This window comes from Lactuca sativa, chromosome 8 (assembly GCF_002870075.4).
Source record: "Lactuca sativa cultivar Salinas chromosome 8, Lsat_Salinas_v11, whole genome shotgun sequence".
NCBI classification, from domain to species: domain Eukaryota; kingdom Viridiplantae; phylum Streptophyta; class Magnoliopsida; order Asterales; family Asteraceae; genus Lactuca; species Lactuca sativa.
The window spans coordinates 99,308,008-99,380,096 of NC_056630.2; the positions used below are offsets into that span (position 1 = coordinate 99,308,008).

Sequence of the window (72,089 nt, forward strand, 5' to 3'; positions counted from 1 at the left end):
TTGTACAAAACATGAAAGGAAATAATATTTCTTGCCATTTCTGGCAAATAACAACATTTATTCAAATCTAAAGTAAACCCACTACTTAGCAACAAAGAATAAACTCCAATCTTGGTGACAGGTGAAGCTTTCCTATTCCCCATGATCAAGTTTATATTTCCATGCTCCACATTTTCACTTCTTCGTAGTCCCTGCAAATCAGAACAGATATGAATACCACAACCGGTATCAAGGACCCAAGACTTCGAATAGGGTGAGTTATTAGATAGAATAGTGTAAATACATGCATGGTTGGGATTGACTTTCCCTTCCTTCACCCTAGACTTGTCGGTCTAACTATAACGAACAACTGAGGTGTAGGGTTATGAATCTTGTATAGATCTATACACAACGGTCTCGCTCTCCCTCCAGGAGACTCTGCTTATAAAGCAGGACTTACAGTGTACGCTAGGTACGTACGGTGAAGACAGTGTCTCACTAGAGCCTTAACGGATTTACGCGAACTTTGACTCCCGTTATCGAATAATGAAAAATGGCATTACTAATGTAACTTTACGACTAAAGTTCTATGACACGCATTTTTCAGCTTTTATGACAAACAACTTACTACTCATGCTTTAAAAACTTTTTGATGCGCAGATTATGACACGCAAATTTTTCTGTCATAAATTCTGTTTTGTATACTCTTTTTGGATTAAATTATTTATAATACTTTTTATAAATAATCATTAGTGAACATCAATAATTGTAACATATGATGGAAAATAGCAAAATATCTTAGGTTTTTAAGCCATCCAAAATAGTGACACATAGTTACGACTATTTTACAAAAAAAGACTTATTTTTAGCAAAATACCAAGCTTTGTAGTTTGTTTAACACACCATAATGGGTTTGAAAAATTGCTAACACAAAATATATTATTTTGTTTTGACTCTAATAAGTCACAAATTTTACAAAACACATATAATAAGCTTGAGATCTATTATATCCAAATATCTATGTAAAGCATAAGAGTTAAACATGCATATGTCCAAGGGTTAAACATGTTTGGGCACAAAACCATATTTTTGCCATTTTGAGTGTACAAACATGAACAACAAAACTTTTATAGCACAAAGATGTTATCAACATTTACTTTATGTTTTTAAAACATGTTAAGAACCTTTTTATTCAAGTACTTGTTCCATTTTTAACCCATAACCATGATGCATCAAAATAACCAAAGGGTAAACAAGACTTGACTTGTATTCTCCCCCCAAAAAGTATGAAAAACATGAAAAGATGGAGGTATGAAGTGAAGAGTTATGAGCATTCTAACACTCCTAAGTGCACATCCAACCCTAGAAAACCTTGGATCTATGTTTGTCTAAAATACATGCAAAATATGATTTCCAAGGTTCATAATCCTATCTAGCATACATGGGGAACTTTTAAAATAAAAGATGGATAGAATTACATACCTTGTAGTTGATTTGATTCCTTGAAAACCTTGAGAGCCTAGCACCCTAAGTGTGATGCCTCAAATGTTTCACACAACACAAAATGCTCTTGGAATAAACTTTGAGAGAGAATGTCACACTTAGAAATCGGCTTGCCCTCTTTGTTGCTTCTAGTAGTCAATTTTGGTGAGTTTCATATCCTTTATATAGTGTGTTACATCTAGGGTTACACCATGTAAGCCCTAATGTGACATGCCTCTTCATTTCAATGACCCATGGGTTTGTAACTCCCATGGAGCATCCTATGGATCTTAGGCCAACTTGATAATCCATGAAGCATCTAGTCCACTATACAAGTATGGATGATTTACACAATCAACCCATATATTTAATTAGTCATCTTTTGATCACTTAATTAATTATAAATTAATTCTTGACCAATACTAATTAAATGATATTATTAATATATTAGAACTTATAATATATTAATAAACCATAAGTGTTATTTCTCTCATTTTAGTTTATCCAAATGCATGATGCCATGCAACCCAAATGGACCATGCCAAACCAGGTCAAGTACATACCAGAAATAGTTATGGACTTAGACACCTTATCCAACATGAAGCTCGCCTTGATTTCATGTGGTGGGAAAAAGAAGAAAGAAGTTTTCGAGCCTAGCTTGGTCTTGGAGAGATTCTCAAAAAGGTGATGTTCTAAGGGTCATACACACGAAAATGTGTGTGTAAATGGAATTATTTTAACACTAACATGTATATAAGAACTAGTGTTTTATAAGGATCTTACCAAGCTCTTGGGAGTTTCTTGAAGAAAATACCCTTGAGGATGGCTCCACACACGAATTTGTGAGAAAGAATGAGAGATCTTGAGAATGTGTTGGAAGAAGAAGAGTGCTTGGTGTATGTGTGTGTGTGTATGTGTGGGGGGGGAGGGTCGGCCGCAAGTAAATAGGGGGGGGGGGAGTTGACTTCTTTGATGTTTTGATGGGATATTTGTATTGTAACATGATGGGTAACAGCCTTGGTGTATGTGGTAAAAAATGAGGTGGCAAGTCATTTTTGGTTTTTCTTTTTCCCTTTTTTTATTTACACATGCCCTAGCCGAAACCTTATAGGGTTTTCGGCCTTCATGGCTTCTTAAATGCGTTTTCAGTTTTGGCTTGACCCATCAAGAGGTTTTCGGAACATTAAAGACCAAAGGTAGAAGGGTTTTGATTTTGGGGGTATGCATGGGCTTTTGGGGTTTAATTGGGCCTAATAAGAGGGTTTTCGGCCTAATAAGGCCCAAGCAAGAGTTTTCAGCCCAATAAGGCCCTAGGAAGAGTTTTCGGCCCAATAAGGCCTCAGGAAGAGTTCTGGGGCGGAGGACGTCATCATAGATAGGTCACACCCCAAAACCGAGAACGATGGAAACGTTCTGGGGCGGAGGACGTCATGTATAATATCAACAACAATGTAAAGTAGTAAACAAGCAACAACATCATCCATTTCATTAATAAAATAATTATTATACAATTGTATTCTGTCCAATTTTGATAAACATTAAAGCATAAATCAAAATGAAAGATAAGTCTTGAACAAGCTCCATCTTCCTTTCTCCTTGCATCGGTACCTGTCTATGATGACCTGAGGATACAAGTAATTTTGAAAGCGAGTATTAGCTTTGAAGCTGGTGAGATCATAAGTATTTAGTGTCTTAATTTGTATGTAAGAATTTGTAAGTCTATGTATTGCAAGAATTTGAAAGTGTATATGAATTGTAAGTGTTTGAAAAAGTTTGAATCTCTCAGAAAAACCTATATTTTCTATTAAAGTAGCCTTCTACCAAGGCTTAACTGTTTTGTATGCTCGTTTGATGTATAAGTGTGTAATTTCCCAAGTGTAACTATCTTTTAACAAAATATAGTTTGTGCATTAAAGTTTAAGTGAGGTTATCACTAAAAATGTAATGGGTAAATCATTGTAGTACTGTAGCTTTGTATTATAGGAACTACTGCTGTATTAACTACCTTAAACCGGATTTATATTAAGGTATAATGTGATAATTGCACCATACTATCGACTAATAACAACGACATAAAGAATGGTCGTAATAATGGAATGACGTTTGGCACCCGCAGACCTGCAGGTCCGGCTGTAGCTAGCAGCAAGGTGTAGGATTGTCAATCCAGTATATATCTATACGCAAACTCAACGCTCTCCCTCCAAGAGAATTCTGGCTACAACTCGGGCCATGACATTTAAGGCATGCTCCGATACAGTGGATCACAATTGTAAACATATTAATGTAAGGGTAATGTTTCTCGTTCTAGTATAGTTGTATATGTTCTCTTCCTAGTATAGTTGTATATGTAATGTTCTAGAAAGTATTGACTCCTGAATGAACTGACTCATTGTATGATATCGTGTTCTAGTAACGGTTCTAGTATCTTCCTAAACTACCTATATGGTAGTTTATTAGCAGTCTAACTGGTACGTATGGTCATGGAGGTATACCCTTACTAACTAAGGGCATGGAATGAACTGGAAAGATCTTTTATGACTATATATGTACACATGATATATAACTAATATTTAAACGACTTTCGGACGAATACCCAATATCCCACCAGACCACATCTCAAGGCGCGAAAAGGAAATAGGGTGGATAGCCTTCCTAAGTCTTTTAAACATTTCTTATATAACTATACATATAGAGGCATGCAATTTATAATATAAAAGCATAAATAAATTTTGTAAGACATTTGAAACATAAATATTATTTTAAGAAAAGATCGACTTGATGTCGATCTATAAAACAATTTGAAGGCATAAGTATGATAAAACAGTTTTGAGTATAAGGAAACATTTGATTGAAACACAGTTGTAAATAAGTTTGAAAGGTAATGTACCGAGTAAAATGTACAGTGTAATAAGTAGTTTAAAACATATGAAATGTTTATAAAAATCATTTGAAGGAAACTGTTTGGTAAAACGGCTAATGAGTAGCCAAATCTTTTGAATGTTGTAGATTTATCACATGTGATTGATGTAATAACTAGTGTAATTCTACTTATTAATTGCATGTGATTGATATAATACTAGCATGATTCTACTTGTATTCCCCCCCATAAAACATTTAAAAGTAGTTTAAAACATTAGTTAAGGGGTATGAACTCACTTGAAAGTTTGAAGATAGCGAGATGGAAAACCGGGCAGAGTTTCGTCTAGGGAAACGGATTTTTTTTTCTCGGGATTCTCGGGAATCTCGGGAGTAAAATCGACCTCGGGACTTGAGCAAAAAGACCAGAGCTTCGGGTTTGAATGGGCACGGAAATCGAAGCAAGACCGTGAGAGAAAAGAGAGAATTGAGCAAAATTTTCGGAAGGCCTCGCATCTTATTTATAGGGAGGCTGAACCGCCTCGGTACGCGGGGCGTACGCTCGTACGCAGCGCGTACGCGACGTCATCGCTTACGCACTTCGGATGGGACGGTGGGTCGGACGGGCGGCGGGTCGGACGGGCGGGTTGGAAGCTTCGCATAGGCGACGTGGACGATCTGAGGCCCTTGATCTGAGTACGCGGGGCGTACGAAGGTACGCAGGGCGTACTTCGGTCCTATCCGATGACTCCCCTTCGGATAATACCGGGAGTTTATAATTAAATTTATATTTATTTTAAATAAACTTCTAAAATTCATATCTCCCTCATACGAACTCCGTTTTTGACGTTCTTTATATCCACGCGAAGGTGAGACCAAGATCTACAACTTTCGTTTAGAATCCGTTGGCAAATTCCGAAATTATTTTTATTATTTATTTAATAAAATGACGTGATTAAGGAATTTCTTTAAAAATTCATAACTTTCACATCCGAAGTCAGATTTGGACGTTCTTTTTATGTACGATCATAGATTGAGGTTGTCTATAACTTTCATTTAGATACTTAAGGCTAAAAACTATTGCATCGAAATTTCGCGTTTTTCGTTTAATCGTTGATGCCGGTTTTGCCGAGAATCTTCGGTTGGTCATAACTTCTTCGTTATAACTCGGATTTTAGGGTTCTTTATATGCTTGGAAACCTTGATACGATTCCTACTACTTTATTTAACCCAAATAAGATTTTAGGAAAGTTATATTTTGACCTAAATTTGATTGGTTTTACATTACATTGTCTCGAAATATCGGGTTGTCACATCATCCCCCCGTTAGAAGGAATTTCGTCTCGAAATTAGAATTTAAGCAAGGAAGTATGCACGAATGATCGAGTCGTGAGGAGGAAACTTCCTAATCGATTGGTTCTAGTGCATCTAAGTGATAACGGGTTCTCGGTTGGCATTCCAACGAACCTTCACTAACTGGCGATGGCGTTTCTTCGTCCGCTTGACCTCTCGGTCGAGGGTCACTACGGTTCTAATACGAAGTTGAGGATCTCGAAGAGTGGACTTGCAAGAGTCCTAACGGAAAGGTATGGTTTCACGATTGAGATGCGAAGAGTAGAAATTACGCTACTGAGTTCGCGGAGTAGGTCTAGTTTGTGCGAGGCACAGGACCGATTCTGATAAGAATCTCGGAGGTCCTGTCTAACTTGGATTTAGCTTTCCACGCTTTACGAAGCGTATTAAGCCATTCCCAGAGTGAGTTATCCTAAAGAACTTGGTCACTCACTTGGAATTTCAAAGGTTCCTTTTCTTGCGTAACTTCCCAGTCAAAGGCCACCCCTTGCTGGGTCAAAGTCGTACGAGTTTCTGTAGCTTGCGAGGAGTTCTGAATGAACTAAGGCGCTAGGTTTGTAAGACCTAGAATTTGGCGAAAACTGTCGGCGTCTCTGGTGTCGGTGAATGCTCAATGGTTTTGGCAAATTGAAAGAGTACTCAAAATTTCCCACATTACTAACAGTGTGTCATAGAAATTTGACTCTTCAATTTCCAAATCTCGTGCCTAGGGAACTTTGCTAAAAGTTCCTCTGTAGGAAATGTTTTCATGGGTTTTCTTCTTACTACGAGGGTAGATAAGTAAGTCATTTCATGGAGAAATGACGAATCGATCCAAGTAAGAAAGACGTAACCCTATTCATTTAGCTCATGAAAACCATGGGCGTATTGGTCCTATCCGAAGGGTATCACTACGAACTCAAAGTGTCCGTATCGAGTTCAGGAGATAGTCATTCGGACATCCTTCCCTAACACCCGAACTGGTGATATTCGGATTTCAGATCCATTCCTGGAAGTAGTTATCTTTCCTTGCGTTTGCTCGACCATTTTGTCTATGCGAGGCAGAGATAACGATTTCTATGAAAATCTTGACGGAGTCCTCGATATCCGAGGCACATACGTTGCAATCTGTCGATCTCCACGAGAATATGACCGGGGTTCTCTAGGGTGAGAAGCCTAGTCTTCTACTTCTCTTTTTGGGTAGTTCGTCAAGGGGTTTGTATTGTTCTGGTATCTCCGAGGGTGTTTAAACTATAGGGCGATCTGTTTTCGGGAGTCGTACTGGGTTCTAAGTTTGTTCACATGATGATGTGATTACTCGTAGTCTTAAGCAGTTCTCCGTCCTAAAGTTCATATTAGAATTCATACATGGTTTCACAATCACAACTTCGGGTATACGAGTCGTATATAATTAAGATTGAAAAGGTAGTCGAATAACTGATTCCTCTTTAAGCTCACATCCCATCGGGGAAAAAGAAGTTAAAGTGGAATCATCAATTCTAAACCTGTAGAAGCTTGATTATATATAACTCTTACGTATGCCTTCCTCAGTGATAGATCAATCGCATGAATCCTTGGATTGAACTTCACGTACTGCACGAGTGGTACTTCGGGGATTTCTTCGGAAAGAAAATAGCTAAAAGGTACTCCTGGCATGAGTACTTCGGTGTTCTGATATGACGGCTTCGCTGGAAAAGTGATCCAGAAGAAAGAGAAGTACGTATGAAGCTGTTTTGGCGTCGATCAAATTGAATATGATTGTATGATAATGTCGGAATCATACATAAACTTTAAAGACATTATAATTAAACATAGACGATTACAGACAAAACACAACTGTGCAACCATGAACAGAGTTACAGTACTTTAGATTTACCACAAGACTATTGCTGTGAATAGGATATACTACAAAAGACAAGTATACGTAGCACGAGAATTCCTATACAGACAGGATCTCGCAAAAGGTAAGACTCTAGTTGCACTAGTTCTGGATAGTTTATAAGTCTGTTACAACGAAACGCCCAAATTACATTTAACGTGGTTCCGGAGTAGGCTCTCATGCAGCTGTGATCCTGAGAATTTTGCCATCTGCGCCAGAGTTCTTTGTTATCGGGCAATCTTTCTTGAAGTGCCCTACCTCACCGCATTGGTGGCATGACTGGCTAGTACTAGACTTGGAGACGGGATTGCGGTGTTCAGCCAATGTTATGTGGACACGAGTGCCTTCCTCGTTACTCCACTTTGAAAACTGCTTCTTAAATCGTTCGGTGCTATAACAAATCTTGTGTGCAGGTTTAGTCCCGATGAAAGGGACTTGAGTGATGGGTCGCGACGGTGCTCCACAGTTACGAGCATGGTACCCTATGTTTAGGCAATTGCAACACTGCATCTCATGGCAAGCCCCATGATGATGGAAACTACACTTATCACACTTCGGGAGTTTTCCCTCGTATGGCCTGCTCGGTACTGGGATGGCAGGGGTTTCCACTTGCTGCTGTTGTATAGCCAGCTTTTGGGATCTCTTGCGTTCCTTCCGGGCTTGACGCTTTCGTTTCTGGTTTTCTGTTTTTCGGCTTTGCGAGCCTGTGACTGTTACTGTTTGACGACTTCCTGGGTGGATACCACAATTGGAAACTTCGTTCCCATCAGTTGCATTAACTGTGCTGTTAGAGCTACGGTGTGCAAGGACCGCGGTTACGGCAGCCACCACGACAGCTGTAACTGTTGTTTGAAAGGTAGCGGCGTCCATAGGAAAAGTGGGGGTTTCGCTGATCGACTGATTGCTTCTGGATGACAACATGATTCTGTAACACGAAAAGTAAGGATTTTGTGAGTGATTCTGGTTGACCCTGATGTACTTAGATTGTTCATGTAAAGAGTACGACGATGTTCTCGAAAGTTTGACCTACATCCCTATGATGCAGTCCTAGTACAGAATGAAAGTATGTTCGCGAAGGTTTGACCTACATCCCTATGATGCAGTCCTAGTAATGAGTAGAGGTAAGTTCGTAGAATGGTCTAAAGACGTTTGTTGTACAAGTTGAGGTATCGTGGGTTGGTGAATAACAAAATCCAACCACTGAAAGAGACTTGGAAATGGCTCCGTATCTAACTTGCTATGGTCCAATGACTTAACTAAAGCAGGTTTCAGATAGACTCAAATGAGAGTACGATAAGAGTACTTGAATGAAGGAAATGACACAAAAGTTAGCCGGCTGTCAATATCTTGGATATTTACGACGTAAAGGTTTAGGAAAATGACCTTGTAAAGGTCTTACATCTTATCCATAGGAGATAGTTCCTGACAGCATAAAGACCTAACTAAAGTACTTACGGTACAAGATAATTTCATAGAAAATGCCACATCAGGCATAGACAGAAAAATACGATTCCTCCTTATAAGGAAATAAAGTAAAGCATCTACTACTGGCGACGGTCATTCCTCTGGTGAACTCTTAGTTCAACCAATTGTCGTTCCATGTCAAGTAGGTGTCTTTCGCACCCCATCTGGCGTACTTGGAGCCCTATGTCTTTGGCTCGTGATTCAGTCAGTGCTTGCAGTAGGGTTTCATGGTTTCTCTCTGATCTCTCGTGAGCATCTTCTAGATGAATGGTGTGGAGGGTATGCATTCTAGCATAGGCGCCTACTTCTGAAATCTGATGTAGGGCTGTCTTGCCTTGAATCTCATTTCGGGCCTCTCCGCGGACCAAGATTGGCAAGACTCTATCTGCTGAGCCCCCATTGCTCAAGTCGTAAAAGCTTCGGTCGCCATCAAATAGCATAAACTGATCTTGTCTCTGGCTCCCTATTTCCAAGCATTCCACTCACTCAGGGTCGGGCCATGAAAAGTCGGACGAGGGTTAGGAATTTGGAAGGGAGCTGCTTGGGGTAGGTTCTCAACCTCTGGTTCGGAGTTAGCATCATACGAAAAGTCTTCATCCCGGTGATCATCCAAGGGGATAGGATGATCATTCTCTGGTTCTTCTCCAAACCAACCAGCTATGACTTCATTCGGAAGATACTGGTTATCAAGGGGATGGAGTCCAGCTATGATTTCTACGCGAGAATTTAGGGTAAGTGGATAATTATTAGACGAACTATCTAGATAATTATTTAGAAAACCCTCATTAGTTACATCACTATTTGTGAAGTGCATACCAGCTATGTGTAATCTTAAACAGGATAGACCTTCGAATAAGTGACCTTATTTCCAAATTCACACAGAATAGGGGTAAGGCAAAATTATTACTGATTCTAAGTCTATAACATCCTAATTACATGTAGCCTTAGTGTATCCACTTAGCAACTATCAACTTATTAATGAGGATCCCGTTTTAATTCTCAAGTATAAAGTACTTATAGTAACACCAAATACTCCTATAGTATTTTAATTTTAATGTTATGTTCTATTGTTCTCATTGTGGTAGGGTTGGTAAGATTTTAGCATTGTTGCAACCACACACTTAAACTTAGGCACATGCTAGTCAACCCTCGGATAATATAGGCGATCAGGCTATATCTTCCCAGTTTTGACCATATGTCTCTAAGCCCACTTGTGTTGCCCAACAATCGTAATTCTTTTGTACTGTCCTAGTGACACTGATTTTAGTATGAATGCAGCACGTATACTTACTTAAATATTTTACTATTTAAAGTATAAACTCTTGGTCAGAGTATTTTTAGTCCCTTATGTATTTATAGTTAATATATCTTTTATGGGTTGATATACTTAATTCACTATAAACAATGCTCTGATACCAATCTGTCACACCCCAAAATTGAGAACGGCGGAAACGTTCTGGGGCGGAGGACGTCATGTATAATATCAACAACAATGTAAAGTAGTAAACAAGCAACAACATCATCCATTTCATTAATAAAATAATTATTATACAATTGTATTGTGTCCAATTTTGATAAACATTAAAGCATAAATCAAAATGAAAGATAAGTCTTGAACAAGCTCCATCTTCCTTTCTCCTTGCATCGGTACCTGTCTATGATGACCTGAGGATACAAGTAATTTTGAAAGCGAGTATCAGCTTTGAAGCTGGTGAGATCATAAGTATTTAGTGTCTTAATTTGTATGTAAGAATTTGTAAGTCTTTGTATTGCAAGAATTTGAAAGTGTATATGAATTGTAAGTGTTTGAAAAAGTTTGAATCTCTCAGAAAAACCTATATTTTCTATTAAAGTAGCCTTCTACCAAGGCTTAACTGTTTTGTATGCTCGTTTGATGTAAAAGTGTGTAATTTCCCAAGTGTAACTATCTTTTAACAAAATATAGTTTGTGCATTAAAGTTTAAGTGAGGTTATCACTAAAAATGTAATGGGTAAATCATTGTAGTACTGTAGTTTTGTATTATAGGAACTACTGCTGTACTAACTACCTTAAACCGGATTTATATTAAGGTATAATGTGATAATTGCACCATACTATCGACTGATAACAACGACATAAAGAACGGTCGTAATAACGGAATGACGTTTGGCACCCGCAGACCTGCAGGTCCGGCTGTAGCTAGCAGCAAGGTGTAGGATTGTCAATCCAGTATAGATCTATACGCAAACTCAACGCTCTCCCTCCAAGAGAATTCTGGCTACAACACGGGCCATGACATTTAAGGCATGCTCCGATACAGTGGATCACAATTGTTAACGTATTAATGTAAGGGTAATGTTTCTCGTTCTAGTATAGTTGTATATGTTCTCTTCCTAGTATAGTTGTATATGTAATGTTCTAGAAAGTATTGACTCATGAATGAACTGACTCATTGTATGATATCGTGTTCTAGTAACGGTTCTAGTATCTTCCTAAACTACCCATATGGTAGTTTATTAGCAGTCTAACTGGTACGTATGGTCATGGAGGTATACCCTTACTAACTAAGGGCATGGAATGAACTGGAAAGATCTTTTATGACTATATATGTACACATGATATATAACTAATATTTAAACGACTTTCGGACGAATACCCAATATCCCACCAGACCACATCTCAAGGCGCGAAAAGGAAATAGGGTGGATAGCCTTCCTAAGTCTTTTAAACATTTCTTATATAACTATACATATAGAGGCATGCAATTTATAATATAAAAGCATAAATAAATTTTGTAAGACATTTGAAACATAAATATTATTTTAAGAAAAGATCGACTTGATGTCGATCTATAAAACAATTTGAAGGCATAAGTATGATAAAACAGTTTTGAGTATAAGGAAACATTTGATTGAAACACAGTTGTAAATAAGTTAGAAAGGTAATGTACCGAGTAAAATGTACAGTGTAATAAGTAGTTTAAAACATATAAAATGTTTATAAAAATCATTTGAAGGAAACTGTTTGGTAAAACGGCTAATGAGTAGCCAAATCTTTTGAATGTTGTATATTAATCACATGTGATTGATGTAATAACTAGCGTAATTCTACTTATTAATCGCATGTGATTGATATAATACTAGCATGATTCTACTTGTATTCCCCCCCATAAAACATTTTAAAGTAGTTTAAAACATTAGTTAAGGGGTATGAACTCACTTGAAAGTTTGAAGATAGCGAGATGGAAAACCGGGCAGAGTTTCGTCTAGGGAAACGGTTTTTTATTTCCCGGCATTCTCGGGAATCTCGGGAGTAAAATCGACCCTCGGGACTTGAGCAAAAAGACCAGAGCTTCGGGTTTGAACGGGCATGGAAATCGAGGCAAGATCGTGAGAGAAAAGAGAGAATTGAGCAAAATTTTCGGAAGGCCTCGCATCTTATTTATAGGGAGGCTGAACCGCCTCGGTACGCGGGGCGTACGCTCGTACGCAGCGCGTACGCGACGTCATCGCTTACGCACTTCAGATGGGACGGCGGGTCGGACGGGCGGGTTGGAAGCTTCGCATAGGCGACGTGGACGATCCGAGTCCCTTGATCTGAGTACGCGGGGCGTACGAAGGTACGCAGGGCGTACTTCGGTCCTATCCGATGACTCCCCTTCGGATAATACCGGGAGTTTATAATTAAATTTATATTTATTTTAAATAAACTTCTAAAATTCATATCTCTCTCATACGAACTCCGTTTTTGACGTTTTTTATATCCACGCGAAGGTGAGACCAAGATCTACAACTTTCGTTTAGAATCCGTTGGCAAATTTCGAAATTATTTTTATTATTTATTTAATAAAATGACGTGATTAAGGAATTTCTTCAAAAATTCATAACTTTCACATCCGAAGTCAGAATTGGACGTTCTTTTTAAGTACGATCATAGATTGAGGTTGTCTATAACTTTCATTTAGATACTTAAGGCTAAAAACTATTGCATCGAAATTTCGCGTTTTTCGTTTGATCGCTGTTGCCGGTTTTGCCGAGAATCTTCGGTTGGTCATAACTTCTTCGTTATAACTCGGATTTTAGGGTTCTTTATATGCTTGGAAACCTTGATACGATTCCTACTACTTTATTTAACCCAAATAAGATTTTAGGAAAGTTATATTTTGACCTAAATTTGATTGGTTTTACATTACATTGTCTCGAAATATCGGGTTGTCACAAATGTGGTCCTCATTTAGCACTCCATCAGACCTTCACAGTGGGAATGCGACTTTGCTTTGTTCGTTTCACTACTTTATCCATAATTTCAACTGGTTCCTAAACGAAATGGAGATTTTCATTCACCTCAATTTCATCAAGTGGGACAATGAGAGTCTTGTCAGATAAACATTTCTTCAGGTTTGACACATGAAAGATGGGGTGTGCATTGTTTAGTTCTAGTGGTAACTATAACTTGTAAGCCACCGGACCAATCCTGGCAAGGATTTTGAATGGTCTGATGTATCTTGCGTTCATCTTTCCCCGCTTCCCAAAGCATATCATCTCTTTCCAAGGAGAGACTTTGAGTAGTACGCGATCACCCACTTGAAATTCCAGAGGCTTTCGCCTTTTATCCACGTAGCTCTTTTGTCTGTCCCTGATAGCTTATTTTATTTCCTTATTTTTATTAGTTTATTTTAGTTTTTTAGATCTTTTTATCATTAATGCATTGTATTTTATTTATTTTTCTTTAGTATGGATCGTACCGGGTGCTTGTTATGTTTCATGAGATATTTTGTAGGTTTTTCGGTGCTTGTTGCGGTTGCGGGTTGATTGGAGACGGGCTTAGTGGGCTCCCGAGGCATTATTGGGCTTGGCGGAATCAAAGAAGAAGAATTGGGCTTTGAAAGTTATTTGCTTGGATTATTTGGGCTTGTGAAGATGGATCATAAATTTCTAATTGAAGAGTTAATGAAACTCTTTGATCGTTTATATCTTTTAACAGGTTAATCACTAAAGCGAAAACAGTAATATAAAACACAAGAATGAATCAGAATATATCGAATGATTTAATTGATTCAATCCTCAGCAGAGCTCGATAAAGAACTTCCGTTGTAGACGATATTAGGGTAACAAAAGATAAAAGATTGAATACTTGATAAACCTTACGTACTACGATGCATGCAAGCACCTATAAATACAAAACCCTAGTAAATAACTTCTCGGATGGACAGGCCCAATCTGGAGACTAACTGGACTAAATATCGAGCCCAAGATGCAATACATTTTAGACCTAACAATCTCCCTCTTTGCGTCAAATTGAGCGAGATTATCATTTCGGCTTGCTAGGTCCAGCTGCAGGAACTTTCTTGGTGGTTTCAAACAGACGTGGGATGAGAGCAAGGATGGTCTGTCTGAAGCGAATGTACCACTGGATCATGTCATCAAAGTATTTCTTGTCGTCTGCTGAATTCTGCTTGCATCGATGAATGATTCCCAGAAAATGTTCCAAGCATGCAGTGGTGTAAAGGTGCTTATCGGCCAAGGCGAACAGGCATTTTTTGCCTTCGTTCCTTGTAAACATGACAGAATTCCGTTTCGGGTCGATCCTTCCCATCTGCATCATGTTCAAATTACTAGCAGAGCCAACAGGAGAAATAGTGGGCTTTTTCTTGAAAATGTTAGCAATCTCCTGATCCATCTTGGCAACTTCCATAATATAGCATACGAGCATCCTCTTGAAGTGATCAATAATTGGACCATACTCAGCTTCATTGGTGAGGAGGATGTTATGGAAAATAATCCAGTCAAGTGGATTCAGGTTGGGAAGATCAACAAGTGATATGGCATGTTCGGTTTTAGCAGAACCCCTCAGCACTTTGAACCGAACGTTCGTGAAGTTCCCCTCACGAAACGGCTTGAGGACCCGAACGTTAACTATCTTCTGAGCGCTCCAAGTTTGATATTGTGGTTGAGCAGACTTCAGATAGAATTCGACGAGTTCGCTATCAACTTTTGGATGAGGATGAGGGACATCAGCAACGTTATCAAAGGCATGGAAGATGAAGGCTTTTCGGGTCAGTGGCATCTCGAACTGAGAATCGACAGAATTGATTCGATCCAATGAAATCACTGGTTCGAGCCACAAAATGCTGGGAGTTTCAATTGCCTCTTTTAAAAGCTTCTCAAGAGTCCACGGAGGAAAAAAAGTTTTCCTACTCTCAAGAAGGTCATGAGCCTCCTTCATTTTTCTTTCGTTTGCCTCAAACTCTCTGGCAACATGAGCGCTCATGTCAACATCTTTATCTCGGCCTTGTTTCTTTAAGAGATCTGCGATCATCTCTTTATCATCATCATCACTGTCTTCAGCAATTTTCTTTCCTTTGTCTTTGACACCCGAACCTGAGGCTTGACTTGCGGAAGGAGGTTCGCTTGCTTTGGTTGTTGTAGAAGTGGGAGGCGGTTGAGATACATCTTCTCCCCCTTGTTTCGGATAGGACACGAACTCAAGGAGCCGTTCAATTTTGCTTAAGAGAGCAAGGGCAGGAGCAAGCTTCTCTGTGAGAGTACGCCTCACTGTGTAGTTAGGATCGGATCATGTGCTTCAATGATGTCGGAAAGGGCGGCGTGGACATTCGAAACACACGAAGAAATAACCTCATGCTCAGATCAAAGAGATTCAACTTCCTTTTGAGAATGGAAAAGATGAAGACACTTGACCTTGAGAGCAGTAGTCTTACGAGCAAGAGCATCCATCAAGAAGTTCTCTGAAGCAAGGTCTTCATGCAGCTTAGTCAAGTGCTCCTCAACAGTCGCCTGAAACAATTTGTTGTCATCACTGAGAGATTGACGAAGACCTGCAAATGACTGCAGTGCGGAGGCAACTGAGCTGGCCAGCTTGTTGACAAGAGAGTCAAGCCTCTCTGCATTGGAATCAGCAGTTCCCTGTAAAGACTGCAAAAGAGAAGAAGCGTCAACAAATAGTTTTTCGACTTTTTCGGTCGCATCAGCACACGCCTTGGTAGAGGCGTCGATAGCGGCAGTGGCTGAGTTGATAGAGGCTTCGTGAGCCTTAGTAAACGTATCAACAATCCTCTAAATAGCAGCTTCTGAGATAGTGGATTGGGAGGAAGAAGAGGAGGAAGCAATGAGAGAATCGATTTTCTCATGAAGCTCCTTGAGATGCTTCTTGGTCACTGGAGCATCATCGTCATCATCACTTTGCATTTGATACGGACTGTAATAGACCGAGTCAAACGTCATGTTCTCTCCTCCAAGAAAAGGTTCTTCATCATCTGCTGAGTGAGTAGGAGATGAGGGTGAGGGTGGAGGTTCGGTTGTGGAAGTGGGTTCGGGTACAAATGTATGTTCATTAGTGGGAGTGGTTTTGGGTGTTGTAGTAGGAGCCCCCGTATCAGATACGTTGGCTCTTACTCCAACGGTGGTTGTTGTGGTAGCTTCAGTGAAAATGGGAGGTGGTACAGGGATAGAGGTGGGTGGTATTTGAGTAGTGGAGGTTATGGGGAGAATGGAAATAGAGATGGAGATTGGGGGAGGAGAGACATGTCTAGTGGAAACATGTACCTCAGGGGTAAGCGATCGTGGAGGAGTATTACCTCGTAGGGACTCTTCGGAGTCTGAACTCTCTTCCTCAGATTCGTTGGAGGAGGAGGCAAGAATAAGCTTTCGCCTTGGTTGTGTCTTCCTCTTCTTTGGAGGAGGAGATTGAGCTGCTTTGGTAGGTTTGCGTTTCTTCGGAGAAGGACCTTTCGCTCCTTTGACAACCTTCTTGTCTTTTCCCTTGTCATGCTTCTTTCCCCTGGGAGCAGGCCGATCAGCATCATGCATTGATTGAATCATGTCAGGAATGAGCTCTCTAGGACCAAAGCGACAAAATTCCTTGTAAGTTCTGATGATGCGGCAGTCACTTGGAACATCCCCATACATTGACTCAGGGATTGAGCCAACAAACTGAAATTTAGAGGAATCAGAGACGATTATCTTCGTAGTGTGAAAAGTACCTATCGAAGAGAGTGGAGAATCAGCAACAATAGGAACGTGATACTTGTCCCTCACCCACTTCGTGACCAGCGTCTAGAATCTGGCATAGGAGATCTTTGAATGGCGAGAGGTAGACGCTAGACTCTGAATCAGCTGCTGCCATAAAACCGACCCATAATCAAGGTTGATGCCATGGTACACCCCATAAACAATGGTCATAAACAGACGAATCGCCCCGTCTGAACCTGCACTGCGTTCCGATAGCCCCTTGAACAAGACGGTGAAGAAGCCGTTCCACTGAGGAGGTAAGCAAGACTTCTTGAATTTGGTGACCGTCGTCAGAATTTCAATGTATCCCATGTTATAAAACATGGAAAACAACTGTCCCACTAGGATGGATTCAGGGTTAACCCTAGATTCATCGGGTTCAAACCCTAAAAGCGAACAGAATCGCTGCTTGGAGATGGAGGCCTTGTGATCAAGAATGTCGAAAAAGATTCGATCGACAGACTTGTCATAGTGGGCTATGGAGAAGATTTGCGATAGACACTCCATTGGAATAGTTTCGACTTTGGTCAGAGCAAGAACCAGTGGTAAAAACTTGAGACATTCCATGATCGGAAACATGAATGCATCGTAAGCGTGTGGAGTGAGATTGATAATCAGGCTTTGTTGAGGACGAATTGGCAGAATGTGTGAAGTAGCATGAACTGAAGATGAGTCTGCCATTGAAGAGAAGAATTTGGGAAAGATGATGAACAGTAGAAGAAACAAAGCTTTTCTTGCTCTCTAAATATTTGTTGCAGTAAAGAGGTAAATTAAGGTAGAAGTTACCTTTTATACCGTGGTGAGAAGAGAGAGAAAAATATGTTCCCAAATCTTCAAGGGAAATGCGAAGAGTTTCCTTAGGTGATTGACGCGTGACAGTTTAGAGCCCCGATGATTACGCAGGAGAGAGAAAGACTGTCCCGTTTCACACGCCTTCCCATCAGGCACCGTTTGAGATGTCAAAAACGGTTCCGCTTCACACGCCTTCCCATCAAGCGCCGTTTGAAATATGAAAGCGATTAGACTTTCGGCTGAGTCAGCAACGTATCCCTTTAGATTGAGTTGTCGTCATAGTACAAAATAGCCACGTGTAACATTGTGAGCCACATCACTTTTATAACCTCAAATCCCATAGCTAAAAACAGCTTATATGTAATGAAACTTGATTTATGGAAAATCAAAAAGATTTCCGTGCATATAGTGTAAAAGAAAAAGAAATAAAGCAACACATATGTGGGATTTGTGATGTCAATAAAGACACGAAGCAATGGATCCCGGGCACGAATCTCTTCCTTCAAAGTCAAGAGAGACCTTAAAGTGTTTGTTTGGTTTCCCGTTGAATTACGATCAGACACTTATTAAGAAGTGTTGAAAGGCATCTTTTAATAAGGCTAATTTGGGAGGCTTTCGCTTCAGTGTAGAATCCTGATCTTGACATAAGACAGAAATCGACTTAAGTACTTGTGAGGCCAATGTAGTCTGTTGAACAAGTAGGTGTGAAGAGAATTTAAGTGGCATGTTGAGAATACTTTTAGGTGAAATCTCAAAAAAAAATTGAAACTGGATTCCAGGGGAAGAAATGTTATGGGATTTAACAATTTCATAGGAATCACACAAAGAGAAAATTTAGAGATTTCAAGGTACAGCCCCATGGGTGAATTCGTTAATTCTTTAGTGAAAACTAGAGCAAACTTAATTGTTCACCGTCAATGCATAGCAGGGATTGAATTGTGGGTTTCACTTAGCACGTAGTGGTACGTAGCTAAGATCACAAACACAGAAATTGTGTAACCATAAACCTCAGTGGTAATTTCTGAGAGTCTCAAGGGTTACGTGTATGAAGCGAATAGTGTGGAGAAAAGTATTGGAGATGGTGTAAAGAAACCAAAGTACCTCTGTTGTTAAAATAAGGACCAAGCAGAAAACTCTTATCTCATGTGAGAAGAGAGTAAGGTAGCTCATAAGTAGAATAAATATAAAAGCCTAATTGGGAAGACAAGGTTTGTATATACCAAGTCAGTAAGGCTATTATTCAGAATCAGGTAAGGCTTTGGACAACATACAGCAGCATGCTTCTAGGGACACTTAACTATTAAAAGTTGTGAGAACAAGAATTGCACCATTGATTATCCACAAATGATAAAAATAAAAGAAATTAACAAATACAAAAATGTTTTTGGAGTTTTTGATTTAAAGAGAAAAACAAACAAAAAGATTTTTGGAGTTTTTGAATTATCGAGAAAAAAAAAATTGGAACCGAACCCGAATGCTCGGTTCATTTCGGTTGCAAAAAAAAATAAGTTTGAAAAAGAAAAAGACTTGGATTATAAGAAAGAAATACTTGAAAAATAAGGGTACAAAAAGTTTACAACCAAAGAAACTACCTTTAAATGATAAGCGAAGACAAGAGAATAGGACCGAACCCGAGCGTTCGGTTCATTTCGGCACTCACGTGAACCGAACCCGAACGTTCGGTTCATTTCGCATCCAACTTTAGTTTTAAGAAGTAGTTTTTGGTACTGACTCCGATTCCATCATACCTAGCCCTTGTAGAATTTTATTAAAACTTGCTTCAGGAAGAGCTTTGGTGAAGATGTCAGCCAGTTGATCAGTAGTTCGAACAAAATGAATCTCTATGTTGCCGTCTTCTACGTGATCTTTAATGAAGTGATACCTCAATGCAATGTGTTTGGTTTTGGAATGTTGCGCTGGGTTATGACTGATCCTAATTGCACTTTCTGAGTCACAATATAGTGGGATCTTTTCCATATTGATTCCATAATCCCGGAGTTGGCTTTGGATCCAAATCACTTGAGATGTGCAAGAGGCGGCTGTAATATATTCTGCTTCGGCTGTAGACAGTGAACCACATGTTTGTTTCTTAGATTACCAGCTCACCAACTTTCCATCAAGGAATTGACATCCTCCTGTAGTGCTTTTCCTGTCTAAATCACATCCTCCAAGGTCTGCATCTGAGTAGGCTTGAACAAAGAAACCTGAGTTTGATGGATACCAGAGACCAAGGGAGGTGGTTCGCTTCAGATACCGGAGTATGTTTTTCACTTCTAGCATGTGTGGTTCACGAGGATTCACCTGAAACCTAGCACAATAACACACAGAAAACATTATATCGGGCTTGCTAGCTGTGAGGTACATCAAGGAACCAATAATCTGGCGGTATAACGTTATATCGACTGCCGGTTTTTCCAAGGATGGTGAGAGCTTGGTGCCGAACGCCATTGGAACTTTGACCTTTGAATCTCCCATCATGCCGAATTTAGCAAGAAGAGTCTTAGTATATGCTTCCTGGTTGATAAAGCTGCCTTCGGGTCCCTGTCTAATGTTTAAACCAAGGAAAAAGTTAATCAGACCCATTGAGCTCATTTCAAATTTAGTCTCCATCAACATTCTAAATTCAGCTGTTAAGCTAGGATTCGTTGAGCCAAAGATTATATTATCGACATAGATTTGAACAATCATAAGGTGGTTACCTTCCTGCTTTCGAAAGAAGGTTGGGTCAACCGAACCTTGTTTGAATTTAGACATCTTTAAGAACTTAGTTAGTGTTTCATACCATGCCCTAGGCGCTTGTTTCAGACCATAAACTACCTTGTCAAGAATGTAGCAGTGATTTGGATGCTTTTCATTTACAAAACCTGGAGGTTACTCCACGTAAACTGTTTCTTCAAGTTCTCCATTCAGAAAGGCGCATTTCACATCCATTTGGTAGACCTCGAAGTTCTTGTGTGCAGCATAGGCAAGAAATATTCTAACAGATTCCAGCCTTGCTACCGGAGCAAACGTCTCTTCATAATCAATTCCTTCTTCCTGGCAGTATCCTTTTACTACAAGACGAGCTTTATTTCGAATCACATTACCCTCCTTATCCATTTTGTTTCTGAATACCCATTTGAGACCAACGACTGAGGCATCTTTTGGTGTTAGAATGAGGCGCCAGACTTTATTTCTTTCAAACTCATTGAGTTCATCTTGCATTGCCTGGACCCAATAAGAGTGATCAAGGGCAGTATTGACTGTCTTTGGCTCAACTTTGGATACGAAGGAATTATACATACAGAACTCTACTTTGGAGAATAGGGAGGTCTGCTTTGCCTTCACTTGGGATCGAGTTAGGACTTTTTTCTGATACATTACCCACTACCTGAGATACAGGATGATCTCTGGTCCATTTAGTGGGCAGAGGAAAGTTTGGATCATAGGATGGATCCAATTCGGCGTTAACCATTTCTTCCAACTCAGATTGACTATCGTCATCATAAAACATATCAGAATTCTCCCCCTCGATTGATGATGAATCATTTGGATTTTCAGGTTGGTTTGGACCTTCAGCTGCAGCCGGGCTTTCGGGTGCTACAGGACTTTCGGGTGTAGCTGAGCTTTCGGGTGCTACAGGGATAGAATTCTCCCCCTGAAAATGTGAGTTCGGTTGATTTGAAGAAAATAGATTCTCCCCCTCAACTGAAGTGTCGTGCTGAGGAGGTTCGTTTCGAGCTTGTTCTCCTTCTCCCATTTGTTTGGCTGCATCTTTGACAATCTGCTTCAGACGATCGATTTTTGTTGTCTGCCGCCTTGGCTTCCGAGAGAGTGGCTTTCTCAGGTTCATCGAACAGGTCTACAAACTGATCAAATAAATTAGCAATCGTGGTTGTGACTTGACCTGTTTGAGAGAAAATCTCTCCAATTGCTTCTTCAGTAGTCTTTAGTTTCTTGACATAGCTGTCATCGAATGTCACATAATAGGTTTCTTCAATATTTCTAGAATGCTTATTTAAAGCCCGGTATGCCTTGAAGTAAGAGAATATCCCAGAAAAATTCCTTCGTCAGCTTTAACATCAAACTTGTTATGATGTTCTTTGGAAGAATTTTACGTTCGGCTTCCTGTTATTGATGATCTCATAAGGAGTGAGAGAGAAACGCTTGTTGAGATAAGACCTATTCTGCGTAAAACATGCTGCAGCAATAGCATCAGCCCAGAAATATAAGGGAAGAGAAGCAAAACTTAGCATAGTTCGGGCCGCCTCACACAAGGATCGGTTTCGCCTTTCGACAATACCATTCTGTTGAGGCGTATAAGGGGCTGAGAAGTTATGACTGGTTCCTTTTTCTGCCAAAAAGTCTTCGAATTCTTTGTTCTTGAATTCCAGTCCATTGTCTCTCCTAATGTTTCGAACGACTTTTCTCAGTTGCACTTCAACCTGCTTGATAAACATCTTTAGCTTAGGAGTAGCCTCAGATTTGTGCTTCAGAAAGAATACCCATGTAAAACGTGAGAAATCATCAACAATAACAAGAATATACTTGCTACCGCCAATGCTTTCGATTGATGATGGACCACACAAGTCGATGTGAAGCAACTCAAGTGGTTCAACAACTTTTGTGTTTATGATTGAAGGGTGACTTTGACGACTTTTTTTTCCCATTTCGCATGCAGCACACAAGTGTTCTCGATCAAACTTGAGCAAGGGAAGACCCCAAACATGACTTCCGGTGACAAGCTTGTTGATGTCTTTGAAGTTGAGATGTGAGAGCCTTCGGTGCCACAACCAGCTTTCGTCAGAATGATCTTTGGACAAAAGACATATGGCTAGATTTCCTTTGATTGGTCTGAGATTCAAAGGAAACATTTCACCTATACGATCTGATTTGAGAATGACCTTGTTAGATTTCTTCTCTATAATCTTTGAACCTTCGTCGTCGAATGAAACTTTGAGACCGGTACCTCCCACCAGTTGAGATACACTAATGAGATTATCTTGCAACCCTTCTACGTACGCCACCTTTCTTATTGTGAAGTTTCCATTAGTTATCATCCTATAACCCTTTATAGTTCCATAGGAGTTGTTACCAAACTTGACATTGCCACCATTTTGAAGTGATCGAAACTCCCTTAGCTCTTCCTTCCTTCCTGTCATGTGACGTGAGCAACCACTATCAATGTACCATTCTTCGTCAAACTACTCATCACTAATAACCTGCAAAAATTAAGCAGATTTAGGAACCCAAAGTTTCTTGAGTTCACGTGAGCCTTTCACAGGTACAGGAATAGTAATAGAAACATCAACAAGATATGTTCGTTTTACTAAGGTTGTTTCATCTTTTCTTTTAATAGTAAACACTTTGATTTTGTTAGAATTAGCTACAGGTGTTTTGGATTTAGATTCTGGTGTTTGGGCATTGGTCTGCTTTCGGTCTTCCTTGGCTGAGGAAATCTTCCTTTTTCCTTTCAAGTTCGTTGATGATCTTGAATTTTGTGTAAGAACTGAATTGGGTTTAGAAGAGGATTGAGAATGAGAAGAATTAGAGAAAGAGAATTGAGAGTTTTTCTTGACTTGAGGTTCGATATGACCTTTTCGTTTATGGTCATTAGAGGGACCGAACCTGGACCTTCGGTAGCTGCTTGCTGATGAGTCGAAGCTGGATTTTTTAGTGCTTTTGGTTGATGGTCCGAAATTTGGTCTTTTATTATAAAAACTTGATGGACTGAAATCACGTCTTTGCCTGTTGTTACTTGGTGGACCGAAATTAGTTCTTCGGTTGTTGTTGCTTTCGGGACCGAACCTATCCTCTCGGTTCTGTTCTTCGTGTGGCCTGAAAGTCTTTCTCCCTGACTTCGAATCTTTATCATGGTAAGAGAAGTGAGGATTTTGAGAGCGCCAAAATTGCTTTCGCTCTGAGAGATTTTTCTTGTATCTCAGGTTTCTCTGTTGCTTTTGATTTTTCACCTGTTTCGGTTGTCTGTGGATATTAGCTTTTTGTTTCAGCTTCTTGACAGCCGGTTCACTCTTCATAGATGAGGTTTCGCTTGTGGAGGTGACTTATTCTACATGAATTTCTTTTGTGCCACTTGTACTTGGTACGTCGAAGTTGCCAGTCTTATTCAGCGGTTCTGGCACATATCTTCCTTTGGTCTTCCAGGATGTTCGCTCCGACAGACCAACCGTTTCGTCTGCATTGTCTATAGGAGCTGACCAGAAAAACTCATCACAGCCATCTGCATTATCTTCGTTTACAATGGCAGTGAGTTCAGCTGTTTGATGTTCGGTTACTCCTGTGACCTTATACACCTGATTGGGAGTAGTCCTAACTTTCTGAAACACAACAGCCTTTTCTTTAAGGACTAGGGACTTAGATTTGGACAAGCGAGCGAATTCAACAGAATTTTCAGAAATCAGGTTTTTATGATTTTCGGGTTCGCTCTTGACAAATTCAGAACAGTCGACTTCATCCACTACAGAAATTTCACTCATATCATCGTCCTCATTAAGTTCAGATGCGTTTTCAACATCAATTTTGTTCTCTGAACTTAAATTGGCACTCAATGAGTCGAATTTTTGTATGGTTTCGGTCCTGAGTTTCAGCTTATCATTTTCATCCACAAGATTTTTAAGCATGTCCTTATGGTCTTTGGACTTTATAAAAGATTCTATTTTGTCCAGACCATACATATAAGTAGGATTCACATCATCGGAAGATACAACACTTTCACAGTTGTATGCTTCAGCATCGATTTCATCCTCCTTAAACTCAAGGAAGGGTAGAATCATGCGATGTATCTTCTGCCCTATTTCACAATTCAGATGTAGTTGAGTAATGTTAACATAAAGCCTTTTAGCGATTAAACAAAAAACATTCCTTTGTTTTAACAATTTCAAATTGTCTCTTTGCAAGTAAATGTTTTCATCTCTAGACTTAATTAGCTCCAACTCCTTTTGCTCAATCCACATCCTTTGCTCCTCACTCTTGGATGACACCCTGCTTATTTGGTCAGTCATATTAGAATTTGTGACCCGTGTTTGAGTTAAACAACTATCTAGATTTGAAATTCTTGAATTCAAGTTGTTTAATTCCTTTTCATATGATTTTTGTGGAATTTTAAACGAAATAAAAACAGATTGTACCTTCTTGATCAGTTCATCAAGTTCACTGATCTGCACACTGATAGGTTTTGTTGTAAAGCATAAGTCCTCTCGCTCCTTGGCCTCTTCATTTCCACCATCAGTGTTGTATCCCCTCATTTGAGATACATCGGCCACTATCAGACATCTTCCACCGGTTTCACCATCTTTTGCAACATAAGCCTTTCCATGAGAAGGCTTTCTCACCTCATCATCTTCTGAGTCGGTCGACCACAATTGTACGCCACCGAACTCGTCATCCTCTACCAGCCCCTACACAATAAGAGCATTCATAGAAGAATTAGTAGCAGCTTTCTTCCTTTTTATCTCTTCCAGTCTTTTCATAAGACTTGCTTCTTCATCTTTCTCTTTGTCTTTCTCTGCCATCTTCTTCAGCATGCAATCCTTTGCGTAGTGATTCATTCCCCCACAGTAGAAGCAACTGACACCAGAGTCAGTTTCACCCTTTGCTTCCTTCTTCGACTCCTCAACCTTCGGTTCATCTTCCACTCTTTTGGAACTATAGCTTCCTTGCCAATTACGATTTTTGTTGGAAGGAAACTTTTTCTTGATAAATCTTCTAGGATTTGACACCATTAAAGCATAGTCTTCGGCTGTCAGATCGTGATCTCCCAGATTAAGTTCCTCTTCATCTTCTTCTACACTTTTACCCTTGGACAGAAGCGCCAGAGACCCCAGACTGGAAACCACGCTTTTCTCTTGCAGCACTATCTTTTCTTGGGATTTCAGAATTCCCACCAGTTTCGCCAGCGAGTACGATTTGAACTGCTCGTGTGCTTTAACTGTTGACACAACAGCTCTCCATTCGGATCTTAGACCATTCAGAAAAGTGACCTTCTGTTCAATAAGCTTCCTTTCAATATCATGTTTGATCATCTTGCTGAGAAGATGATTGAACCGATGAAACGTCTGTGTAACAGACTCATCGGGATTTTGCTTGAACTCTCCAAATTCAGACAGAAGCAAGGTCTGAATTGAGTGCTCCAGATCGTCATCTGTGGAATACAGCTCTCACAGCCGATCCTAGATTTCTTTAGTTGTACCGCAGGAACTTACCAATCTAAACGTGTCAAATTGAAGGGCGAATCAAATCAGTCTCAATGCCTTGATGTTGCATTGAAACTTCTCCTTTTCGTCCTGAGCGACATCTTTCACATCTTTCAACAGATCATTATACTCCTTTTGAGTTTTAATAATTCTGGATGTTCCTGAATGAGCAAATGGTCCAGACACAATGGCTTCCCATATCAGATACCCATTATCTTCAGATCCAATGATGTAGTCTTCGAAATGATGCGCCCAAACCTCGTAATCTTGAGTGTAGAGAATTGGAATCTTGGTTGTAGATCCTATACTGTTGGATATGTTGAAGGATTGGATTGAGAATCGTCCATTCTTGATCGTTTAACCTGTTGTAAGATCATACTTGTAATACGTAATATTAGGGCAAGAGGAATAAAGATTGAGATACGTCAATTATGGAGTGACGGCTCAATAAATATCAGTAAATACGGAATAAACCCTAATCACTTCTTTCACAGAAGAGATGTGTATGAATTACACAGCCTCCTGCTCTGATACCAATTGAAGAGTTAATGAAACTCTTTGATCGTTTAGATCTTTTAATAGGTTAATCACTAAAGCGAAAACAGTAATATAAAACACAAGAATGAATCAGAATATGTCGAATGATTCAATTGATTCAATCCTCAGCAGAGCTCGATAAAGAACTTCCGTTGTAGAGGATATTAGGGTTACAAGAGATAAAAGATCGAATACTTGATAAACCTTACGTACTACGATGCATGCAAGCACCTATAAATACAAAACCCTAGTAAATAACTTCTCGGATGGACAGGCCCAATCCGGAGACTAACTGGACTGAATACCGAGCCCAAGACACAACACCTTTCACACCTAACACTAATTTTGGGCGTGGAGCATCCATTTGGTGGAAAAATGATGATTGGTGCATTTCAAATTACATGGACAAGGGGGGACCAAAGGAATCTTTGGTAGTGGAAGGGTGGAGTGGTGGAAGGAAGGACCAATAGCATTACTGCAACATTTGCACGGGTAGAATTTTCGTCGCGTGGGTACCCGCACAACTGCCCAGTTTGGGCATTTTGGTCATTTGGCTTGCCATAACCTTTGGGGATCAGATCTAGAGGCTCATTGACATTTTTCCACCATTGGAGATCTGCAAGAGGCGATTTTGGGAGCTAGAAACCATTTCCTTTCATCTTTCCAAATCTTAGGTAGTTTCTTTATGCAATTAGATTATTGTTCTTGTTACTTTGTTGCCATGAGTGGCTAATACTCTTATTTGGTTGACTTTGGCTGAAAACCAATGAATGTTTGTGGTTTTTGAAGGATTTATGTTGATTATCAATTTATTCCATGTTTATGATTCTAGTTTGCAATTCTTATGCTCATTTGATGCTTTGATCATGAGCTTAGTATTTGATTGAGCAATGGTTGATTTATTTCATTGATTTTGCATTGGATCATTGAATTTATCTAGAACAAAGGCTTTATGATGGTAGAAATCATCTCTAGCTTATGAATTATATCCCCTTTATGGATGTGTAAGCATTTGACATCCTCTAGGAATTGGGGATTCCTTCATTCTTAAGGCTAATTGATTTCTTGGGATTAATTGCTTCAATTGACCCTTGATCTTAATTAAGAAGGTGTGTTATGGGCTTCCCCAACCTCCATACTACCTATGAGGAATCTTGGCATATCATGCTTCATGATTTCTATAACCAATTTGGGATGAAGGATAAGCTTTGTATTAGATCCTAATGATAAACACACAAATGTTCATTGTGTTGAATTGCCTTAGTTAACCAATTATTCCCAACCTTTGAGCATCTCATCAACTTTCTTAATTGCAAGGTTTTTAGTTATTCAAGTATTTTAGTTTTCAAGTAATCAAACACCCCCCTCCCTTTTAGTTTAATTGTAGTTAATTAGTTTAATTTCACTAGTTCTATTGAATTGCATTAGTGATTGAATACAACGATTTCCCTGAGGATCGATACCCCTTTTTACCATTATATTACGTTTATTTAGCAATCAAATGGTGTAATTTGCTTGGTGGGCTTGACATCCCACCAAGTTTTGGCGCCGTTGCCGGGGAATTTGGTTATTGTTATTTGATTGTTTATGCCTAGGTCTACAAGAACCGGGAAACTACTCTACAATCCCGAAATTGAAAAAGAAGCAAAAAGGTTGAAAAAGTTAGCCAAACAAGCAAAGAAACAACAACTAGTTCAAGCTTCTTCCTCTTCTCCACTAATCAACATAGAAGATCAAGTTCATACTTCAAGTGATACCGACACTGAACCGAGTTTTCCAATTGTTGGTCATTCCTTTGAAGACATTCCGTTTGAAAACCACATAGCCATGAATCAAACTCCACCTCACAATCCCAACCCAAACCCAATCAATCAAGATGCCAATACCCCACCCCATCACCCAAGACAACAACCACAAGAACCTCTCATTGATATGCCACCTTGGAATCAAGCCCCTCCTCAAAACCAACCCAATCATCAACCATAAAACCAAAACTTCCACCAAAACAACCAACCTCAAAACAATTCTTTTCAAGTTCAACAACAAGTACATTACCCAAATCAACCCAATTACCAACCCCCTCAAATGTACCAAAACCAAATGTACCCACAACAACAACCCCCCTACAACCAATATCCTAATTACCAAGCTTATCCACCACCAATTTACAATCACAACCAATACCCTTACCCACCTTATCATCAACCACCCAATTACTTGCAACAATATCCCAATAACCCCAATCCACCCAATCCCCCTCAAGAGTTGACACTTGGGCAAATGATGGAAACAGATGTTACTCATACACCTCTTGCTATTGTTTATCCCACAAACCGCCGAGGAATTGAATTGAAGTCAACTTTCATACATCAACTTACCAAGTTCCATGGTTTGGATAGAAAATACCCTCAAAAGCATTTGAAGTCATTGCATATGATATGTGTTAGCATGTTGCCCAATAATGTGACATTGGATGATTTCAAGCTAACCACATTCCCGCTCACCTTGGAATATAAAGCTAGAGAGTGGTTATTCAACTTACCACCGGGATCTATTCACAGATGGGAAGAGTTACTCAAGGCCTTCAATAGAAAATTCTATCCCACCTCCCGCATTTCAAGTCAAAGAAGTGACATTTTGGGGATTCGTCAAGGGGAAAATGAAACATTTCATGATTTTTGGGAGCGCTTCAATAATTTGTGTACAAGTTGTCCTCAACACAATATACCCGAACAACTACTTCTTCAACAATTTTATGAGGGTATGAATGAAAAAGATCGGAGGATGATTGATGCTTCAAGTGGTGGTGACATCTTCAACAAAACCCCTCACGAGATCCGATTACTTTTTGGTACCATTTCTCAAAATCAAAGGAATTTTGGGACTCGAAATGACATGAAGAGAAATTCTACACAAGTGGTTGGTGAAGTTAGCAACACTCAACACTTGGAATCAAAGCTCTTGGATTTGACTAATGTGTTAAGTAAAATGGTGGTGGGAAGTGGTCAACAATTGATGGTATGTGGTATTTATGTAATGACGGGCCATTATACGGATAAGTGTCCCACACTTGGAAGTGAATCGGAAGATTTGAATGCGATGGATGGATATCAAGGTCAACCAAGACCCACGGGATTTCAAAACAATTTCAACCCAAATTGGAGGAATAACCAAAACAACCCTTATCCACCAAAGCAAAATCCACCAAATCTTTTGATGAAACCCCAATATCCACAATACCAATCCCAAAAACCTCCATATCCACAAAATTCTTATAACCCTCCAAATTACCAACACACTCCACAACAAGGTCAATCAAGTGGTAACCATCAAATGAGCCTTCAAGAACTTGTTACTTCTCTTGCTCAAAGTCAAACCCAATTTCAACAAGAAACGAAGAATACTTTATCCAACATTCAAGCACAAATTGGAGACTTGGCAACCGCTCTCAACAAGATAGAACAAAGGGGTAAACTTCCATCACAAACCGAGAAGAACCCCAATGTGAGTGTCATCACCTTGCGAAGTCGGAAAACACTTGGAGAAAGTCAACATAAAAAAGTCTCAAGAGAAGACGAAGATGAAGTGATCATTGTGGAACCTCCAAAGTTGTAGTTCCTCCAAAGGAACCGGTTGTGCCAAATGTTGATCAACCCGATCCTTCCAACAAACCCATCAAACCATTGGTCATACCACATCCCTTCCCTTCCCGATTAGCCTTTTTCAAGAAGATAGAGGAAGAAAATGAATTATTTGAAACTTTCTGCAAGGTTCAACTCAACATTTCACTATTGGATGCCATTAAGCAAATCCCACGTTACGCCAAATTTTTTAAGGATTTGTGCACCAAGAATAGAAAACTCAAGGCAAATGAAAAGATTTAAGTCAATGCAAATGTGTCTGCAGTTATCCAAAAGAAGTTACCTCCCAAATGCAAGGATCCGGGAATATTTTCTATCCCTTGTACCATTGGTGATTTGCATGTCGAAAGTGCCATGCTAGATCTAGGAGCCTCGATCAGTGTGATGCCATATTCGGTTTTTCAATCTCTCAATGTTGGACCTTTGGAAGAAACTGGAGTAATCATTCCATTAGCAGACAAGTCAAGTGTGTCTCCAAGAGGAGTGTTGGAGGATGTGTTAGTACAAGTTAATCAACTTGTTTTTCCGGAGGATTTTTATGTCATTGATCTTGAAGAAAAGACTCCTTCCAAATCATCTATGATCCTCCTTGGAAGACCTTTCATGCATACCGCTCACACAATCATTGATGCCCATAAAGGAAAGATAACTATGGAGTTTGATGGAGAAACCATTCACTTCAACATCTTTGAAGGAATGAGGTACCCTAGTAACATTTCTCCATTGTATCGGGTTGATGTGATTGAGCCAATAAACAGGATAAGCCCTAATGTATGAACAAACAAGATAATCATGGAAGATGATTGTAATCCTAAGAGGGAACGTCAAAGAAGATTGGATCCTCCAATGATGGAAGTGGTCAAGAAGAAGATAATTAAAAGGTTTAAAAGACTCCTTCCAAATCATCTATGATCCTCCTTGTAAGACCTTTCATGCATACCGCTCACACAATCATTGATGTCCATAAAGGAAAGATAACTATGGAGTTTGATGGAGAAACCATTCACTTCAACATCTTTGAAGGAATGAGGTACCCTAGTAACATTTCTCCATTGTATCGGGTTGATGTGATTGAGCCAATAAACAGGATAAGCCCTAATGTATGAACAAACAAGATAATCATGGAAGATGATTGTAATCCTAAGAGGGAACGTCAAAGAAGATTGGATCCTCCAATGATGGAAGTGGTCAAGAAGAAGATAATTAAAAGGTTTAAAAGGTGCAAAGAGAAGAAAAAGGCATTTCATGACAAGCACATCACCCAAAAACACTTTATTCCGGGTCAAAAAGTTCTTCTTTATCATTCACGCTTAAAGCTATTCCCGGGAAAATTGCGATCTCGATGGCATGGACCTTTTATTGTTATAAAAGTGTTTGATCCTAGTGTGGTTGAAATCAAGAGTTTGGAAACAAACCAAATCTTCAAAGTGAATGGGCACCATTTGAAACTATTTTATGAAGGCTTTGACACGGGAGAATTCGACAACGTAACAATGGAAACACCGATTTACAAAGGTTGACGGAAGCGGGGCTATGTCTTGGCAAAGACGTTAAATAAATGCATTGTGAATAAATAATCTCGGCTTGAAGTTTTGGGTGTTTCTAAACTTGAAGTTGGCCTAAAAATAAGCATATAGAAGTCTTCTAGTGATTTTGGTGAAGTTTGAAAAATTCCAAAATTTTGACTTTTGCGCGGGTGCCTGCGCAGACTTTGCGCGACCGACCCCAGCCGCGCAGGTCCAGAGATCCAAATTACACCAACATGGGGTGCTCTCTGATTGTTGCGCGTGGGTTCCCGCGCAGCCGTTGCGCGACCAACCCCCAGCCGTGCAGATCCCGAGTTCCAAATTACCCCAACATGGGATGTATTCTGACATGTGCGCGCGGCTGCCCCCCACCCGCGTAAAGTTTACGAGGGTACCCGCGCAAATATGTCATTTCATAAGAAAATTTTGAGCCATTTCATATGCATCCTTTGCGTGACCAAGCTTTCATCCATGTGTATTTAGGCGGCCAAGAACTCCATCCAAGCATCATTATGCGACCCATGCGTTGCTTCCATACCGTCCTCGCGTGCCTCCTCCACCTTGATCCCGGTATGACCCTTCCTTACTCTCATCCTAAGCATTGAGGACAATGCTTAATTTTAAGCTTGGGGTGAGGTATTTCTTATCTTTTTTTTTATTGCATTTAGGTTGTATATTGTTGCATTTAGAGTAAGTCATTTAGGTCACTCATAAAAATTGCATAAAAAATTCAAAAATATTGCATATTTTTTTCTTTCTTTTCTAATTTTCATACTTTTTAGATGCATTCTAGTTTAAGTTCATGCATTTTTGTTCTCACTTGTCTTCTCATCCCTACAGATACCATAGCGTCGAGTCATAAGTATTGAATCATAGATTGGTCCCGGGTCTTGATATGGAATTCCTTGTATTTGATGAATGGGACACGTTTTGAGCCTCACAGACCACTTTGAGACCGCTTGTGTGGGGGTCAGATGCAGGTAGCTTGATTGGGTCTAGGTGCGGAGGGATGTGGTTGGTCATGCCAATGTGTGCGATCAAAGACTACCCCGGTAAGGTATTTTGAAGACATTGAAGATATTGAAGACTCGCATCTTGGTTTTGGAGGGAGTACCCCTTAGTACTCCCAAGTCTCGTCCGAGCCTTGCTTAGTTAGATTCTTACCGCCTTTTTAGGATAGGTTATCATTTTTCTAGGGGTCTAGAGTAGAGAGTTAGATAGATTTTGTTTATCACACCTTGCATTGAGGTGCTTGACGAACTTTGAAGTGGGTCCCCCAATTCACATCTTTTGGGACCAAGTTTTTTCGGTAACACCCATTTTTGAGTCATATCCCACCCTTTTTAGTTGATCTTGGCACATTGTCAATGATTATTAGGTGTTCATGTTAGCCTCCATCCTATGTTACATGGTGAAATTCCTTAGACCTTCAAAGAAGAAAGACAAAAAAAATGAAGAAATTGGAAAAAGTGAAGACAAAAAGAAACAATGAAGAGGAATAAAGAAAAGCAACATAAACAAAGAAGAAAAATGAAGAAAAAGAACAACACAAAAGGAAGAACAAGACTCCAACTTCAAGATTTCTCTTCAAAAAAAAAGATCGAATATCAAGCAATGAACAGCCTGAAATCCAAATAACAGAAGTTCAAGATTGAAGTTTTAAGTTGTTAGGTTTAGAATTGGTTAAGCAGAATTTTTATTATTTTATTTTATTTTTGATTTTTGGTGAGAAAAGGCCCCGACGATGAGACAGTAGACTGTAAAGGACAGTACAAGGGAGAAGCCTCTGAAACTGGATGTTTGCCCGGAGGCCGTGCTGCAAAACCCTATTTCGTTATTATACACTTAGGCCTGACAAATGTAGGAATCATAGTGTGTGAAGAGTCGCCTTTCCTTCATGCACTATGGTCTACATTGGTGATTTAAAGTGCCCCCACTAGGTGCATCTCTGTTTCCTTTGTCTTGCACACCGCGACCGCATCCAGCCGTGACCTATTCGCACATCAAGTGGTTAAGAATGTGGTTTATGGTTCTAAAGTGGGGAACATTTTGAAGATGCGTAGGGTCCATTGAAGGACTAATTTTGACCATGTTGACTGATGTTGACCAAGTTCTATGGTATCTTTCTTTTTCCTTTTTAGATAGTTCATCCCGAGCTCATTTTTAGTCTTGTTCTAACTTGAGGACAAGTTAGGTTTAAGCTTGGGGTGATTTGATAGCTTATTTTATTTCCTTATTTTTATTAGTTTATTTTAGTTTTTTAGATCTTTTTATCATTAATGCATTGTATTTTATTTATTTTTCTTTAGTATGGATCGTACCAGGTGCTTCTTATGTTGCATGAGATATTTTGTAGGTTTTTCGGTGCTTGTTGCGGTTGCGGGTTGATTGGAGACGGGCTTAGTGGGCTCCCGAGGCATTATTGGGCTTGGCGGAATCAAAGAAGAAGAATTGGGCTTTGAAAGTTATTGGCTTGGATTATTTAGGCTTGTGAAGATGGATCATAAATTACTAATTTGGGGCTTGGAGCATCCATTTGGTGGCTAAATGGTGATTGGTGCATTTCAAATTACATGGACAAGGGGGGGACCAAAGGAATCTTTGGTAGTGGAAGGGTGGAGTGGTGGAAGGAAGGACCAATAGCATTACTGCAACATTTACGCGGGTGGGATTTTCGTCGCGCGAGTACCTACACAACTGCCCAGTTTGGGCATTTTGGTCATTTGGCTTGCCATAACCTTTGGGGATCAGATCTAGAGGCTCATTGACATTTTTCCACCATTGGAGACCTACAAGAGGCGATTTTGGGAGCTAGAAACCATTTCCTTACATCTTTCCAAATCTTAGGTAGTTTCTTTATGCAATTAGATTATTGTTCTTGTTACTTTGTTGCCATGAGTGGCTAATACTCTAATTTGGTTGAATTTGGCTGAAAACTAATGAATGTTTATAGGTTTTGAAGGATTTATGTTGATTATCAATTTATTCCATGTTTAGGATTCTAGTTTGTAATTCTTATGCTTATTTGATGCTTTGATCATGAGCTTAGTATTTGATTGAGCAATGGTTGATTTATTTCATTGATTTTGCATTGGATCATTGAATTTATCTAGAACAAAGGCTTTATGATGGTAGAAATCATCTCTAGCTTATGAATCATATCTCCTTTATGGATGTGTAAGCATTTGACATCCTCTAGGAATTGGGGATTCCTTCATTCTTAAGGCTAATTGATTTATTGGGATTAATTGCTTCAATTGACCCTTGATCTTAATTAAGAAGGTGTGTTATGGGCTTCCCCAACCTCCATACTACCTATGAGGAATCTTGGCATATCATGCTTCATGATTGCTATAACCAATTTGGGATGAAGGATAAGCTTTGTATTAGATCCTAATGATAAACACACAAATGTTCATTGTGTTGAATTGCCTTAGTTAACCAATTATTCCCAACCTTTGAGCATCTCATCAACTTTCTTAATTGCATGGTTTTTAGTTATTCAAGTATTTTAGTTTTCAAGTAATCAAACATCCCCCCCCCCTTTTAGTTTAATTGTAGTTAATTAGTTTAATTTACTAGTTCTATTGAATTGCATTACTGATTGAATACAACCATTTCCCTGGGGATCGATACCCCTTTTTACCATTATATTACATTTATTTAGCAATCAAAGGGTGTAATTTGCTTGGTGGGCTTGACATCCCACCAGTCCCTAGACGCTTTTAGTCATTCTCTAATATGGACGATCTTCTCAGTTGTTTCTATGATGATTTTAGGACCGGTTAAAGTGTTATTGGGTACCAGTCCCTTTTCTAATTGTGTCTCCTACTCCGCCTAATAGAGAGGTGATCTGCATTTCGTCTATAAACGGCCTCGAAGGGAGTGACCTTGATGCTCGTGTGATAGCAATTGTTGTACGAGAATTCAATCAGTGGCAAGTGGACATCCCATGCCTTGCCCAAGTCTATCACACAGTCCCTTAGCATATCTTCTCAGGTTTGGATGGTCCTGTCACTCTGTCCATCTGTCTAGCGATGGTAGGCGGTGCTCGTATTGATCTGGGTGCCCAACAATCTCAGGAGTGATTTCCAAAATCATGATATAAATCTGCTATCTCTGTCAGAGATAATAGATTTTGGCACGCCATGTAGTCTCACAACCTCCTTTATGTAGATCTGGGTCAACTTTTCCATTTTATATGTCTCCTTTATCGGCAGGAAATGGGCAGATTTGGTCAACCGATCGACAATCACCCATATGGCATCTAATATGTCTTCCATCTTGCACAATTTGGTTATTAAATCCATTGTTATTCACTCCCATTTCTACTAGGGTATCTCCGGTTGTTGTAGGAGTCCCGAGGGCTTTTGATACTCTACCTTCACCTTGGCGCAAGTCAGGCCCTTGCCCACGTAGGTAGCAATTTATGCCTTCATATTCGGCCACCAATATTGTTGTTTGAGATACAAATACATTTTGTCGGAACCCTTTGATGGACGGAGTACTTTGTCTTGTGTGCTTCATTCATGACCACGTCTCTAAACCCACCAAATTTTGGGGTCCATATCTGGTCCATGAGATAGTAAACTATGTCCTCTTTGATTGTAAGATTCTTGTCCATCCCACGCAATAATTCGGTTGCGATGTTTTCCGGCTTCAAGGCTTCCAGCTGGGCTTCCTTGATTTGCATAGACAAGTGGGAATGGATGGTCATTGTTAGTGTTCTTACCAGGAGATCCGAGTATTCTTTTCTACTTTGGGTGTCAGCCACCACGTTGGATTTTCCCAGATGGTAACGGATCTCACATTCATAATCATTCTGCAGATCAACCAATCATCGTTGCCTCATGTTTAGCTCTTTCTGGTTCAAGATATGTTGGAGGCTTTTATGATCCATGTAGATGGTTCACTTTGTACCATAGTGGTAGTGCCTCCAAATCTTTAGCGCAAACACGACTGCTCCCAACTCCATGTCGTGTGTGGTATAATTCACCTCATGGGTCTTTAGTTGCCTTGACACATACGCTATAACCTTTCTGTGCTACATAAGTACACAACATAATCCTTGATTAGATGCGTCGCAATAAACCACGAAGTCTTCTATCCCTTCTGGGAGAGACAAGAAAGGGGCTCTTCATAAAGCTTGTTTTAATGTTTGGAAGGCAGCTTCGTGATTCCTCTCCGAGATAAAGGGTACACCCTTTTGGGTTGAAGCGCTGAGTGGCTTGGCAATCTTGGAGAAATTCTATATGAACCTCCGGTAGTAACCTGCGAGGCCTAAGAATTGCCTGATCTCTATTGCGGTCCTTGTGTGACACCCAATTTTTTTTGCAAAAATTTTAAACTTTTAAAACCCATCTTAAATTAAATTAAAACAACTGAAATAGTCATAACATAATCCATCAACTTAATAATCATATAAAATAAGTGCGGAAGTAATAATAATAATAAGGTCCCAACAAAATAACTAGTAGCGATGTCCCGATGCTCCATGTCAAGCCTTAGCCTCTTTAATCTTAACACCTGAAAAGTTATAAGGGAAAAACGTAAGCACGAAGCTTAGTGAATTCAAACACAGACATTGTACTAACATTCATATTTACTAGCCCTAATCCATTTTCCAATTATAATGATAAAGGCAAAGAACGAATCAATGTCTATATTACGAGAAGGACTTGTAGGTTTGAACCGCACCGGGAAGATCCCGTATCATTTGGCCCTAATCACCGCACCTCACGAAGAGTATTACGTTGGTGATCTTACCTACCCACCGCACCGGTAAATCCGTATCCTTTGGTGGTGTCCCCATATCCATAATTAGTTACGTACAGTGCACATGTACGAATTAAAACAATACTTATATAGCATGCTTTTATAATAAATTCAAATAATCACACACGAGCTAACTAGCAAACACAATCATCAATACAAAGGTGTGAGAGAACTCACCTTGAGTGAGTATTAAGGATGGCTAACAATCAAATAATGCTACCAAGCTTGAGCAAACTTCAAAACCTCGCCTAAGAAGGACTAAAGGTTAGAAACGAGAAGTAATGAAGCTATGAGTTGAGAAAAGAGTAATCACAGCAAGGTCTCTAAAACAGACCTGCTGTTGAAAACGGATTTACTCCAAAATCTAAAACAGAAACATAGCTTTAACTAAATTTTATAGGAAACTATGATTGCTCAGGATTCCATAACTATAAAGAACTTATTCTAATTCCAAAAGATGAATTAAATATGAATTTTACAAAATGGTGTATCACTTCTGTCTCCAACAATACAGTCAAGTGATGTTGGCCAATTCTACCCAACTTGTGAGTAGAATTCGTCCAAAAGAAAATTAAGAGAAGTAAAGGACATACAAGTGAAAGTCTCAGAGTTGGAATTGAATGAAAAGCATCTCTCAAACTCCATATATAAAATTCACATTGTGGACAATCACAGCACTAGAAAAAGCTGGTGACTGCCCACTGACCTGGAGTGTGGATCCATTCTAACCAATTTATAATTGGAAATAACACCCCATATTCTCCAGATATTAAATTCATAATATAAGGAACATATAGAAACTTGGAATCACTCTGGATCCTTTTACAAGCCTTAGAAATGATGAAAACAAAATGACATATCAGAACAGACCCGGATCAGACCTAACAGAAAAGATGCCATTCTTTCACATAGATAAAGCCCTTATCAGTGAGGTTGGCCTTCTTAAGAAAGTTAGCCAACTCAATTTGTGAACTTTTGGAACTGGTTTGGGGTCCGTTTGAGTTCTAGAGCTCCAGATATGATTTTTACAAAATGACTACAGATCTGATGGAAAACAGAATCGTAGCCACCCGTGATTCCTTTTTGGCTTATCCATCCTTCTCCTTTTGAAACACATTTTAAGATGTGTTCATCATCCCAATTCAGTCCCCATGATATGGCGGTACTAAAAAGGGTTAGGGATCATTAGGATTTCATTTATCCACAAGGATGTAATAATAATCAACATGAAAATAAACATAAGCACATAAAATCATCATTCTCCCTTTTAGGGTTTCCATGATCTTTTGCCACATGTAATCCCCTAGATCCATCATCCACCATATATGGGGTCAAGATAGGATCTTGAGTTGATGTATAACATACAATTACAAATAAAATAAGAAGGAGAAGAGGTGAAGATGAAATCATAAAACTAGAACAAGGTTATGAATCAAGTTGTAAGAAAGGATAAGGAGGTTCATACCAATACGAATCAAAGCTGGAAATGAACAAGAATTAAGCTCCAAACAGCCCCTTGGCTGCTCTTGATCCCAAAGAGAGAGAGAGAGAGAGAGAGAGAGAGAGAGAGAGAGGGACGATTTTTGAGAGAGAGGGAGGGTTTAGAGTGTTTTCCTTGTGTGTGTTCCAAATGATTCAATTTACACATTAAGTACTATTAACTAGATGGACTTTGCAAATAGGCCCATAGCCCATGGACTTCGATAAAAGGAGTTTACAAGATGATCAAAAGAGTCCATTAACATAAGAAATCAGACATTGGTTGAATAAATTAACCCAAGGTTACAAGGATAATTAAATTAAAATAACCAAACATACCGAGAAAACCCGGGGTGTTACACCTTGGGGTTTCCCAACCTTCAATTACTTTGATCTTGGAGGGGTCCACATGTATCCCCTTTTAACTGACTACGTGTCCTAGAAAATCCACTATGCGAATCCAAAACTCGCACTTGAAGAATTTCGTGTACAGTTTCTCCGCTTTGAGCGTTTCCAAAACATGTCCCAGATGTTGGTTGTGCTCTTCCTTTCTTCGAGAATAAACCAATATTTCGTCGATAAAGACTATCACGAAGTTGTCAAGGAAAGGTCAGCAGACTCAGTTCATCAGGTCCATAAATTCTGCGGGCACATTTTTCAGATCAAAGGGCATTACCACGAATGCCTGTAATGAGTTCGGAAGGCGGTTTTAGGAATGTCTTCTTCTCGGACCTATAGCTGCTGATATCCGGACCTTAGATCTATCTTGGAAAAGTAACTTGCACCTTGGAGCTGGTCAAACAGATCATCAATCCGAGGAAGAGGGTATCGATTCTTAACGGTGATCTTGTTGAGCTCACGGTAATCGATACACATGTGAAACCAACCATCCTTCTTTTTGACAAACAAGACTGGAGCGCCCCAAGGAGAGAAGCTTGGTCTTATGAACCCTTGTTCAGTAATTTGCTCAATTAACTGAAAAGCTCTTGCATTTCGGCAGGGGCTAGTCTGTATGGCGATTTGGCAATTGGTGTGGCTCTAGGTATCAAGTTGATCCGAAATTTGACTTGTTGATTGGGAGGTATTCCCAGAAGGTCTTCAGGAAACACGTCGGGAAAATCACGCACTTTCGGGATGTCCTTAATGTCACTTTCTTCTTTCTCTTTATCCACCACGTGCGCTACGAAGGCAGGATTCTTTTTGTGCAAGCACTTTTGTGCCTTGATGCACGAGATGAGTCGGAGGTTTGCACTGAGTTTATCACCATATATAATCAGGGTTTCGTCGTTAAGGTAGGTGAAGGAGGACGACCTTCTCGTAACACATAGTATCGAGTTGGGGCTCAACCAATCCATGCTGATGATCACATCAAAGCTTCCAATAGTAACCGGCATTAAGTTGATTTGAAATGAGTGATTATTTAATGTTAACATGCACCCTATGAATATCTCGTTAGTTGTTTCGTTTTTCCCATTAGCCATTTCCACCATGAAAGTTTCATTCAGTTTTTGGGGATTTAGACTGAGTAAGTGTTTACATTTATGACTCACGAAATTTCTATCTGTCCCGCTATCAAATAAAATGCATGCATAGATGTTCTTGAAGAGGAACGTACCTGTAACTACCATCAGATCCTTTACATCCTCCTCATGTCCTATTGCTAGGACTTCACTCGTTCCCCCTGCATTCCGATTGTTGGCTTTGGGGCATTTTCTTTTGAAGTGGACAGTCTCTCCGCACCCATAACACGCTTGGCTTTCCCCAGCGTTGTTGGGTTGGTTGTTCTGTTGTATGGAGGCCTTGCAGTATCCAGCAGTGTACCCTTTCTTGTTGTAGGCTGTGTATTGCATCTCCCTGCAGGCTCCGTGGTGGTGGAAGGGGCATTTGTCACATTTTGGCAGATTACCAGCATATTGCTTCGTGGGAGAGGATGTGGTAGGAGTAGTAGCGGCATGAACCACCACTATTTGTTGCTTTTTTTAGGGTTCCTGGGTTTGATGCCCTTTCCTCTTGTTTCCCAAATTTTTTCTTTTTATCATTCCCTTTCTTCGATTCAGTGACGAAAGTCGTCATGCCCTTTAGTGCTCCATGGCCATATAGCTTTTACGCGAGACGTTCGGTGCTGCCGAACCTTGTAGGGTTTGCAGCAATCACATTCCCTTGAATCGGGGGAGTTAGCCCCCAAATGAAACGTTCGGCCTTCTTACTTTCTGAGGTGATCATTCCTGGACACAAGAGCGCCAGATCATTGAACCTGGCAATGTAAGCCTCGATATCGGAGTCCTTTACAATAAGATTCCACAGTTCCTGCTCTAACTTCTGGACTTCACCCCAGGGGCAATACTCAGTGAGCATCAGAACCTTGAGGTCCTCCCAACTCAATTAATTTTCCACTTGGAGAGTCAGGGCTTTAACATGGCCATTCCACCATGTAAGAGCCCTATCTGCAAAGTTGCAAGCTACAAATTTCACTTTTCTCTCCTCGGGGCAAGTGCATCTCTCGAACACCAATTCAATTTTCTCAAACCACCGTGTTAGGACGATAAATCCTCCGCTTCTGTTGAAAGGCTTAGGCTTGCAGTTGGAAAATTCTTTGTATGTGCATTATTTTTGGTTGACCTTGGTTGTCTCCATGGTTAGATTTACCTGTACCATTCCCGCTTCTGCCTCCATTGGCACCATTGTTGTAAATATGTGCCAGATCCGCAGTGACTGTGGCTGAAACCGTTGTCTAGAATGCGGCCAAATCCATTGGTGGAGGAAGCGGCGGCGGTGGTGGTGTTGTATCGTTGTTATTTCGCTCGATGAATCTCCTAGGCGGCATTCTAATGCAGATAATGGAATATTGCATTCAGATATGTATGGTACAGTGATTATCGAACGTTATCTTGTACATACAATTGAAATCTTATTTTACCACCTAAAAATGAATATATAAGACATAACATATAACAATATCAAAAATAAAACACATATTTGTTTCATTGGTGATAAGATTTTAGTACATGGTATGAGAAAATTGACCTTTAAAAAGGTCTACAGTACATCATGATAGTAATCTGACAGCATAACTGTTGGGTTTTGAGCATTCTAACATTCCTAAGTGTACATGCAACCCTAAATACCTTGGATCTATGCTTTCTCTATTATACATGCAAATAAGAACATCCAAGGTATTATCCTAATCTAGCATACAAAACAATGACTATAGCAAGATAGAATACATACCTCTTTGATGTAGAATGTCTTCATGAAGCTTGAGTGCCTAGTGCCCCAAGTGTGACACCTCAAATGGTTCACACAACACCAAATACATTTGGAATAACTTGAGAGAATTCTACACTCATGAAAATCGGCTAGCCCTCTCTTACTCTCTCTAGTGGCCGATTTTGGTCAAGAATAAGATCTTTATATAGTGTTACAATTAGGGTAAACCCTAATTTTCATGACTTTCCATTTCCTTGGATCCATGGGTTCAAATACACCATGGAGCATCCATGGACCATCCTATGGGTTTTAGCCCAACTTGATTATCCATGGAGCATTAGCCCACTATACAAGTATGGATGATTTACACAATCAACCCATATATTTAATTAGTCTTCTTTTGATCACTTAATTAATCCTAGATTAATTCTTGATCAATACTAATTAAATAATCTCATTATTCTTATTATTAATATACTAGAACTTATAATATATTAATAACCATAAGTGTCTTATTTCTCTCATTATAGTCTATCCAAATGCATGATGCCATGCAACCCAAATGGACCATGCCGGGTCGGTTCAAGTCTTACCAATTATAGTTATGGACTTAGACATTAATCCAACAGTCTCCCACTTGGATAAGTCTAAAACTATTATTGCGTATGACTTCAGGAACCGACTGGCAATCGTAGTTCTCAAAAGCTTCTGTCGAACTCTGACCTTGTCGATGAACTCTGACCTTTGTCAATGACTTGTCCATTAGATAAGGGATCATATATTCCTCCATTCAAGATATCATATGGACTGAGACATGGATTATAATCATTCTCTCTGTCCATTTGTTGTTTCCCAATTTCCGATTTATGACGACTGACTAATTGAACAAATCAAATCAGTCCTGGCTCGGCCGAGCACTTCCATTTGTCATCATCAAATCATCGAGGGGCCCACAGATATCGCTTTTATCCCGAAGGTAAAAGGAATGGATAAACTTCGACTCATATGGCTTGTTCTACTACTTGTTGAATCATACACAAAGGCACGTTTTATAACATCGAGTTACCAATGCGTTTTCGTGCAATCAATGTACTATCAACTCATAGTGACAACTCATATCTCTAGGTTTGAAGAATATAAGATATTCTCGTCTCATGAACACTCGTGATAAAATCCATGAAGTGATTCCAATGAGTGCGGATTGAATCCAATACTCAGAACTTATGAGCACTCATGAGTGTTGTAGCCCTTTGTCCAACACCTTAGACCTCTACAAGCCAACCCATGGCAGTCTTAATTCATATCTACTTCCAACATATGACCGACTGTGGATTGTTTGAATAACTTAGTCATTCCGGAAGAATAACCTAGTTTATTCTGGAAGTCAAAACATGCAAAGTGAAACACAATAATAATTGAATCCAATATGGTATCAAAACCTATGAACATAAATAAAACACCTTTTATTTATCACCATATGATTACACATTATTCATTGTATACTGTTTCAGCTATCAACTTTATTCTTGAATTTAAAACAATAGTTGTCCCATGCTCCAAGCATGTACACTATGTTTTCTAAACACTATTCATGCCATACACCAAGTATGCATACTATGTTTGTCTATGATCTTTACTTTGTGAACTAGATCCATTGAACATAACTTCAATGATTCTCTTTTCACACTCCCAAATCCTTACTGCAAATACAAGAATTCCAAATTCATGTCATTTACTGAAATCTGTTAGATTCTAAACTTATATGCATTGATCCTCTTGTAATGATTATGCACAAAGTCACAAGGACTCGACAACAAACATTACAAAGTATTCCAAAGGAGATCAACTCCTTGGAAACATCCTTCTTGCATTAAGTTTCTTTAATCTTACACAGATTGGAATTTCTAACTTTGAAACATTTCTAGATTCATTTTGACTATCACTTCTGAACAAGAGTTGCCTCCTTACAGATTATGTCAATATGGTCCTTCCAGAATTATCACTATACTTCCAACTGTCCTTGAACTACCAATCATTGGTAAACCTTAGATTGTCCTTGACAATTGTTTAATCCATTTAGTCATATCCAGTTCTAAACCTTTTCCCTTCTTAATGCCCCAGGCATTTGGAAAATTTTAGAAAGGATGAATATAGCACATGTAATCGATCCTATATCCGAAGCATATGGGACACGATTCATGATGTCTCACATAAAGACTAAACCAGTCTTTTGCTATAACATTTCCATTTCTATTTGCCATGTTCTCATAATTCAGATTATGAAAAGGGATGCCGTAATCATAATCGAATTTTAGAACGCAAATAATGGACCCATATAAAGAATTTCCTTATGTTGAGCCATTCCAACATGAAATTCATATATATATATATATATATATATATATATATATATATATATATATATATATATATATATATATATATATCCTTGACTAAATGATTAAAACCTCACGATCTAAGCTTATAGATTTGAGATGAAGTATAATTTCCTCTCCCTTAATTATAGCAAAACAACTCTTTCCCAATTGAAACTTTTGTTTTCTATAATTAACAGTGCTAACTTGCAATACTTATCATAATTATCATGCTCCCACTAACATGATGATTATTAGCATAACACTTATGCTTCCACTAGCTTTGACATGTACTCAGAAATCAACTGACTTTCTTACCAAAGTTCAAATTTTTGATACTAGATTGTTTTGATAAGACTTTATCAACAAACATACACCTTCCCTTAGATAGCACACTTGTGTGTCTAAACAATTATGAAGAGGTATGCCGTAATCATAATGGTTAGACCTTTTTGCCACTTCTCACAAGTCCAAGTTAGTGTGCCGGTAAACCACACACGCTCCACTAACGACTTTGAGAATGCAAATATCACAATTACTATCTAGCTAAAATCTACTTAGTTAAAGTGTTTCCTCACCATCATTTTCATGAATCAGAGAGAAACCTTATGACACTTAGATTTAATGGTGTATGTGTTCTTATCCATGTGAATTATCAAAACCATAGTCACAAGACAAGGATAATGACAAATTCAAACTCATATGGACTGAACTCAATCGTAATTTCTTGCCACCTGGCAGCTCAAGGGCCTGCCATTACTTCCAAGTTGTTGTGCAACAAATTAAGAACTCTAAGAACTCATATGCAAAGCCAACTTTAACTGGAATGCGCACATAATATGTCAACACGATAGGTTATAAACCTCAAGTCGTGTGCTAGTGAAGAACTTCAGGTTCTATTCTTGATTAGTTCTTGAGACTTTCAAGACCTTTAAGACTCCCACTGTCCTCTTGACCTATAAGACTCCCGTGTCAAACATCCAAGAGATAGTGTGGATTCTAATCAAGACAAACACTTCACACAATTGGCCTAAGTTGGTCTTTGTTTTGTCCAAAACATCACAACTTACCAATTTCAAATGTACAAGAGTAGAAAACTTTTACTCTTTCGTTTGATACGTATTTTTTAAACCTTCCTTTGAGACATGTCACTCAAGTTACAATCTTGGAGTATGACTCTAAGACTTGTATTGGAACGAAGTATGACTCATCTTCTTGATTTAACCATTTCAACAATTCAAGTTCCTCTTCTTAGTCATAAGAATGCACTAAGATTTCCTTAGAGAACTAATTTTGATATGGTTTCTTAATCATTAAGATGATCACAAAAACTGATACTAAAGTACTCTCCCATCTTTTCAGATTTGAGAAACTTTTATCCTTCTGCCTAATTTGATTCTTCTTATTCGCTCTGTCATACATTGGAACCTTTTTCCAATGTCTCAGAATTACACATAAGCTTGTAAGTATAATCATATTTACTGAGCTTTAGTAAACTATGACGAATAGTTTTATCAATCTTTTGTGGTGGACTTGACCAGTGCACAAGAATGTGTACTCGATCCCTTAGTCCTTCACTTGACTCACACATCCATGTGAACAAGTAATTAGTCTTAATTTTCCAATACTTGAAAGTTCTCATTCATCATGCTATACCCCTTACATGATTCAAAGTCCCGGTCCAAATGAAACTTGGGTGATGAGAATCTTTCCTTATTTGGTAAATTTTGACATTACCACAAGTGAAAGAATCAATTTCATATTTTCACTCTTGCTATTAATGCAATCATATAAGCAACAATTTTTCCTCAAATGCCATTGTAAGGATATTTTAAAATAAATAAAATCAAAAATTTTTCTTTTATTCTAAAACTTTGCGGAAAAACTTATCCTTACAGTGCAAAAGCACATGAAAACTTTGTTGTTATCTATTCCTAAGCAATATCTCATAACTCCTAAGAAGTAGCTCAAGAATCCGATCTTCAAACTACGCGATAGAAATCCATCTATGCGATCAGATTCAACATATTCTTTCTATAAGTTTCTTCACTTTTCTTTGATTCTTAAAACATCACCATGTGACCCAGTCACATCATGTATCGGGAATCCTAGAATAGAAACTTAACAGAGTTAGATAGTGGACTTTACCTGAAGTAGAGTCAAACTTATTGACTTTAACATCCTTAGGTAAATTTGGCAGCTTCGCAACCAATGCCCCTTCCTTTGGCAATATAAACATATGGACCCTTTGATGATGGTACACGGGACTATCACAGACTTAGTTTTTCTCTTTACCATTTGGTCAACCGAGTTGACTATGGCCGATCCCTTTCCATTGGGAAGAGAATGCTTTTCTAGATTTCCTGTGTTACTATTGTCAATGTCCATAAAGTTTTAGGAAGTCGATCTTAGCAAATAGATAAGATCATTAAGGGTCTTGTCATAGTCTGTTTCATAGGTGTCCCAATGGAACTCACTATGTGACTTAGAAAGTGATTGCACCACCAACTTTCTCAAGACTTTGACACCCAACTCTCCCGACTTGTCAATATGTGACTACATCTCCAAGATGTGACTACACATAGACCTTTACTTTCCAATAGGGCTTGAGTGACCTTAAACTTTTCAAGAACTTGTGGGATAGGAAGAATAATGGGAGGAGGTTAAAGAAGTATGATTTCCAAAGGACATCATCTTCATTTAGGAAACCTTGTTTCAAGAGATTTGGGAAGATCATAAGTGTCTAAACCAGACATCTTTTGGGAGATATTCAAGATAGTTGATTTAAAGTCCTTAATATGACACCCAATATGAAATATTAAGGCTAGGACCCAACAAACTATTTTATAACTTAGAAGAGGGATGTCGTAATCTAAGCTATAAAATATTTGAAGGTAGGTGAATGACGATTCACCAATTTCCACCAAGATAAACGAAATGTATTATTAGGTTTTAATTGGTTTTGAAACTCCTAGATCTTTTGAGATTCATTGAACTGTTCAATGGCATGTTTCAATCTCGAGTGTGCCCTTCATGTTTTGTGACTGGGATGTCGAGGATCACAAAACAAGGTGTGAAGTAACCATGCAAATTACTTGGTACCCTTAAGTGTTTACCCCTCAATCGATGTGTCGGTTAACCACACACGCTCCATCGATACTATGATACACATTAAGTTACCCTTTGCCTACCTTGTTAAATACGAGTTAGTGTGCCGGTTAACCACACATGCTCCACCAACCAATTTAAACAAAGTACAAAGTGTAATTTCATGGATTAGCACCTTATTCACATTTTCCTAAGTAACTAAGATTGGGAATTATTAAGAGTTTAGTTACTTAGTATTTATCATGAAAACTTTTAATGAAGGGAGAATTATAGTCCTGTCAAACCCGTTCGGCTAACGACCCTCCACCGGTCAAGCAAGCGGTGGGTGAGAGTGGACACCCATTAAGTTGCCATTTTATAGGCAACAACCTTATACCCACCTTATAGACCGGCTTCGTGAATGATGCGTACTAGCGGTAAGACTGACTTTACTCTTATATATATATATATATTATTAACTTATAATATTCTAAAGTATAAGGGTTGAATTTTAACTTTTAAAATTCTAAGGGCTAACTTCGAATTAAAGTATTCATAAGTGAAAACTTTTCAAATTCCAAAACTTCAGGGAACGTTTTGAAACTATTCAAAACTAATTAATTCCATAACTTATGTGTTTAAAGTAGTTTTAATCCAAAAACTCTTCAAGTTCCATAACTTGAGGACAAGTTATGGAAGACTTTAAACTAATAAAAGAATTAACTTTTCTTTATTTTATAACTTATGGAATTAATTAAGGTTACATATTTTATTACTTAATGAAGTGACTCGTGAACCTCTATAACTTAAGGACAAGACTCTTCATCTTTTGTAACCATTGCCAACTTTTATGAGTTTTATGAAACTTAAATGTGACTTTTCATATAACTTGAGGACAAGTTACAAAAACACATTTTAGAATCAACTCTTAGATTAATTTGGATTGAAAACACATAATCAATTAACTTTTCTATTAATCTAAGCAACTCATAAGAACAAGATAATTCAAATCAAACTTTTTCATGTAATTAGCCTAATCACTAAACTAATTCAAAACATGAATCTATTGACAATTATCTTTGAAATTGGATTAACATGAACATTACCACATCAAAAACAAGTTTATAAGTTCAAAAACAACTTAGGGTAATGTTCCTAGTCCATTTCTAGCCAAAAACCTCGAAATATGTTGTCTGGGGCTCCTACTCGGCGAGTGCATCAACATACTCGGCGAGTAGGATGATTTTACTCATGGACTCGGCGAGTTCATCAGTGCACTCGGCGAGTACAGTGCCCAGAAAGCCAGAAAATCGAGTTTTTCAGCATTTTTCAGCAATTTGCATCAAGTATAATAGAAAACAAGCCTAGGCTCTGATACCACTATTCGGTTTTGAGCATTTTAACACTCCTAAGTGTACATGCAACCCTAAATACCTTGGATCTATGTTTTCTCTATTATACATGCAAATAAGAACATCCAAGGTATTATCCTAATCTAGCATACAAAACAATGACTATAGCAAGATAGAATACATACCTCTTTGATGTAGAATGTCTTCATGAAGCTTGAGTGCCTAGTGCCCCAAGTGTGACACCTCAAATGGTTCACACAACACCAAATACATTTGGAATAACTTGAGAGAATTCTACACTCATGAAAATCGGCTAGCCCTCTCTTACTCTCTCTAGTGGCCGATTTTGGTCAAGAATAAGATCTTTATATAGTGTTACAATTAGGGTAAACCCTAATTGTCATGACTTTCCATTTCCTTGGATCCATGGGTTCAAATACACAATGGATCATCCATGGACCATCCTATGGGTTTTAGCCCAACTTGATTATCCATGGAGCATTAGCCCACTATACAAGTATGGATGATTTACACAATCAACCCATATATTTAATTAGTCTTCTTTTGATCACTTAATTAATCCTAGATTAATTCTTGATCAATACTAATTAAATAATCTCATTATTCTTATTATTAATATACTAGAACTTATAATATATTAATAACCATAAGTGTCTTATTTCTCTCATTATAGTCTATCCAAATGCATGATGCCATGCAACCCAAATGGACCATGCCGGGTCGGTTCAAGTCTTACCAATTATAGTTATGGACTTAGACATTAATCCAACCATAACGACCCTGCGAATTGTGTAATCACTTAAACATAGGGTCGGTCCTACATACATAAAAGAAAGAAAAGGGGTAGCACTAATGCATACCCAAAATCTAGTCTATCAACTGGTGAGTAGGATAGATCCTACTCACGTCGGGTCATCCCATGTAGTTCCTGGGATGGTGTAGAGGTGCCTTGCAACTCGGCCAAATGGTGCTCGGCTACCCGCACCCTCAAGGCAGTGTGCCTCTCCTGGTATTCCCTCACTTCTGCTCACGCGGTAGTAAGGTCCTTGACGAGCTGCTCCATGGGGTAGTAGTCCCTCTGGAGATCTCGAGTGTGTGCGGTAGTGACCTCCAGAGCAGCCCTCATCTCCATGACTCAATGGGCCATCGTCTGAGCCTAGTCTCCGATGTCGGTAATCCTTCGGACCATAACAGGAAGTGCTTGGTCCGTTGGCCCTCCATGGTGAAGGTCGTAAAACCCTCGCTCCATCCCGAATGGTGGTTTCTGTCCCTGGTGTCGGGTCCATCGCTCCAGATCGTATGCCCAGGGGGTGTAGGGCCATTGTAGCCCAATCGATGCACTGTTACCCTTGCCATGTAAGGAGGGTGGATAACTTCGGACTCAGCGTTCGAATCATCCTCCTCGACCTCCTCATTGATCTCCTCTTCTTTGAACTCCTCCATGACCTCTTTCGGATCCTCCTCTATCTACCCCCGTTCCCCTGGTTGGGGAAGTATGGATCTCCTAGGTGATGGAAGCCTGCCATGGCGTCTGCACGAGAATATATAAGTACGAGAAAATACATAAAACACCAAAAATACTCCTATAGTATTTTATTTCTTTTAGTTTTGTGTCTTAGATCCTTTTGGTTTAAAGTCGGTAATTTTTAGGTTTGTTGTCCACCTTTACCACTCCATGACACATGTTGGTCATATCTCGAATAAATATAGTTGATCATGCTATATTTACCCTAGATATAGTTACATAACGGTATAGGTTTAGTCGCGATGTCCAACTCTTCTTATTTTTTTTTAATATGCATGTATGTATGTATAATTTTATAAAATACTTATATTGAAGCAAATAAGCAAAGGGTAAATGAGACTTGACTTTTATTCTCCCACCGAAAATTATGAAAAACATGAAAAGATAGGGGTATGAAGCTCGCCTTGATTTGTGTGGTGGGAAAAAGAAGAAGGAAGTTTTCGAGCCTAGCTTAGTCTTGGAGAGATTCTCGAAAAGTTGATGTTCTAAGGGCATACACACGAAATGGGTGTGTAAATGGAATGATTTTAACACTAACATGTATATAAGCACTAGTGTTTTACAAGGATCTTACCAAGTTCATTAGAGTTGCTTGAAGAAAATACCCTTGAGGATGGCACCACACACGAATTTGTGAGAGAGAACGAGAGATCTTGAGAATGTCTTAGAAGAAGAAGAGTGCATGGTGTGTGTGTAGGGGGGAGGGTCAGCCTCGAAGTTGACTTCTTTGATGTTTGATGGGATATTTGCATAGAAACATGATGGGTAAGAGCCTTGGTGTATGTGGGATGAAAATGAGGTGTAAGTCATTTTGGGGTTTTCTTTTTCCCCTTTTTTTTATTTACACATGCCCTAGCCGAAACCTTATAGAGTTTTCAGCCTTCATGGCTTCTTAAATGGGTTTTCGGTTTTGGCTTGGCCCATTAAGAGGTTTTCGGAACATTAAAGCCCAAAGGTAGATGGGTTTTTGTTTTGGGGGTATGCATGGGCATTTTCGGTTTAATTGGGACCAATAAGATGGTTTTCGGCCCAATAAGGCCCAAGGAAGAGTTTTTAGCCCAATAGGGTGTTGGTCCGAGAATTCTTGGACCAAGGCCAAAAATTTATTGGGCTTAGCTATTGGATCAAGTTTTTGGGCTTGCAAGAGGCTATTTCAACTTGGTTCACAATGTATGCTCGGATGTATTCCAACAACATTGTAGTTTGAATTTCACTAATTTGATGTTATAAAGTTACATAGAGGAAATTTCTGTACATGAAACACCATCTCAACCTTAAATTTGCAAGTTGTGACTTAAAATTTGTGTGATTATATGGTACATGTTATCCAATTGTAATATCATACACTCTCAAATCATGTCCAATGACTAATTCGATCCGTTGGTTCAGATCTGTGCATTCTGGCACACAATAATTAGTAAAAATAAAATACTCTAAGAATATACATATATATATATATATATATACGATTAGGTTTATATGAGACTATCATATTTTGTGAGACATGGTGACCCAATCCTAGTGTTGGGTTGCAGATTCGTTTAGTATTGCGTCATTGGGCTCGGTTAATAGTCCAATTATTTTGTACTCCGGTTTGGGCCTGTCCAACCGTGAGCCTGTTAGGTTTACTATATAACAATATGCTTGCATGCATATTAGTAAAACGATCTAGAATACAATAGAGAGAATTACGATAGCTTTGATTTTCTTTATCGTTCCTGTAAACCTTTTAACCCTCTACAGTTGATGTTCTTGATCGAGCTCTTCTGAGGGTTGTTTTATAATCATTCGACACGTTTGATTCACTCTTGAGTTGTTTATTGTTTTCGTATTCTTGCTGTTTAATCTTTATTTTACCTGTTTAAGATCTAATCGATCTTCAAGATTGAATTTTAATCTTATCAATTGGTATCAGAGCAGGAGGCTGTGTAATCGATACACTTCTTTTCTGTGAAAAAGGTTTCAATTAGGGTTTTCCGCAATTACTGATATTTATTGAGCCGTCATCTCATTATTGACGTATCTTGATATTTATTGTTTTGCCCTAATCTGATTTATTACAAGTCTGATCTTTGAACAGGTTATTCGATCATTATGGACGAGTCGCAATCGAATCTCATCAATATTTCAAACAGCATTGGATCAACAACGAAGATTCCCATCCTATACACCCACGATTATGAAGTCTGGGCGCATCACTTTGAAGATTACGTTATAGGATTTGAGGATAATGGATACCTCATCTGGGAAGCAATTATTTCTGGTCTGTTTTCTTATTCTGCAACTTCAAGGATTATTAAAACTCAAAAGGAGTATAATGATCTTCTGAAAGATGTTAAAGATATTGCGTAAGATGAAAAAGACAAATTTCAGTGTAATATCAAGGCGTTAAGATTGATCTGATTCGCCCTTCAGTCCGACACTTTCAGTTTGGTAAGCTCATGCACGACGGCAAAGGAAATTTGGGATAGGCTTCGTGAATTATACTCTACAGACGAGGATCTTGAACACTCTATCCAAACCTCACTCTTGTCTGAGTTTGGAGAATTCAGGAAAGGAGCCGAAGAAACTGTAACCCAAACGTTTGATCGCTTCAATCATCTTCTCAGCAAGATGATCAAACATGACATCGAAAGGAAGCTTATTGAGCAGAAGGTTACTTTTTTAAATGGTCTAAGATCAGAGTGGAGAGCAGTGGTGTCTACAGTTAAAGCCCATGAGCAATTTAAATCATATTCCTTGGCGAAACTGGTGGGTATTCTCAAATCTCAGGAGAAGATTGTGTTACAGGAAAAGAATGTGGTTTCAAGCCTAGGTTCGTTGGCTCTCTTGTCCAAAAGTAAAGTTGTAATTGAGGACGAAGACCTCAACTTGGAGGATTAAGACCTCACGTCTGAAGATTATGCTATGATGGTATCTAACCCCAAGAAGTTCATCAAGAAGAGATTCCTCAACAACAAAAACCGGAACTGGCAGGGAAGTTATAGCTCAGAAAAGGTTAAAGATGAACCGAAGGTTGAAGAGTCTAAGAAGGAACCGAAGGTAGAAGGTGATTCTGGAGTAAGCTGCAACTATTGTGGGGGAAAGAACCACTATGCAAAGGATTGTGTCCTCAAAAAGATGGCTGAAAAGGATGAGGAAAAGGATGAGGAAGCTTTGCTACAGAAAAAACTTGATGAGATAAGGAAGAAGAAATCTACCGCTAACCCTTCTATGAATGCTCTAATTGTGCAGGGTTCGGTTGTTGATGACGAGTTCGGTGGCGTGGAGGTTTGGTCAACCGATTCTGAAGACGATGAAGTGAGGAAGCCCTCTCATGGAAAAGCTTGTGTGGCAAAAGAGGAAAGCAGTGGAGGAAGGTGCTTGATGGTGTCTGATGTATCTCAGATGAGGGGATACAACACTGATGGTGGAAGCAATGAACCGAAGGAGCAGCAGGATATGTGCTTTACAGCCAAACCGCTCAGCGTGCAGTTCAACGAGCTCGATGAACTGATCAAGAAGGTACAATCGGTTTTTGTTTCATTTAAATTCCCACAATGCTCATATGAAAAAGAATTAAAAGGTGTTAATTCAAGAATTTCTCATCTAGATAGTAGTTTAACTCAAACTCGAGTCACCAATTCTAACCTAACTGATCAATTAAGCAGGGTGTCTTCGAAGAGTGAGGAACGGCGCATGTGGATCGAATTGAAGGAGTCAGAATTAGTCAAAATAAAAGATGAAAACATTTATTTGCAAAGAGACAATTTAAAGCTTTTGAAACAGCGAAATGTTTATTGTTTGATTGCTAAACGTCTCTACACTAATATTACTCAGCTTCACTTGGATTGTGAAATAGGACAAAAGATTCATCGCATGATTTTGCCCTTCCTTGAGTTTAAGGAGGATGAAATTGATGCTGAAGCTTATAATTGTGAGAGTGTGATATCATCTGATGACGTCAATCCGACCTATATGTATGGACTGGACAAAATAGAATCTTTCATTAAATCCAAAGACCATAAGGACATGCTTAAAAACCTTTTGGATGAAAATGATAGACTTAAACTGAGAACCAAAACTATACAAAAATTTGACTCTTTAAACTCCAACTTGAGCTCAGAAAACAAAATTGATGTTGAAAATGCATCTGAGGTTAATGAGGATGACAATATGAGTGAAATTTCTGTAGAGGACACGGTTGACTGCTCATAATTTGTGAAAAGCGAACCTGAAAACCACAAGAATCTAATTTCAGAAAATTCAGTGGAATTCGCTCGATTGTCCCAACAAAAGTCCCCGATCCTAGCAGAGAAGGCCGTTGTGTATCAAAAGGTTAGGACCACTCCAAATCAAGTGTACAAGGTCACAGGAGTAACCGAACATCAGACTGCTGAACTCACAGCAATTGTAAACGAAGACAATGCTGATGGTTGCGATGCGTTTTTCTGGTCCGCTCCAATCGATAATACTGATGAAACAGTAGGGTTATCAGAAAGGACCTCATGGAAAAGTAAAGGTAGATACGTACCAGAATCCTTAAACAAGCCAGATAATTTTGATGTGCCAAGTACTAGTGGTACGAAAGACATTCCTCAAGAAAATGGAAGTCCGGCAAAAGAAGATACTCCATCTAGTGAAACTTCCTCAGTTCAAAGTGAACCAGCCAAAGAGAAACCGAAAATGAAAGCCAACATCCATCATCAACCGAAGCAGATGAGGAATCAGAAACGTCAAAGGAATCAGAGATACAGGAAGAATCTCTCTGAAAGAAAACAGTTCTGGCAATCCCAGAATGCTTATTTTTCACATCAAAACAAGAACCTGAAGTACGAGAAAAATCCTGTTGAAATGCACGAGAACCACAACAACCGAAAGCAAAGGTTCGGTTCAGAGAATGAAACCAACCGAGAGCAAAGGTTCGGTTCTGAGAATAACTCCAACCGAAAGCAAAGGTTCGGTTCAAAGAACGAAACCAACCGAAAGCAAAGGTTCAGTTCTGAAATCAAAAGAGATCAAAACTCTAAGGTCAATCCGACCAATGATCAAAAGCAAAAGGGTAACCTAGAGTCTCCAGCCAAGAAGTCATCTCAATCTAAGCCCTCTCAATCTCACTCATCTAATTCTTCTAATTCTTCCAATTCCTCTCCACCTCGTTCTAAATTCCATTCTGTTCCTCCTCGAAAATCTCAATCTTCAGCTGAACAAAAAGGGAAACAGAAGGTTTCGGTGTCTAAACCTGAGTCTAAACCGAACGCACCTAATCCTAATAAAATCAAAGTTTTTACCATCAAAAAGAAAGATGAAACAACACTAATAAAACGAACATATCTTGTTGACATCTCTCTTACTATTCCTGTACCTGTGAAAGGCTCACGTGGACCCAAGAAACTTTGGGTTCCTAAATCTGCTTAATTTTTGCAGGTTATAAGTGACGAGCAGTTTGACGAAGAATGGTACATTGATAGTGGTTGCTCACGTCACATGACAGGGAGGAAAGAAGAACTCAGGGAATACCGGTCTCTTTCAAATGGTGGAAACGTCAAATTTGGAAATAACTCCTTCAGCACCATAAAAGGCTATGGAATGATTACCAATGGTGATTTCACTATAAGGAAGGTGGCATACGTGGAAGGACTACAACACAACCTCATCAGTGTATCTCAGCTCGTTGGAGGTACCGGTCTCAAAGTCTCATTCGACGATGAGGGTTCTGAAATTATTGAGAAGAAGACGAAGAAAGTTATTCTCAAATCAGAGCGTAAGGGTGAAATGTTTCCTCTAAACCTCAAGCCTATCAAAGGAACCCCAGCTATCTGCCTGTTATCAAAAGCACAATCTGACGAAAGCTGGTTGTGGCACCGAAGACTCTCTCATCTCAACTTTAAAGACATCAACAAACTTGTCACTGGAGGTCATGTTCGAGGTTTTCCACTGCTCAAGTATGATAGAGATCATTTGTGTGCTGCATGCGAAATGGGGAAGCAGAGTCGTCAAAGTCATCCATCTATAATTAACACTAAAGTTGTTGAACCACTTGAATTACTTCATGTTGATTTGTGTGGTCCATCATCTATCGAAAGCATTGGTGGTAGCAAGTATATTCTTGTTATTGTTGATGACTTTTCGCGTTTTACATGGGTAAATCTGAAGCGACTCACAAGCTAAAGGTGTTTATCAAGCAGATTGAAGTACAGCTGAAGAAGGTCGTTCGCAACATCAGGAGAGACAATGGTCTGGAATTCAAAAATAGAGAAATTGAAGAATTCCTGACAGAAAAGGGAATAAGTCATAACTTCTTAGCTCCCTACACACCTCAACATAACGGAATTGTTGAAAGACGAAACCGATCTTTGTGTGAAGCTGCACGAACCATGCTAAGTTTCGCTTCCTTACCTCTTTATTTTTGGGCTGATGCTATTTCTGCTGCTTGTTTTACACAGAACAGGTCATATCTCAACAAACAATTCACGCTCACACCTTATGAGATTCTCAACAACAGGAAGCCCAATGTGAAATTTTTCCACGTGTTCGGTTCACGGTGTTTCATCTTTAACTCTAAGGAACACCGCAACAAGTTCGATGTCAAAGCCGACGAGGGAATCTTTCTGGGCTATTCTCTCACTTCTAAAGCGTACAGGGTTTTAAACAAGCGTTCAAAGAAAATTGAAGAGACTTACTACGTGACCTTCGATGATAGCTATGTCAAAAAGCTAAAGGCCCGTGAAAACTCTGCAGGGGAAATCTTTCCTCAAATTGGCCAGGTTACGGTCTCGATCGCTAACCTATACGAGAAGTTTCTGGAGCTATTCGACGAACCAGAGAAAGCCACTCTCTCAGAAGCAGGCGCAACAGATAATAAAGTAGATCACATGAGGCATATTGTCGAAGAAGCTGCCAGGAGAATAAATGAAGGAGGATCAAACTCTGACGAACCTCCATCACCCAATGCTTCAGTTGAGGGGGAGAATCCACCATCATCATCCAAGCCAAGCTCACAAGTTGAGGGGGAGCAAAGCACTTTGCTAACCGAGAGTGCTTCACCATCCGAAGGTGCTTCAACGCCTGAAAGCCCAACACCACAAGAAACCTCTGAAGCTCAAGATTCTCAAAGTATTCGTGAAAGCTCATCTATCAAGGGGGAGCAAGCTGATATGTCATTCGACTACGAAAGCTAATCCGAGCCAGAAGAAATGATCAATGCTGAACTAGATCCAACCTTTGATCCAAACTACCCTCCTCTCACCAAATGGACCAGAGATCACCCTGTCTCTCAAGTTGTTGGTGATGTCTCTGAAAAGGTTCTAACCCGATCACAACTCAAGGCAAAACAGACATCCTTATTTTCCAAAGTTGAATATTGCATGTTTAACTCATTCGTATCAAAAGTTGAACCGAAGACAGTTAACACTGTTCTTGATCACTCCGATTGGGTTCAAGCAATGCAAGATGAACTGAACGAATTTGAAAGGAACAAAGTCTGGCGCCTCATTCCAACTCCTCCAGAAGCCTCGGTTGTTGGTCTCAAATGGGTCTTTAGGAACAAAATGGACAAGGAAGGAAACGTCATAAGGAACAAAGCTCGTCTAGTAGTGAAAGGATATTGTCAAGAGAAAGGGATTGATTATGAAGAGACTTTCGGTCCTGTAGCTAGGCTTGAATCCGTCAGAATATTCCTTGCCTATGCTGCCCACAAAAACTTTGAAGTTTTCCAAATGGACGTCAAGTGTGCATTTCTTAATGGAGAACTCGAAGAAACAGTGTATGTGGAGCAACCTCCTAGGTTCGTGAACGAAAAATATCCAAATCATTGCTACATTCTAGATAAAGCTGTATACGGATTGAAACAAGCTCCGAGAGCCTGGTATGAAACGCTAACTATATTCTTAAAGATGTCTAAATTCAAACAAGGTTCGGTTGACCCAACCTTCTTTCGCAAAAAGGAAGGTAACCACCTTATGATTGTTCAAATTTATGTCGATGATATCATCTTTGGCTCAACGAATCCCAGCCTAACAGCTGAATTCAGAAAGCTGATGGAGACTAAATTTGAAATGAGCTCAATGGGTCCTATTAACTTTTTCCTTGGCTTAAATATTAGACAGGGACCCGAAGGCATCTTTATTAATCAGGAAGCTTACACGAAGACTCTCCTAGCAAAGTTTGGTATGATGGGAGACTCCAAAGTCAAAGTCCCAATGGCATTCGGCACCAAGCTCACCCCATCCCTGGACAAACCGACTGTTGATATCACGCTCTATCGACAAATGATAGGTTCACTGATGTATCTCACTGCTAGCAGGCCTAACATTATGTTTTCTGTGTGTTACTGTGCTAGATTTCCGGCAAACCCACGCGAACCTCACATGCTTGCAGTGAAGAACATCCTACGATATCTCAAGCGAACTGCCTCCTTAGGTCTGTGGTATCCCTCCAACTCAGGTTTCTTCGTTTAAACCTACTCAGATGCAGACCTTGGAGGATGTGGACTCGATAGAAAAAGCACCACAAGTGGCTGCCAATTCCTTGACGGGAAGTTGGTTAGCTGGCAATCAAAGAAACAAACGTGCGTGTCTTTGTCTACTGCCGAAGCTGAATACATAGCAGCTGCATCCTGCACCTCTCAAGTGATTTGGATCCAGAGTCAACTTCGAGACTATGGACTCAATATGAAGAAGATCCCACTATATTGTGACTCTGAAAGTGCAATTAGGATCTGTCATAATCCAGTGCAACACTCCAAAACCAAACACATAGCACTAAGGTATCACTTTATCAAAGATCATGTGGAAGATGGAAACGTCGAAGTACACTTTGTTAGAACCACTGATCAACTGGCTGATATCTTTACCAAAGCTCTTCCTGAAGCGTCATTCAACAGAATATTACAAGGGCTAGGTATGATGGAATCAGAGTCAGTACCTCAAACTACCTCTCAACCTCAATCGTAAGAAGCGAAATTGACCGAACGTTCAGGTTCGGTTGAATCATCTCACTCGCTCATCACTTCAAAGGTAGTTTTCTTGTTTGTAAATTTCATGTACAAAGTCGTTTATCTTATTGTCAAAAGTATTTTCTTATTACTAGCCTCAATTCCTTGGTTTTCAAAATTTTCCAAAACCGAAACCTACCGAATGTTCGGGTTCGGTTTTTCAGAATTTTCCAAAACCGAAACCAACCGAACGCTCGGGTTCGGTTTTTCAAAATTTTTCAAAACCGAAACCAACCGAACGCTTGGGTTCGGTTTTTCAAAATTTTTCTCAACCGAAACCTACCGAACGCTCGGGTTCGGTTACCAAATTTTTCCAAAGTTTTTTTTAATCTTTCTAAGTCTTATTTTTTCTTGCTTATTTTTTATTTTTTATTTTTTTATTTTACTTTATTTTATTTTTTTTATATATCAAAAACTCCAAAAATATTTTTTTTATTTTCTTTGTGTGTTCGTTCGTCTATGGGGATAAAATTGTTGGATTTGTTAAGTGTCCCTAGAAGCATGCTGCTGTATGTGTCCCAAGCCTCATAAGATTTTGAATAATAGCCTTAATGACCTGGTATCAACAAACCTTGTCTTCCCAATTAGGCTACCACTTTTATTCTAATCGTGAGCTACCTCACTCTCTTCTCATATGAGATAAGAGTTTTCTGCTTGGTCCTTATTTTTGCAGCTGAGGTACTTTAATTTCTTACACCATTACATTTCTCCATTACATTCGTTTCATCAACGTAACCCTTGAGACTCTCAGAAATTACCACTGAGGTTTATGGTTACACAACAACTGTGTTTATGATCTTAGTTTCGTGCCACTACGAGCTGAGTGAAACCCAAAATTCAACACCAAATCGGAATTGACGGTGAACAATAAATTTGCTCAAGTTTTCACCAAAGAATTGACGGATATACCTTGATGAAATCTCAAATTTTATTTTGTGTGATGCCTATGAAATTGTTAAACCCCATAACATTTCTTCCCTTGGGATCCAGTTTTACATTTTTTGTGTTGAGATTTCATATTTTCTAAACCACTTTACAATTAATTCCTACCTACTTGCTCAACAAACTACACCGGTCTCACAAGTATTTTGTTCACTTTCTTTCTTATTTCAAGATTAGAATTATTGCATCAAAGCGAAAGCCACCCTTAAGTAGCCTAATTACAAGAAGCCTTTCAACATTTCTTAATAAGCATTTGATCGTCATTCAACGGGAAACCACATCAACACTTTAAGGTCTCTCTTGACCTTGAAGGAAGAGATTCGTGCCCGGGATCATTTGTTTCGTGTCATTATTGACATCACATTTATTCCTAAAAAGAGTTGCTTTATTTCTTTTCTTTTTACACTCTTAGCACGAAAATATTTGATTTTCCAAAATTCTGGTACTAATAATTACAGGCTGTTTTACTGAATTGGAGGTTATTTACAAGTTGTGGTCAAAAATAATCCATGTGGGAAATTTATTCAAAAGATGTCATTCAAAAGATAAGATGAAGGGTTGCTGACTCAGGCGGGAGATAAATGGATTGAATTTCAAACGGCGGTAAAAAGGGACGCATGCGAATTTGAAACGCCCATTCTTTAACTGACATAATGGACGCGTGTGCGAATTTCAAGCGGTTCCTCTCTGGCACATAAAGGCGCGTGTGGATTTGAAACGGTTTCTTCAGAAACGGCTCTTGTTGGGCGGCGTGTTACAAGGAATCTGACACTCTCTCTCCTACGTGATCATCGCATGCCTTAACTGTCACGGATCTATCATTCCGGGAAACCCTTTCGTACTTCGATAGAAGATTTGAACAGATTTTTCTCTCTCCTTTCATCCACTATAAAAGGCAGTCTCCACTCCCATTTACCTCTTTATTGCATCCGAATTCCCAAGAGAGCAAAAATTCCCTTAAACCCTTACTGTTCATCTTCTTCATCCCAACTTCAACAATGGCAGAATCATCATCTGTTCATACTACCTCACACATCCTTCCCATTCGCCCTCACCAATGTTTGGTGATCGATCTAACCCCTCAGGCGTACGATTCCTACATGTTCCCGATTATTGAGTGCCTAAAGTACTCGCCGATCGCTCCTGCACTTTCTAGGGTTGAATCTGTGCCTATGGAGCTCCTCTCGCAGGTGTATGCGACTGCACATTACTATAAAGCAGTCGATAGGGTCTTCTTCGAGGTTTCTGATCACAAGACTTCGATTTCAAAGCAACGATTTGGTGCATTGCTAGGGTTTGTTGCTGACCCTTCCAGGGTTAATCCGGAGACGATTCCGATTGGCCATCTCTACAGTATGTTTTACAACATGGGGTACACGGAGACGCTCACCTCCGTCATGAAGTTTAAAAAGTCTTGCTTGCCGCCACAGTGGAACGGTATGTTCACTATTCTTTTTAAAGGTTTATCTGAACGGAGCTCAGGACCCGATGGCTCTAGTCGACTCTTCCTGTCGATCATGTACGGCGTCTACAACGGGATCAACGTCGATTATGGGTTGGTTCTCTGGCAACAACTCATCCAAAGCCTCTCTTCTTCTTCACGACATTCTGAGGTGTCGTATGCAAGGTTTTGGGCTCTCATCACAAAATGGGCGATGGATAAATTTGATATCCCCACTGCTGCCGGTGCATCGATGTCTTCGATCGGTACTTTTCATACCATGAAGATTATCGTCTCAGATGCATCAAAGTTCTCCTTCATTGGCTCTATTCCGGAGACCATGTACGGCGATGTTCCATCTGACAGCCGGATCATCTGGACAATAAAGGAGTTCAAGCAGTCAGGACCAAGGGAACTCACACAGGAAATGCTCAAATCTATCCATGATGCTGATAAGCCTGTTCATAGAGGCAAAAAGGCAGATAAAGGGAAGCTAGTGACCAAAGGGGCTAAAGGTCCTTCTCCCAGGAAGCGGAAACCAACCACAGCTGCACAATCCCCGCAGCTGAAGAGGCGAAAGACTCAACCGAAGCGCAAACTCATAATCGCTTCCTCTTCGAGTGACTCAGAAGGCGAGAGTTCGGTTTCGGACGGCTCTCAACGAGGCGAAACCCCTACAAGAGGCAACACCCCACCCCAATCACCTACCCCAGACATGGAAATCCATATCTCACCCATTCCTTCACCTACTCAAACAGTTCCTACTTCCATTCCCACCATAAACCCCTCTACCACCATTCCTAAAACCTCTTTCCCTATACCACCACCCATTTTCACTGATGCAACTACCACAGCCACCGCAAGGGTTACAACCAACGTATCTGATACGGGGGTTCATACCGATGCAACCGAACCACCACCTCAAACCGAACCCCTTCATACAACCGAAACTACCCATACTCAACAACCACCCGAACCTACCCCAACTCACACTCAACCTGAACCTACTCACACCACTACACCTCCAGCTTCACCACCACCCCCATCTCCTGGTCATGCCTCTGACAGAGATAACCCTTTCCTTGGAGGGGAAAATATGACCTTCGATTCGGTCTACTACAGTCCGTTTCAGGTCCAAAGCGACGACGATGAGGAAGCTCCAGTAACAAAGAAACATCTTAAGGAGCTGAATGAGAAGGTTGATCTGCTTATTGCTTCATCCTCCAACTCACAATCCTCTCTCTCTGAAGCCGCTCTTCAGAAGATCGTTGATGCCTTCTCCAGGGCTCAACATGATTTTGTTGCTTCTGCCACTGCAGCAATTGACGCCTCGCCAAAAGCCTGTGAGGCAGCGACCGAAAAAGTCGATAAACTATTCTCCGACGCCTCTGCCTTATTACAATCTCTACAGGAGAGTGTTGCTGCAACCAAGACAACGCTGGAACCGATTGTTCAACAATTGGCCACGTTCGTCTCAACAGAGTTGAAGTCGTTCACTACCCTTCGCTAATCAATCAGTGACGACAACTCTGCCCTTCGGACATCTATTGATGAGCGCCTCTCTAAACTCCAGGAGGATCTTGCTTATGATAACTCATTGATGGATGCTCTCGCAAGGAAGACCACTGTCCTCATGGTCGAGAGTGCTCAACTTTCAAGTTCTCAACAACAACTTGACGCTCTTCGATCCGAACGGGAAGTGATAAGGACGTGTGTTTCGGATGTACACTCCGCAATATCTAACATCCTGGAAGCGCACGATCCCATTCTGAACCACACTGTGAGGCGAACCCTTGCAGAAAAACTCGCCCCTGCCCTAGATCTTCTCAGCAAAATAGAAGGGCTGCCTAGTTTCGTGTACACTCTGAAACAAGGGGGAGAAAAGGAGTTCGAATCTCAACCACCTCCTTCCTCAAAAGCTGCTCACACAACCGAACCTCCTCCTACTGGTCAAACTTCGGGTTCGGGTGTGAAGGATAAAGGAAAGAAGATAGCTGAGGAAGAAGATGAAGATGATAAAGAAACCATTGCTGACTTGCTGAAACGCAAAAATAGTCGCAATGTTGAAAATGATAACATTTGTGTGGCGCGAGAAGCTGAAGAAGCCGAACGCAAGAAGAAAGAAGCCCACGATCTCCTCGAGAGTAGGAAGACTCTTTTCCTTGCTTGGACTCGAGAGAGAATGATAAAGGAGGCTATCAATACTCCGAGCATCCTTTGGCTTGAACTGGTGATCTCCTTCGACTGCTACAACTCTGTCGACTCGCAGTTCGACATGCCCTTAACTCGAAAGGCGTTTATCTTCCACGCCTTCTCCAACATTTTTGAAGTCCCTCATCCCAATCCTGAGGTTGATCGGGAGTTAATCGAATTCTATCTGAAGGCTGCTCAACCACAGTACCAAACATGGAGCGCTCAAAAGATCGTTAATGTTCGGGTTTTGAAGCCATATACCGAAGGGAGATTCATCAACGTTCGGTTCAGGGTGATCAGAGGGTCTACAAGAACCGAACATCTTATATCCTTAGCAGATCTACCGAACCTCAACCCCCATGACTGGATTGTTCTGCATAACATCCTCTTGACGAATGAAGCTGAATATGGTCCGATTATAGACCATCTCAAAAGGATGTTAGTATGCTATATCATGGAGGTCGCCTTGATGGATCAGGAGGTAGCCACTGTCTTCAAGAAGAAATCGAAGATCTCTCCTGTTGGCTCGGCCAGTGATCTCAATCAGATGAAGATGGGCAAGATTGATCCAAGGCGTAATTCGGTCATGTTCACTAGAGCAGAAGGACAGAAATGTCTCTTTGCCTTAGCGGATAAACATCTTTCTACCACTGCTTGTCTAGAGCATGTGCTGGCGATCATCCATCGGTGTAAAGAGAATGCAGCGGATGATATCAAATACTTCAACGATATGATTCAATGGTACATCAGATTCAGACAAACGATACTTGCTCTTATCTCTCGTCTGTTTTAGACTGTAAAGAAGAAGGTACATGCCGCTGCTGCTGGCCCAAGCAAGAAGTGAAGATCTCGCTCCAATTGACGCAAAGGGAGAGATTGTTGGGTTGCAGATTCGTTTAGTATTGCGTCATTGGGCTCGGTTAATAGTCCAATTATTTTGTACTCCGGTTTGGGCCTGTCCAACCGTGAGCCTGTTAGGTTTACTATATAACAATATGCTTGCATGCATATTAGTAAAACGATCTAGAATACAATAGAGAGAATTACAATAGCTTTGATTTTCTTTATCGTTCCTGTAAACCTTTTAACCCTCTACAGTTGATGTTCTTGATCGAGCTCTTCTGAGGGTTGTTTTATAATCATTCGACACGTTTGATTCACTCTTGAGTTGTTTATTGTTTTCGTATTCTTGCTATTTAATCTTTATTTTACCTGTTTAAGATCTAATCGATCTTCAAGATTGAGTTTTAATCTTATCACCTAGTCATTTGTTGGAGATTAAAAAATATATTTTTATAATGCAACATAAATGAAAATTTTAGAAAAAATCATTTAATTATTATTTTCGTCATTTATTTTAGCCAAAATAAATAAATAAATAAATAAAATTACCGCCTTTTTCAAATATACATGAAATATATTTTAATAAAATATTATACTGTAAATATTCTAATCAGATTTTTAAAATATTAGAATATTCTACTATAATATTAAGCTATAAATATTCAAAAAATTCTAATAAAATATTAGAATATTCTAACAAATCTAACAATTCAAATAAAATATTATAATATTTTAACATATCTACCAATTTTAGTATAATATTAGAATATTCTTTTATTCTAGAAATTCGATTTGATTATTTACAGTGTAATATTCTATAGAAAATTTCTTGTCTACAAATTGCCTAGACAAAGCCAAATTGGGCCTTGATTATTGACAAATTGAAACAAATAATACGTCAAACCCAAGTGGGAAGAACCAACCTACAAGACGAAAGTGTGAGGAGAAGTTCGGCTTTCAGTCTCTATGTTGAGGACCAGGAGGGTGCAACACAAGTAGATAGAAGTTTTTCGTTTAGGATTAGTTATTCAGGATAAAAGAAGAAGGAAGTCTTCCGCTAAGATTATCCATTGGCTATGAGTTTCTTGCTTCTAAAGCAAAAGGTTGGCCTTTCCTCCCAAGTGTCTTATAGGATTTAGGAATTGACCGAATTCATGGGTACGGCTCAGAGAGCCAAGAGAACCCGATAGGGTCGTACCTTCAAGGATAAGGGATTTATCTTGGCAGCATAGGAGCTGCTAGACAAGAAATCCAGTAGGTTGTGTATTTTGCCACTTGAAAGCGTCAAAGATTTAGTTGCAAATGTTACTCTACGGTTTAGAGGATACAAAGATCTGTTATAATCAAGGAAGGATGATGACATAGGTGATCAAGCATCAAAACCCCAGTAGTTGGATAATATTACGACAATTCATAAGCAGGTATAAAAACAAATGACTCGAGCAATAGTCATACCTTGATACATGTAAAGTAATTAATGTCCAGAGAGAAGGCGATTAGTGGCCTTATATTCATTAGTTGGTTGAAAAAGGAGCAGGCCTTATAATGAGTCTGTCACCAATATTAGACTATTGGTTCTAGACTTCCAAACCAGTAAACCCTTTATAGTAACTTTCTGGATGTTGGAACACCTTAACCGGGTAACAAAACCTTTTGTGATCTAGATTTGTGTGTGATTTAAAGGATACACCAAAACTCGTTTAGAGACATATTCCGAAAAGTAGATTCTGTTAGAATATCGTAGATAAATTTCCCCAATTAATTGTGTTATAACAAGTCGACAAGTGTTCTTAGTTAAAAGAACAAATAGATATCTCACGCCCGAAGGTGATTGTCAATCATAGTTTGTAAGTGATGGAAGTCCAAACCGACGAATTCCTAGTTTTGGAAAATTATGTGAAGAATTTTGGATCATGTCTACGGTAGAAAACAAAGTTTTGCGGCTAAATAAGTACAGATAGGCGAATTTGATACTATAACATCAACTAAGATCATGAATTTGATACAATAATGTCAACTAACGTCTAGCGCAAGAAGCAGGATTCCAGGGATGAAATCTTTGTAAGTAGGGGAAAGTTGCAACACACTATTTTTGCATTCCAATAGAATTCAATATAAACCGTCGTTTATAAAATTTGAAGCAGAGATATAACACTCTTTAGCCCAAGTAATTGTCATAAACATGTCAGAAATGTCGATACGACTTCCATAGGTATATAAAACGCTTAAATCCGACTACATATGAAGACGTTATGCTTCTTCAAAATTTCTCTATTAAACGGACAAGGCTCTGTCTATCGTAAAAATTAAAATTCTATATAGGTTGCTTAATAGCCTAATTAATCTAAACAAAAGTCGTAGTAGTCATAAAAACTAGAGTGTGCATATAGAGAACGTCCAAATCTGACTTCATGTGAGGAAGTCATCATATTTTTAAGTTTCAGCGCGGTAATGTGCGACACAGAAACCGAAATTAAGATCGGTCGATTGTCAGGAAAAACAATCTAAACGAGAGGAGAAAATCTTTTCGATATGATTTATTTTATATAAAGACAGCCAAGAACAAAATCCGTATGAATTAGATATGGATTTTACACTGTCGTTAACAGTATAATCTTCTCAGGCTATTAACTCTAAGTTGGGCTGAGAATTAGCCGGCAGAGTCTAAATGAAAGTTGTAGTACTCGAATTACCTATGTGTGGAGATAAAGAATGTTAAAAACTGATCTTGTATGAGAGAGATATGAATTTTTAAAGATCATCAATTTTCCCCGCACCGGCGGACCAGGAACGAACACGTGGCAGCAGACGACACCACTCAACCCACCTACCCCAGGGCGCGGCGTACACATCGGCTATAAATATATATGTTATGTTTCATTTGCTATCGCACCTTCACTATTATTCTCTCTCTCTCTCTCTCTCTCTCTCTCTCTGGTCTGACTTTTTACGTACTTTTCGACAGTTTTGGAGTTTTTCACTTTAGTAAAACTCTGGAGCATCAGAGGCTCATGAATTAGAAGCTTTCGGGTCGAAGTTCTGTCTGCAAAATTCCTGATTTTCGCTAGAAACCTCTGTAAGTGCAGCTACGCTAACTAAGCTTTTAGGATAACTTAATTTCGTAATTATAATCATTATTAGGAACCTATAAATGCTAGATTCATCATTAATTTTAAGTCATAATATTGATTGATCTACTTACAGAATATGTGTCTAGAATGGTCACGTTGGCTTGGTTGTTGGATTTCGGAAAGGTTATAAGCCGAAATGGTTCTACTTCCCAACTATCATGTCTGGCTGATCCTTGTTTGATAGAACTCTCGGTATTCATTGGGATTAGTGAAATATCTAGTTTTCATTACGAGATCATTATAAGGATTAATAAGCTATATATATATATATATATATATATATATATATATATATATATATATATATATATATATATATATATATATATATATATATGGGCTTAGGGAATATGTGGCTGTTATATCTCTAATATTAGGTATAGAACCATTAAAAACTATATAATTTTAACGAAATACAATCAAATCTCTCTACCATCTTTTTTGTATTCTCTATTAGACTAGATGATAGGCTTTGTACATACTTTTATAGAGTTTTAAATTTTTAATTTTGCAACACAAACCATGTATAAGAATACATTATCAAGTACCTATAAATCTTCATATTCAAATTTAAAATAGAAAACTATAGTGAAAGATTGATATTATTCATTAAAAATCCAATAAACTTCTTCCCATAACACATAAAAAAGAACAATGCAAGTATACATATGGTTGGTGTCAAAGAATTTTATGAAGCCTACTAGAGGTCTAATATAAAAAAACGCATTCGAAATAAATAGATGTAGGGGAAGAATTATGAAAGTGGAAATAATATGAACTCAAATAAAATAGGAAGAAGCTAACAATGAAAAAAAAATTATGTTTTTTTAATCAAAATGAAGTCAATATTGATGATGCTATACCTAATATTACATACATGACAGTCATATATTCACTTTTCCCATATATATATATATATATATATATATATATATATATATATATATATATATATATATATATATATATATAGGGATGAGCAACAGGCCAAACCCGGACCAGACCGGCCCGAAGACCGAAAACCCGAAGACCGAAAATCGTGAATTTTCTTACCCGAAAACCGGACCGTTTTTGGATGTATCGGGTTCGGGTTCGGTCCGGTCCGGTCTCGGGTACTAAACCGGGTTTCGGGTTTTGGACCGAACTAGACTTTGAAATTGGTACAATGCGGGACTTTACTTAGATCACGTGCAAATGAGGCGTCTACAAAAAAAATACAAACCTTATTAACATTTGGAACAAATAAAAATTACACTATTTAGCATAAAAACTACACTTTTTATAAAAAAAATGCATGTTTTAACAAAAAAGAAACAACATTGCTAATAAAAAACTGCATTTTAACAGCTTTTTTGTGTAAAAAACAACAAAAAACAACATTATTTATAAAAAACTACATGTTTTTATAAAAAAAAATTTGCATGTTTTTATAAAAAAAAATTTGCATGTTTTTAATTTTTTTTTTTTTTTTGCATGTTTGAACAAAAAATAGCGTGCTAGATACATTCTTTCTTGTAAAGTGATAGGAACATACGTTGATCAAGATTTATAAACAACGTTAAAATAAAAACATCAAGTTTTATACATAATGTTATATATAACATTAACTAATAATTCAATATCCTTATCTATATATTCTAAGGCGAAAAAAAATTCCGGTCCGGTCCGGGTTAAATCCCGTATTCCGGGTACGGTCCGGTCCAAACCCGAAACCCGATTAGTGGTAAAAACAAAACCCGAAAACCGGCCCATTAATATGTATATCCGGTCCGGTCCCGGTTTTTTTCCGGTCCGGTCCGGTCCAACGGGTCATATGCTCATCCCTATATATATATATATATATATATATATATATATATATATATATATATATATATATATATATATATATATATATATATATATACTATCTTATAAAACAAATCCCATTATTTCTAAAAATAGATTGAATAAAATAATAATATTTTTTTAAGACGTCCAAATCATTAAGTTAATTGTACAACTAATCACTAATAAAATAATATTAAAATTTAAACAAACTCCTATAAATCTTCTCTTCCAAGGTTTTGACCAGATCTTTTTTCATCCAAATAAATATTCAACACCCTGTAATTTGGTCATTTCATGAATTTTCTTTATTTTTAATATGACATGTTTCCTAAAACAAACTAATGTTTGAATTGAAAATAATCATCTCCATCGAAAAGAAATTAATCGCCGAAACAAACTATTTGTCGCCCGCCGCTTTGCGCGGGTAAACTGCTACTATATATATATATATATATATATATATATATATATATATATATATATATATATATATATATATATATATATATATATATATATATATATATATATATATATATATATATATATATATATATATATAATGGCAAGATACTTTATTTATCCTCCATAAAAACAAAATTCAACTTTTAAGTATCCATGATAGCAATATTGAGATTGTGCGTACTCGTGAGAGGATGAGCCACGCCCGTAAAGTAAATAAGTAGTGTCTGAATAGAAAACCTTAATTAATAAAAATATTAATTCACCGGTAACATTTTATTTTATTTCGTTTGTTTGAGTTCACTAAGATGACATTAAATAAGTAATTACTTTTGTATTTAAATTTGATAAATCAAGTTGTTAATGCTATAGTTATATATTTTTTTTCTTGAAAATCAAAATTGTGAAAATCGATCTAATCGAATTCTAAATTGGTTGGTTTGGAGTGTATTAATTTAGTTCGAACTATTTGGATTTGTGTGTTGAAAATTAAAAATCAATTTTGGATTCACTTGACTTAACAGATCAAACTGATCGATCCACTCTAACGAACACCCTAATATCAACCAACTTATTTTTGTTAACTTTTACAGTGTCAAGTACATTTGAAAAATAAAGAATACAACACATGTTTCTAGTAAACTCAACCTCTAGTACCTCTTCCAACAAGACGTAATAGCTAGATTCTTTGTCGTTATAGCTTGTCCCCCTCATTCAGTGTCGTACTTTAGTGGAGCCTGAGGGTTCCGGGTCACTGCTCCGATTCCGGAACATAGTGTAAAAAAAGAAAAAAAAATTATGTTTTTTTTTCTATTAGGTGCACCGGCTTAAAATACGAGTGTCACTACTAATTTAGATTTATTCGGAAAAAAAAAAAATTAGTGTCACCCCTACTAAAACATTTTGTGTTTGCCACTGGCATTGGGCAGAAAATCGATGATTTCGGCGAGGCCCTTCCCTTTAACCCGAACAGCCAGATTAATTATAGGTCATCCCCTACCTCCAAATCAGGGCAGCTAGTTTGAGTGGGGCCCGACGGTTTCCCGAACTTCTTCTTTCATTTTAGATTAAGAAGAGGCTTACAAATAAGGGTTGCACAAGACTAAAAACCAAAGGCAGCTGTCACGGACCAAGTTTCTGGAAAATTCCACGATCGTCTAGAGAACTCTGGAACGATCAAGTATATTCGAGAAGTCTCCGGAGAGATCAGGAATGCTCTACGAGACCCTGGAAGATGCTAGAATATTGTAGATGTCCGAGGAACAAAGGAGAACGATCCGGAATAATCAAGAGGACGCTAGACGAAGCTAGAACGACCCGGAAGACTTTGGAAGGATCTAGAACCCGCTAGACCATACAAGAATGATTTGGATAATGTCGGGACGACTTAGAGATTTCTAGAACATCGCATACAAGTCTACTATATTCTAGAGTCTTGTAAAATCTATGTATATAACAGGAAGAGTCTAGAATAGTCATGAATGATCAGGACCTAGAAACTTCCATTTGAGGAGGTGTAAGGTTCCTATAAATAGGGGGGAGACTCATTTGTCCAAACCATCAAGAAGTTCTTGTGTAAGAAGTTGAGTTATATAATAGAAGCTTTCTTGAAGTGTCCCTTGTCGTAACTCTTGCTTCCAAAGTTCGTTAGTACATCTAGATCGTCGAAGTTAGCCTGACTTAGTCGGAGAAGCACTAAGTGGCACACGGTATTGACTAGTCTAAAAGAGTCATCCCGTGACACGTGGTATCAGAGCAGGTTCGA

At 38.9% G+C, this 72,089-nt stretch overlaps 2 protein-coding genes across 2 annotated transcripts; one reads left to right on the forward strand and one right to left on the reverse strand.

Moving 5' to 3' along the window:
• The first annotated feature begins 31,282 nt into the window (after window positions 1-31,282).
• Window positions 31,283-31,681, forward strand: LOC128127805 (uncharacterized). Its single transcript, XM_052766501.1, has one exon. It carries the CDS (start codon window positions 31,283-31,285, stop codon window positions 31,679-31,681), a length of 399 nt encoding a protein of 132 aa, XP_052622461.1.
• Window positions 31,682-39,912: 8,231 nt separating this feature from the next.
• On the reverse strand, window positions 39,913-40,791 carry LOC111906913 (uncharacterized). Its single transcript, XM_023902701.1, has one exon. It carries the CDS (start codon window positions 40,789-40,791, stop codon window positions 39,913-39,915), a length of 879 nt encoding a protein of 292 aa, XP_023758469.1.
• Window positions 40,792-72,089: the final 31,298 nt, after the last annotated feature.

Bases quoted from the DNA above. Each gene is read 5' to 3' on its own strand.
- LOC128127805 (XM_052766501.1), top strand. From the start codon at position 31,283: ATGGAAGATGATTGTAATCCTAAGAGGGAACGTCAAAGAAGATTGGAT.
- LOC111906913 (XM_023902701.1), bottom strand. From the start codon at position 40,791: ATGCAATACACAGCCTACAACAAGAAAGGGTACACTGCTGGATACTGC.